General features: G+C 44.3%; 2 protein-coding genes across 8 annotated transcripts in view; one reads left to right on the forward strand and one right to left on the reverse strand.

The window, feature by feature from the left end:
- Positions 1-359: 359 nt before the first annotated feature.
- STAU1 (staufen double-stranded RNA binding protein 1) lies at positions 360-55969 on the forward strand. Of its 7 annotated transcripts, XM_080813359.1 has the most exons (16): positions 365-618; positions 10925-10995; positions 17674-17962; positions 19753-19877; positions 22902-23058; positions 25016-25154; positions 26846-27032; positions 37414-37512; positions 46403-46615; positions 48153-48296; positions 50258-50404; positions 51678-51753; positions 51950-52269; positions 52882-53004; positions 53769-53854; positions 54451-55969. In XM_080813359.1, the coding sequence occupies exons 3-16, from the start codon at positions 17758-17760 to the stop codon at positions 54464-54466; spliced, it is 2037 nt and encodes a 678-aa protein (XP_080669485.1). In that variant the 5' UTR covers positions 365-618; positions 10925-10995; positions 17674-17757; the 3' UTR covers positions 54467-55969. The 7 variants fall into 7 exon arrangements, with proteins under 7 accessions (XP_080669491.1, XP_080669485.1, XP_080669486.1 ...); XM_080813363.1 differs by lacking the exons at positions 17674-17962; positions 22902-23058 and having other exon boundaries at positions 372-618; XM_080813365.1 differs by lacking the exons at positions 17674-17962; positions 19753-19877; positions 22902-23058 and having other exon boundaries at positions 360-618.
- Positions 55970-65065: 9096 nt separating this feature from the next.
- Positions 65066-70408, reverse strand: part of CSE1L (chromosome segregation 1 like) — a 47544-nt gene continuing 42201 nt past the window's right edge. Inside the window, exons 20-25 of the mRNA XM_080813366.1 lie at positions 70247-70344; positions 70065-70150; positions 69416-69497; positions 68037-68183; positions 67025-67256; positions 65066-65724 (exon numbers count right to left, since the gene is read on the reverse strand). Of these exons, the coding sequence (XP_080669492.1) occupies positions 65635-65724; positions 67025-67256; positions 68037-68183; positions 69416-69497; positions 70065-70150; positions 70247-70344 (735 nt within the window). The 3' untranslated portion in view covers positions 65066-65634. The remainder of the gene's footprint in view (positions 65725-67024; positions 67257-68036; positions 68184-69415; positions 69498-70064; positions 70151-70246; positions 70345-70408) is intronic.

Raw genomic sequence — 70408 nt, forward strand, 5'->3', positions numbered from 1 at the left:
GGGGAGGGAGCGAAAGAAGTCACGGAGGCGGGAGAAAAGGAAGGACAGCGAGAAAAACGGGAAGAACGACGGGAGGGGGGCGGAGTTAAGAAGTCCCGCTCAGCCTCGTTGCGGTCCCCGGGAAGCCCTCAACTCCCAGCAGAACTACAACTCCCAGCAGGCCCCGGGGGCCAGGGCGGACCGACGCGACCTAGGCTAGACCGGGTTCCAACCTGCCAGGCTCCCGGAGTGCCTTGCGAGAGCAGGCGCCATCGCAGCGCCCGCCGGGACTTGTGGTTCGGGCTGCGGGTGGGGGGTGGGGCCGGGCATGGAGGCGGGCGGGGGCCGGGGGCGGGCGCAGGCCCCTCCCCCGTCACTTCCTGCCGGGCTGCGGGCGCCGGAGCGGCTCTTCAGCGTTTGCGCCCGCGGCCGCCGCGTCTGCCTCGGCTCCCCCTTCCTCAGTCCCCCCTCCCCCCGGCCCGGCGGCGCCCGCCTCCTCAGCGGCCACTCCGCCTCTTCCCTCCGCCGTTCCCTTCCTCCTCTCCCTTCTTCCTTCCTCCTTCCCCTCTTCGCCGCCCCCGCCGCCGCCGTCGCCGCCCAGGACCGCCGGACGGGGGACGAGCTCGGGGCAGCAGCCAGGTGAGGCGGCCGGGCCGGGCCCGGCCTGGCGGGGCCCGCGCGGGCGCCGCGGCCGCGGGGAGGGGGGCGGCGGGTGGGGCCTAGGCCTCGGCGGGCCCGCGCGCCTGGCCTTCTTCCCCGGGCCTCTGTCCCGCCCGCGGGGCCTTCCCGGAGGAGGCGGGTCCTCCCGCGCCCCTCGCCTCTGGGCGCCCGGCGGCCTGGACCCCAGGAGCTCCAGCTCCTCCACCCCTTGCTGGGGCCGGAAACAGGTGCCACGGCGCCTTTCCTAATTCCTCCTCGTGCGGGGGGGATGCCGAAGTTATGCCTGGGGCGGGGGCTGGCGTGGGGGTCCCCGCTGCGAGCCCCTGATATCCGGAGCGTCTAAATCGCAGCCACATCTGGAGCGTAGTGGTTACGAACACAGCCCAGGTGTCCAGCACGGGTACAAATCCCCGCGCTACTCCCTTAAGCAAGTCACTTAAACTCTTTGTGTCTTGGTGGGAAAAAAAAGGGGGGGCTAATGCGGTTCCTGCCTCTTCAGGCTGTTAAGGTTCCGTGAAATGGGGCGTGTGAAGCGCTTATCAGAGTGCCAGACCCACAGCGTGTCCCAATAAACCGTCTGCATAATTTATTAGCGTCATATTAAGGTATAACTTAGTGGGTCAAGTGGGATAGAAGTTGACCTACCTACCCGTTTGGGTTTTCTTTGAGGCAGAAATGCGTAGCGTGCCCACCGCCAGCGCCGGGCTTTGTTTTGGGTTGTTAACATCTGAAAGGGGCGTCCGTTTAATTGGGACACTCTGGAAGTGGGCAGTCTGTAAAAGATGCTGTTATTTCCATCTCCTGCGCTGAGCCAGCTACAAGATTTTCACCAGCTCCCTCCGTGCGAGCAACCTGTCCATTTTTTTTTCCTTCCCCTGCCATCATCCGGCTTCTTGTTGTCATTTCATTTCTGGGAAAGTTGCTGGCAGAAGCTTTCCTTGAGTTCAGTAAACCTTTCTGGAGCACTTGCTCGGTGTCAGGCTCTGAAGGGGGCGGTGTATGAAGCTGGCAAAAATATGTCTGTCCTTTCTTGCGTTACATCTCTAACTTCTAACTTTTTTTCACTGCAGCTTTGCTTTTATTCCCTCCGTCCCTGTTGGCCGAGTTTCCTTTTAAGCCCTTGCCCCACCTCCGTGTTGCAGTATTGCTTATGTGGAAGTTTTCTTCTGTTCCGGCGAAGATGTGTGCTTCAGTCTGTTCTGCCTCTGTTCTCTGGCTGTGGGGACGTTTTTAAGGTCACTTTCCCTTCTGCTTGGAGCTTTAATTGTTTAGAGGGTGGTGGAAAGAGAGTTAATCCGGGTTTTTGATTGATCTTGGCCTTTCAGGAATCAGTGTGCTTACCAAATATAAATTACTGTTGCTGCTTGTTGAAGTAAAAACTAAAAATACAGTTGGATTGTAGAGGGAGCAGTTTCCGTTCTCCTGGTGACAGGTGGGATTTTTAAAACAGCAGCTTTATTTAAAGATACTGAGTTTCTTTTAATTCTTTTAATTCTTTAATTCATACAACTAGTATGTGTGTACCTTTCCTTAAGGAAATGCAACTCATGGGGGACCAGATTTATAAAAAAGTAGTGTGTGTGTGTTTGTTCAACTGAAGGATCCTCCTGTATGGCAGAGTTGTTTCAGGTAGTAAATTTCTTTACTGAATTTAAAGCTGTTTCAATTTATACCTGTCTCTCAGTAACATGTAATGTGAAGTGGACTCTCTGTTTTTGACATTTTCCTATAATTTTCTGACAGAGTCTTACTGTCATTTCTAGTTTAAAATCTTTGTTTGGATGACTCTTCAAAAATGCCTAAGAAATAGCTGTACAACATGCATGTCTTCTGCCACACTGAAAATTGTAGTGTTGGGGAAATGATGTTTTAATATTGCAGTCGATAACTTTTTTTAAAAAACCTTTATTATGGAAAACATGCAAAAATTGGATAACTGTAGAGAACCCCCATGTATTGGTCACTTAGCTTTGACAATAATTAACTTGTAGCCAAGGTCATCTTGTTTCATGAGGTACCTCCTACCCCAAACTGGGTTATTTTGAAACAGATCCTAAACATATAATTTTACAAGGTTATCCCAGACTGTTAATATGTCACAAAATTTACTTTTAGTGGAATCATAGTTCTCATTTTGTTTATTGCTCTTCTGATCTCTGTTTACACATGATTATTCTACAGCAGAAAAAAAATGAGCTGCCACATTAGCTCTTGGTTCAGTGCTTATCCCACTCAGTCATGTCCAGAATATTGCCTTGCTTTTTTTGTGTACAAAAGCAACAGTTCTTGAGCTGTTAGTGGCTATAACCAAAAAGGAATCAGAAATACAGATGTTCCTAAACCTGTTCTGGTGGAGACCTACCTGTTAAACCACTTATAATGGAGAATAACTGTGTGTCGAAGTTAAACTGCAGCTAATAGTTCTTAATGAAACTTTCAAAGTTTCTTTACAGTAGTTGTGTAAATACGCTGCTATCACGTTAGGTTAAGAATTAAGTAAAGGGTATTTGATTTCAAAACTCTGTTGTAGAATTATGTTTAGTAAGTATGAATGAATTTCAGAGCCTAGATGCTCATGTTTTTCGTTCTTGTCTGAAGAGATTTCTGCTAGAATTGAAGTTGAGAGGAGTATTACATTTGTCACTGTTACTTAATTTTCAGATTGTTGGTCATGGACTGTTTACATCTTTTCGACAACTGTAATTTGCTTTTAGATAATTGTAATTTCAATTGTAGGGTTACTTTTGTGCTTGATCAGGTGTAGTGAAAACGTATGTTGTGTTTTACTTACTACAATCTGGGAGTTGGAGAGGGATGTGCATACCTCTTAAAATTAGAAAAAAAAATCTGGTATCTAAGAAAGACCACAAAATGTGCTTTATTTAAAAAAATGCTTAGTGCTTCCCAGGAGGCTTAAAGTCAAACTTTTTTAAGTATTTGGAATTGTTACAATAAATACAGTTTGTTCAGACTAAATTGCTCTCTTTTAAGATCCAGCCAGAAAACCCATTTATATACAGATTATTTTAAGTTTAGAAATGAGTATGACTCATAGAACTTTCCCCCCACATTTCTGAAGTCTTATCCATTAACATTATTCTCAGTGTAATCGTTAAACGGTGGCCTGTACTGTGCTGTTTCATCCAGTCTCCCCTCAGTAAGACAATGAAGATATTTAATATAGGAAGCACAGAGTGGCTCTCAGCTTGCAGGGCACCTTTCTCTCTTTTGCCCTTTTAATAGATGGAGTGAAAGTGAAGTTCACCAGCATAAAAATGAAACTTTCATGAAAAAGGCATCTTTTCCTTGGATGTCATAAGTCAATTCCAGGGACCTTGTTTTTATGAGCCTCCACACTGGGTTGTCTTACTGGCTGTCATATTTAGTGGCACAGAAGTGCTCAGTTTGGGGAAATGTAAATTCTTCCCCCTCAAATGAGAGCCTTTGAGGTTGCTTTCTTTCTCTCAGAATGGGATGCTGGAGCGTTCAGAAATGTTTAGAGAATTTTTTTTTTAGGATTTTATTTATTTATTTGACAGAGATCACAAGCAGGCAGAGAGGCACGCAGAGAGAGAGAGGAGGAAGCAGGCTCCCCGTGGAGCAGAAAGCCCGATGTGGAGCTCGATCCCAGGACTCTGGGATCATGACCTGAGCCAAAGGCAGAGGCTTTAACCCACTGAGCCACCTAGGCGCCCCTAGAGAATTTTATGACAGATTTTTGTTTCACACTAGACCTTTTGGTTCACTCTAAACCTGTAACAGGTTGTTTTAAATTGTAAACTTTTGGTGACCGAGACCTTTGTAGCTAACATGCTTCTGGTATAATTTTCGCTGAGCTTTTCCTTAAATAAAACCTTATTAAAATCAAGATTATGCATTTATGCTGTTCCTTCAAGTATAATTTACGAGTAAGAGATTGAACTAGAAGACATGTTATTTGCTGTCCTTATTTTTCTCTGACATTTTATTATGAAAATTTTCAAACATAACAAAGTTTAAAGAATTTGACAATGTGCCTCTTTATCTACCACCTGCTTTTTGCCATTGACATTTGACTCTGTTTTATCACGTCTGTTCCATTTGTCCGTCTCTTTGAATTCATTAATCCATTTTATTTTTCAGTACATTTCAAAATAAATTGCAGCATCAGCACACTAAATACTTGAGCATACATAGCCACCACAGTGAATTTTAAATTGAGGCAGCTCTGTAAGGTGTTTCTAGACCTTTAAAAGCCAAGGGCTTTGTGGATTTTTGTTCCCAATTTTGCTTTGACTCCAGAACTTTTTGCTTTTTTGAAGAAATGTTTAATGAATTTTTGCAACAGGGTGTGCTTATGTATAAAACAGGTATTACAAAGCTTGAATAATGTTGGCCAAATCCTTTGTTCTCACCTACTAAGGAGATAATAGGATTACAAATATATAGCTATGTTGATCTTAACAAATACTACTGGATGGTTGGCTTGGAGATCTGTTTTGCTGACAGTTAAATGCTCTGAACTAGAAAACCTTACCAAAGAAAATTGTTACTTAAAAAAATGGTAAAATGAGGAAATTACTGCAGAGCTTAATTTTTTAAATATGTACATTCCCAAAGTAGTGAGTAAGGTTGATGTAAAAGTGATTTTTATATTCTCTAGATAAGAGGAAGTAGAAACAAATTCTCTGCAGACTTAATTTATATTTTCTGGAATGTTTATTTATTTATTAAAGGAGTATTTTCAGGGGACTCCTTCGAAGTATATTTACTGAAAGCAAAAGTAGGAAAATCTATCCAAGAAAGTATTTGCTTTCGATTAAAAATTAGTCTTATGAATATTAAATTTGTAGCCCATCTGCTTCTGTTTTATCTGGAATCTAATTTAGAGGAAAAGTGTGATGACTTTGTGAGTTTATAACAGTAATGAAGCAAACCAGGCTATTTTATTAAAATATGATACAGAGGTCATAACTGTTCTGAAGATTTTTGTTATGTCTACCAGACTACAAACTCTAAAAAAAATTTAAGTGCCCTGGGGTCTTTGCCTAAATGGAAACGATTGTTCATTAGATTGTCTCTGTAGTTCATATAGCTTTGGAACTGGTTGCCCAGTGAGTGGGTTGATTTTAGTCAGCATGTTCTCTGTTCCCATTTAAAATGTTTTTTACAAGTGGTGTGTAGCTATAAGTTTATATTTATAGATGTTTATGTGGCTGAGGACAGGATTAGTAAATTTGCTGGATAATAATACTTGCTACTATTTATTGAGCTCTTAACATGTGCTAGGTAGGTTAGGATTACAGGGTGAGGGTTACTTGATGCAGGAAAGGAATCTGAAGGGTCAGATTGAATTTATCTAATGATGTAAAAGCTGCTGTTCAGCGAGCTCTTCCTTGGTGCTAAGAGTTGAAGTAGACACCTTTTTTTTTTTTTGAAGTAGACGCTTTATGTTGTGTTTCTGGTATTGGAAAACGTCTTTGTAGATGTCAGTTCATAGTGGCCGTGGTTACTGAGGTGTGTCTGGGAGACCAGGTAACTGGAGTGGGGTCCTGAGCTCTTTCCAGTGAACCACACTTCGTCTCTAATTATGCTTGGATGCTTTTTGTCTAGGGCATTTTTTTCTGTGTGTCACCAGTGCTTCATCTTAGCTAGGATAATTTTTTGTTCACTAGAACTTCAGATCAATTTGAAAAAAAGTCTATTTCCATAATCAGTTTTTAAAATGAACTCTACTCATCATTCCCTTGAAATAGACTTAACAGTGTACTTTTGTTTGTTGTGATTGCTACAGCCACATTAAAACTTGTAGGTTGATTAAAAGGTGTTTTGGGGGGGATTGGGGGAACTATTTAGAAGTAAATGGGAAGGAGGATACTTCATTAACCTGTGTGTTGGTAGGAGGCTCTCCCCTAAATTACTGCTATAATTCTTCACAAAGTTTGTTAAAAATGATTTATGAACTATATACAAGGTTGTTAAGAAAATTAGTTTGTTCAGAATTTTAATATTCCGCTGTTGGATATGCATTCACTAAACTTCCAATTAACTTTATAGGACTCCGTGGTTGTTGCCCTCTTTGCCTCCCAGCCGTGTCTAACATCCGTTTGCTGGCTGATGATATTGGAAATACTTCATGTAACTTTCTGTTTGGTATTAAACTGCCTCCTGAACATTTTCTTTTTTGCTTTCTTTGAATCAGTGTTCACCTGAATAGGAAGCCTCTTTCGTTCTTCACCCAGGCAGTAGTCCTCTCTTAATGGCTAGTTTTAAAAGGCTAGATCAGTGGGGGCACCTGGGTGGTTCAGTTGTTAAGTGTCTGCCTTCGGCTCAGGTCATGATCCCAGGGTCCTGGGATCGAGCCCCATGTCGAGCTCCCTGCTCTGCCAGAAGCCTGCTTCTCCCTCTCCCAATCCCCCTCCTCATGTTCCCTCTCCGGCTGTCTCTCTCTGTCAAATACATAAAAATCTTTAAAAAATAAAAATAAGATAAAATAAAAAACAAATAAAAGGGGTGCCTGGGTGGCTCAGTTGGTTGAGTGACTGCGTTCAGTTCAGGCCATGATCCTGGAGTCCTGGGATCGAATCCCGCATCAGGCTCTTTGCTTGGCGGGGGATCTGCTTCTCCCTCTGACCTTCCCCCTCTCGTGCTCATGAGCACGTGCTCTCTCTCTCTCTCAAATAAATGAATAAAATCTTAAAAAAACAAATAAAAGGCTAGAAATTAAACCTGCCCGTTGGATTTGGGGTTTTCATGAGATGGTGTGTGAGTTTCCATTCTGTGTTTTAACCTTAATGGAGGTGACTGTGTAGTCTGCAATGACATACATACATACATTTCATTAACCATGAAAAGGTGTCGGAAATATGTCTCTTCTTGGGGTGAAGTGAGCACGTTCTGCTTCTTATATTGTCTATATTGGCTGCCCTCAGGCACGAGCTTTTTGATCTAACCAGATCTTGGCTGATTCTCTCACAGTTTTGCTTTTTGAAGTCCATACTTTCTATAGATTAAAATTAACTGAGGCATGAATTTTCTAGTCTTGCAGATTCCACCCTGATACAAACAGGGCCATTGTCTGCTGATGCCATTGTGATTTTGTACAAAATGCTAGGCAGTCCTTTCCTCTGTCAGAAAGAAGATAATTTATATGTAATGATAAATCTGATTATGCCTGCAGGCTTATGTTCTTTGTTGCACAATTTAACCAACCTGCTCATTGAAGCTCTTTGACCCTTCACCTAGATGACAGTCAAATAGAATTAGGTAAATAAATTCCCTTTTTGTTTGTAGTATAGTGAACCTTTACAGTCTGGAACATTTAGAGCATAACTACTGCTGGGTACTGATTTCCCTATTAACAGAATTTACCTGTTTAAGCACCAAACATAAAAAAGAATAAAGTAAACATTTTTTTGGATGAAGTTCTTCCTCATTTTGCTGTTTTTTCTTTCTTAAATAGTGTGCTTTGGACATGATTTATGTCATTTTATAAAACCAGTTATAGTATATCCTAAGAAAGTAAAGTCTAACAGCTAACTTTGATGAAATATTCTACTTTGCAAGCATTTCACCTGTATTACCCGCTAATCCATTCAAGCAGTACAGTTAATATTTTATTAATCATATGAAATTGGTGGCGGTGACTCCATTTAATACAATAAAAGGTTGAAGCCTCTTAACATATTAAATAAAGCATTTATTATTCAGCTCAGCACCAGAGTTGGACCCAAACTCAGATCTCCAGCCAAGGCTTTTCTCCACCATAACCAAACAGCCCTATGCTAGCTGGTTTGCCCTTATTCTAACTCAGTATTTTGCAGCCAAGGGGTCTTTCTGTTCTTATGTGTCTTCTTTAGTTATGAGGGGATGTGTATTATAAATGATTTGTTACTATGAGTTAAAATGTCACTGTGAATTATTTACTTAAATTTGTGTTAGGTTCAAGGTTATTCTTGTATTAGGGCGCCTGGGTGGCTCAGTGGGTTAAGCCTCTGCCTTCGGCTCAGGTCATGATCTCAGGATCCTGGGATCGAGGCCCACATCGGGCTCTCTGCCCAGCAAGGAGCCTGCTTCCCCCTCTCTCTCTGCCTGCCTCTCTGCCTACTTGTGATCTCTCTCTCTTTCAAATAAATAAATAAAATCTTAAAAAAAAAAAAAAAAAAAAAAAAAAAAAAAAAAAAAAAAAAAAAAAAAAGGTTATTCTTGTATTAGTGTGAATTCCACAAGGACAGGAATTGTATCTTACTTGTGCACTGCATTCTCCCTAGTGTCTAAAACACTGCCTGCAAGTAGTAGGTGTTCAGAAATTATTTGTTGAATGAATACAGCAATGAATGTAATTCATCTTTTGCATTCTAGTATGTTTTCTTGAATGGAAAAGTAAGGGAGTTGGGCTTAACCCCCAGTATGTCTTTACCACTGCTTGGAGAAAGTAAGTGCTATGTAGCTACACTGGTAATAATCATGATGGCTTTAGATTATCATTTGAAAATGGTTGGGGGTTTCAGAAACTGCGTTGGGTCACGGGAGTGTGAATTTGTATATGAGTGTCAGCTATCCTTGTTTTGTGTGAAGATGTCTAAAATCCAGGTGGTTACAAGCTGCTGTATTTCTCCCCTCTCCTCCTTTTTCCTTTGCTGTAAAGTTGTTGGTGGTTGTTTCTTACTGTTGTTATTGTCTGACTTGAGCAGCTCCCTTTTTCCATTCTTATTTATTTATTTATTTATTTATTATATTATAACTTTTTAAGCCTCTGGGTTGGGCTAAAAAAATGTAGATACCCAAACCTTCCATAATTGATCAGCACAGAGGGACTTAAATTGACAGAAGCCCCCAAGAGTAGAAGGCATGAGCTGTCCTAGGTGGTCTTAGAAATGTCTTTGGGCTGCTCAGAGGCCTTTTCCAGTTTCCATTCATGCTAGTCTTGTGAATGGGTGAGATTATGGAGCAACAGACTTCTAGACTGGAAAGTTATTAGTATACTGTTTACAAAAAGGACTTGAGTTTAAAATACCGTAAAACAAATTAGCGTTTATTGTTTTATTTCTGAAATTGTTTGGACAACGAACAGCTACTTTTATCTTCTGTTAAGGCACAGTAACAGTGAGAAATTGAAATGAGTGAAATTATGTTGTTTAAAATGCAAAAGACGGGCGCCTGGGTGGCTCAGTGGGTTAAACCTCTGCCTTGCGCTCAGGTCATGATCTCAGGGTCCTGGGATCGAGCCCTGCATCGGGCTCTCTGCTCAGCAGGGAGCCTGCTTCCCCCTCTCTCTCTGCCTGCCTCTCTGCCTCCTTGTGATCTCTGTCTGTCAAATAAATAAATAAATCTTAAAAAAAAAAATTTAAAATGCAAAAGGCATCTCAAGGTAATGAGTCATCTTTGTTACTGACTACAGTTGACCTGTGAGCAAAGTGGGTTTGAATTGCATGTGTCCATTTATATGCAGATTTCTTTTATAAATACAGTACAGTATTGTATATGTATTTTCTCTTTGTGATTTTGTTAATTTCTTTTCTCTAGTTTTATTAAAAGAATATTGTATATAATACATATAACATAAAATGTGTGTTAATCAACTGTTTATGTTATTGATGAGGCTTCTGGTTGCCAGCTAGGCTATAGGTGATGAAGTCTTTGGGGAGTGAAAAGTTATACATGAATTTTTGACTGTGTGGGGTCGTGGGGTTAGCACCTCTAACCCCTGCATTGTTCAAGGATCACCCGTACTACCCTTTGAAAAGGAAGATAACTCTAGATAAATCAGATCTGAGAGTTTGAGAATTAAACTCTAATGTCGCCTGAAATCCAGTTCTAAAGAATGATTATGGTCTGGATTTACTAGAGGTAATGTGCTTTTTGTATTTTGTAATTTAAGATAAGAATGTTTATGTATAAAGTACATTTTTGTAAATTTTCCCATGCAGTTGTATTTGCATGACCAAGCATATGGTAAGGACATTTATGAATAAAATATTTAACCGGTAGTTAAACGAGGGAAAAACCATGTAAGTTTAAAAACCACTTGTGTGATCAGACCGTATATGATGCCCAGTTTCTTTCTCTAAAATTAGTTTCAGGGTATTCATCTCTCTCTTGTGGTCATATCTCCACAAGTACTCTACCCAGTTCCCAGGCATTTGTGTCTTACGTGGATCCTACAGTGTGCTGCTTTAAGCCATGACAGCGTGTTTTCAGAAACCTCCCTACTTGTAAAGCTTAGGTTTCCCCAAAACTTGAGCAATATATATCTTCATTGTCAGAAATTATCTACTCTAGTAAATTATTGTTTCTTATTTTCTAGGAGTTTCCTAACCACATAACCTCTCAGAACTGAACCAAAACAGCATTATTCCTGGAGCACTTCTTTTTAAGGTACACATAATTTGGCTCTGTCGTTTCAGACCTGTTCCTAATCTGTGATATTTTTGAATTCTTGAATGGCTTGTATGGAAAATGACTTTTACTTCTGGCTGGAATGTTAGAGAAATAGAAGAAATTGTATGCAGTCTGAATTTCTTTTTACTCTTGAGATTTAATTAGAAAGTAAATGCAGGGAAGGAAGGTTGTTGGCAAGAATGTAAAACCCTTTAGCCAGCACTGCCGTGTACTTGAAATGTCGAGACGTGAAAATTGGCCACTAGAGTTGTCATTAGACATAACTTGGTTGGTAAGTATCTTGCTCACAGCAGCTTTTGTAGGTTGCCTTTGATTTCTCAGACTGTTTTTGTGAAACTTGGTTTTCAAACTTGTGGAAATAATCCAACATTGTTTTCTGTCATGAGATAGGGTTATGAATCAGTTCCATTTACTGCTGGCTGCTTGTGATCATCTAGACCAAAAGTTTTGTAAGAGTTGAGGGTTTTACAGTTTTATACAAGGCACTGCAGAATACACTGCATCCGCCAATACTGCCTTGTGTCTTAGCACGTCCCCTCTGAGAGCTGAAAACACAGCACCATACCATCACGGAGGTAGTGAGTAGTGGACAGCCCAAACCCAACTTTCTTTGGGAATGAGGAAGCTGAAGCATAAGGAATCAGAGAAGTTGTACCAGGCTCAATGAATGGATTTACACTGGATTTATTTAGTGCTTTTCTTTTCAAAGGACTAAACTGTTACCATACCATGCCTCAGGATTTCTTCACTATTTTAGCTCTCCGACTGCTCCAGCTGAGGCTTTGCCTTATAGGCTTTTACAGTGTTCTGGGGAAACTGAGGCACCAGGCAGTGGACTGCCAAGAATTGGATGGATAATTGCTGTCTGATTTGGGAGTAGAACTAAAAGCCACAACTCAGAAGTTTGATCTGATTTAACATTGTTTGATGCTACTTAGCAGCAAGGCTTGTTTCTTAGAAACTGGGTCTTGGCTCTAGTCTGTTTTGCATGAAGATGATGGTAAATGCAGTTGTGTTTCTAGGTAGATGGCACATGGTTACAGAGTACAATTTCTCTTTTCTGAAAGGAAATGCCAGTTAACTATTACGTTGAATTAAGCCCCTTCTTATTTAAGAATCGGTTACACAGTGCTGCTATGAATAGTCACTCATTTTAGTTGGTTTAAGATATTTCTCTGTGTTTTTATAAGTTTAGATTTTAAAAACACTTCCATGTTCGCAAAAAATAATATGTGTTTGACTTTAGTTATTTTTAAGATTTCCTCCTAGGGAATGGAAGAAGAGAGCTTGGTAAGGTTGCAATGCTAGAAAAGAAAGTAAGGTTTGCAGCTCATTAGACTGCAGAGGTAAAGTTTTTTTCACTTTAGTGTACAGTTTGTTATGATAGTTTTTCCAGGATGAACAATTAATAATGAATTCTCTTTTAGGAAGTGTTTCTTTAAATGGACCACCCAGTGGTTCCATTTGTGTGGAAAGAAAATCTTCCATTGCCCACTTGGCACCGAGCCAAGTGTGAGACAGGGGCCACATTCAGTCACTTGGATGCAAAGATCTTGAGCAGCCTGGGTTGTTTCCAGGCATTATTTTTGGATGATTTTATTGTCTTACAAGTGATTGTGCCTCCCCAGGGCTACTTGTCCTGTCTTTCTTTTGAACACCAAATACATAGTGGTCTTTTTGTTTTGGTTTTCCTTCTGTCTTAAGAAGTTTGACTGTACTTCTTTTTAAAAAACCTTTTTTATTTTTGGGTAATTTGATGTATGGGCTTGCTATTGGATATTATTTGCTTGACATTGCCATTGTTATTTGGAAATGGTTATGTAGGAGTATAGTGATTGCCGTGTTCCTGTATTTGTGGCTGCCCTGCTTACGGGTGTTTAGATAATGTTTGGAGTCAATGAATTGCTGTTCTAGGGATCAGAGCCAGGATGGTGGGTGCTGGGCGGGGGTGAAGGTAGGGAGGTGTGGTGGTGGTTGTGGGCACGGGGTGAGTTTGTTTGTAGAAAACATAAAACCACATTGCAACCAGAAAGATGTGTCTAAAAAGGATCTTAGAAATAACTGTTGAATGTAAAGGAATGATGTGGGCATTTTAGGTGTATTTCAAGGCTATTATAGGAAACGTGATTTATTCCTTAGCTTTTTTATTGTTGGTGACAAAGTTTCTCTGAGAGTGGAGCCTCTTGAAATCTAGAGAACAGATTAATAGCTTTACATTTGGTTGCTTACAGATCTCTTTTTGTGTCTTTGAGGAAAAGTTTAACAAATAGATTTTTTCTAGCACTTGAGAATGTACAATATGCCATATGAGGTTTCACATGTAGTAGATGCTTAATAAATTTTTATTGAATGTTGAATGAATACACTGTCCTGAAATTGCTGTTCATACAGCTGATGCTTTATCCTGGCAAGGAACTAGAGTGCTCTTGTGTCTGCGTACCCATGCTACATAAGATTTGATGGAGGACAATGTTCGTGGCTATCTTAGCTTGTCCAGAATTAGGGTGACTTCTTTTCTCCTTTTTTTCTCTTTCTTCCTTCCTTCCTTCCTTCCTTTCTTTCTTTCTTTCTTTCTTTCTTTCTTTCTTTCTTTTTCTTTCTAACATATCATCACTTACTGCAAAGAGGAATGATGTGTTGAACACAAAAGTATAGCTACTTCATTATAAGTCATGTATTACTCTAGTTACAAATTAGATACTAAAAATGATGTTTTTCCATAATTGCTGAAGTAGTTGTTTCATATTACAGAGATTTAACAATCTGTTAGCTGAAAGTGAGTAAGACTAAGCACTCTTTCAGATAGTTCTGTAAACTATTTCTAGAAGAATCTATCTTTTTGTTTATTAAACAGATCACTCAAATGGTACACTCAGTATGCCCTAGTCTTGGTAGGTCACCGCCAAGTGAGAAATTTGCATTTGTGTCTCATCACTTTTATTTTCTTTTCTGGAGAGAGAGGGAGACAGCAAGCCCTCTCAAGAGTGGGGAGAGGGAGAGAGCATCCCAAGCAGGCTCCACAGCCGGTGTGGAGCCCACGTGGGGCTTGATCTCACGACCCTGATATTATGACCTGAGCCAAAATCAAGAGTTAGACCAAGTCGACCAAGCCACCCAGACTCCCCTGTGCCTGATCATTTTTTAACACGTTATGTGTAATTTTTTAAATGCTTAGGGGTGCCTGGGTGGCTCATTTAGCTAAGCGTTCGACTCGATCTCAGCTCAGGTCTTGAACTCAGGGTCATGAGTTTGAGTCCCACACTGGGCTCCATGCTAGGCATAGAAAATACCTTAAAAAAAGTGCTTTTGTAGAATTCATGTGTCCATATTCCCCTTCCCACAACCCGTTAAAAAGTACATGACGCTTGTGAAACAGAAGCTGCCAGCCAAAGTGAGACATTTTTATGAGAAGATTTTTGTGTCACCAAGCCAAACTTGGGACTTGGAATTAGGAGTCTTTAAAAAAAAAAAGTGTGTGTGTGTGTGTGTGTGTGTGTGTGTGTATTTGTAACTCTCTCCTCTCACCTCTGTGTTCTAGTGCTTATATATGCTATGTAAATATGAGGATTTGCGTATAAGATGAACATGTTTTCCTAGGTCCGTTTCTAAAGCTCTAGAGATAAGAGAAACCAAAAGCCCTCTCGTCTGTGCTGGAGGCAGGGAATTAACAGCACGACACAGGCTTAACAGTTAAAGTTGTTTCCACTGCTAAGGAAAGCTGGTCTTTGTGTTTTCAGTTTTCTACCTAATTTTACTGTGTGTAAAATACTGTTCATTTATAAGAAGACTGATTAATCATTTTAATCTCTTTGGAGTCCCTAACTTATCTGGTGGCAAGTAGTCCTTAAAGGTAGCCTCAAAAGGAAAGACATGTTTTCATTGAAGGATTTAATCTTCAGGACAGGGTAGTACTGTTGAGCAACAGGTGCTAAATTTGTACAGAAGTAGGATCTCCAGAATTCCCTGATTCCCCTGAATGTTGCTCTGCACTCTATAAATAGCAGTAGTGAGAAGCTTTGTTATTCAAGTTATGTGGGTAAATAATATATTTTATCCCATTTATAACTGTATTAACTGCCTGGCTTCTCTTTGGGGCAAGAGCGTCTGTTTGGGTAAAATATTAGCCCCAGGTTTTTACAGCCTTTTGAAATAAAAAGGGGATTTTCTTTTCCTAAGAATATAAGCTACTTATTAGTGAGATTTTATTTTGTGGGTTTGTATATGTGTACTCAAAACAGCATCTGTGGCTCTCTGTCCACTAGGTAGCAGTAACTCCTGCCTCCCATCCTCCAGTTGGCAACAACCAAGTAATGTATCCAGAGCAGTCTTTGAAGAACTGAATTGTCCCCTCTTTAGAACCATTGCAGTAGATTCTCTTTTCAGGCTTAAAGACACATGGGAGCATTCATGTGCTAATGGGTACTGTTTGTTGAATTTTGGTATTGGTTATGGTGAGCATTAGAGATTTAAAGACCTGTACAGCCTTATTAGGGTTTTAGAAAATCTTTACTTGCAGTTTTGAACTACTTGTTTCAACTAGTTATACAGACATAACTCCAGGTGAACTTAAGGTAACATTTTTGGGGCAGTCTTAATTAAAGGCCATTTGTACCCTTTTCAGCTTCTGGAAAATCTGTGTATTTATGTCTGTGACTGGAGATGCTGGCTGTGGGCCTGCTGTAGGCAGCATTAGCCAAAAAAGATTTCTTTGAGCCCCACCCTTTCTAAATTTAGTTCATTCATTCAGTCTCATACTCTCAGAGCAGCCCAGGGCAGGATTGGGTTGCTGCTTCAGGGATGCAGGTAGGCCCTGGGGGCAGACACTTTATTTTTGGCTTGTTTTTTGACTTGCAACTAGTGGTTGGTGATGTGAAGTTGTGAGTACACTGTAAATGATTTTTTTTTTTTTTTTTTGGCAGAAAAATGCCCTCAAGACAGAGTTTAGAAAGAGAGGGGAGGAGGGAGTAGAGGAGGTGTTGGGGGCCATTGAGAGAGAAATATTTCTATTTTGGCAGCTGAAGGACGTCAAAACAATGAAAGGAGGTCCTAGCTGATTTCTGGATGGTTCTGGAGTTGTTTCCTGATGTTGGCAACTTGTCCATCAGGGCAGTTATCTAGTCTTTAGTGGATCTCCTCTGTTCGTTTGTGTTGACTCCAAAAGTGAACAAGGAACAACTGCTTTGTGTGGGATTTTGGTGAATAAGGTGATGCTCTGTCTCTCCAGCCAAAGTCATGTTTGAGCTGAGGTGTTTGGTTGTTGTTTTTAGCTTTGCAGTTCTTTTTGCTCTCAGCAAGAGAAAGTGTGCCAGAACTCCCCAGGCAGCTGAATTGCTCTGGTCGTTCATCTCTTTCTAAAGGTCCAGTTTTAATTAAAAATTATTCCGAGACTTTTTCAAAAATTAAGTAACAGTTACTCTGTCATTGAACTTTTTTTTTTTTCCTTTTAGGATTTTATTTATTTATTTGACAGGGAGAGACACAGTGAGAGAGAGAACAAAAGCAGGGGTTTGGGAGAGGGAGAAGCAGGCTTCCCGCTGAGCAGGGAGCCCAATGTGGGGTTCCATCCCAGGACCCTGGGATCATGACCTGAGCCGAAGGCAGGCGCTTAATGCCTGAGCCACCCAGGCGCCCCTGTCATAGAACTGATTTGTTTGCTGGTTTCTGTTTTGGTTATTTTTCTCTACTCTTTGTTGCTATTGGTTATTTTGGGGGTACTCTTGACTTGGTTAAACATTTTCAGCTTTTTGAAGGATGACCCAGAACATAAGCAGAATTGTCCTTATTTTTGACTTATGAAGAAATTTAAGTGTATTTAGAAATAATGCCTTTGGAATTTAGAAGATGAAGTAAACCGTCTCCTCTGCTCCCCGGGTTCCACTCCCCAGCCGCACCATTGAAATTAGCAGTCAAATCTGTTCCTCTCTTCTTCATCTTCTCCACTTTCGCTTTTAATCATAAAAACACTATAGAATGTTCTTTACTATTCAAATAATTTCTCAGGATCCTGCATGTTGATGTAGATGCAAATTTTGTTTGGGGCGTGTAACTAATGAGAGCATCTCAACAAACCTCATAGGAAAAAGATCTTTTACTGTCATAAGGAAAATGAAACAACAAAAGTGAGAAATTTCTGTCTTTCTTCAGTCAGCCTAAAGGAAAACTGTAAGGGTGCCAGTCTGAGCACATGGCCCTTTGGTGGAAGCAGTGGTGATATTCACCCATTAATGGTCTCAGGAACCCAGTGCGCTTTCAGCTTCTGATACTTTCAAGGCCAGCAGTCTTTACTGTATCCCATGTAGTATGGAAAGCCTCTTCCTATTTTTTTTAATTGGCCATTTTGAACATAGGCTGTAGTTTGTAATTCTTAATATTCAACCATGAATATCATTAAACTCTACTGATGCTCTTTTTAAAATAAATAATGCAGAACAGATGGGTATTGCAAGTCATTTAAAAGCAGTATCAGAAAATCACAAGGCCAGGGACCTCACTGTGTACCGAGAGGAAACCCACCTCTAATACATCAGCGGAGCTACAAGCTCAATGGGACTATTTTCATTCTTGAGTAGGTGACGCCAGTTTTGACTGAATATTGGCAATTACATATCTCCTCTATAATTTACCTTTTTATTTTCTTTCCCTTACAACTTTTAGGTAGAACTTTAGACTTCATAGCACTGAATTAACCTGCACTGAAAGCTGTTTACCTGCAGTTGTTCACTTTTGTTGAAAGTGACCATGTCTCAAGTTCAAGTGCAAGTTCAGAACCCATCTGCTGCTCTCTCAGGGAGCCAAATACTGAACAAGAACCAGTCTCTTCTCTCCCAGCCTTTGATGAGTATTCCTTCTACTGCTAGCTCTCTGCCCTCTGAAAATGCAGGTAGACCTATTCAAAACTCTGCTTTACCCTCTGCATCTCTTACACCCACCAGTGCAGCTGCAGGTAAGCGTATGAATCCAAGTGTCTTCTTTTTCAAATGTTTTCTTACCCTGTTTTTTGATCTGATAAGTAGATTGGAGATGTAGGGAGCTCTCACATTACCTTCACGAAGCAGAAGAAAATATTTACACCCATGCTTCTTTATTCCAGATGTAAAACACTCGGTTGTGTACTGGTTTGTCGGAGGCCTGAGTTGACAGATCATTTCAAAGTGTTAAGAAAGGGAATTGAAAACTGAACTATAAAACCTAGCTTATTATAAAGTGGTGGCCAGCAGAAAGGATTGAACAGTAAATACCACTTTGGATTTGTACTGTTGTATGGAAAAATTCTGCTTTTTAAATTATTTCCCAGAACTGACAAAAAATTCTTGTATGTGTAAGCCCTTGTTTTAAATGTCTGTAAGATTATATCCCAAGCAAGGGAACAGCGATATTTACCGGAAAGCAAGAGAGTGCATTGGCATTTGTTAATTTTTATTTTGAACAAGTAAGTTTAAGTTGTGATTTCAGAGGTAGTTCAGAAATCACAGTGAGGACCAATTAGAAATTGAACAAAGAAGCACAGATTTTTGAAGAGGAAATAAGTTCAGAAGCATTTAAATCTGATTGTTAGGAAAATAAAGATGAACTAAATGTGCTCGTTGATGGGGCGTGTGGCTGGCTCAGTCTGAAGAACATGCGACCCTTGATCTCGGGGTTGTAAGTTCGAGCCCCACATTGGGTGCAGAGATTAGTTTAGAAAAAAAAAGTTTATAAATAAATGTGCTCGTTGATGAGAAAAGACTTGAAACACCTGAAAAATAAATAATCCCGAAAACGATATTCAGCTTCCCCACCCTTCCCCAGAGTGGCAAAACCAATTAAATGGGGTGCCAGCATGGGTGTCTCCATAGCAGAGTCACCTTCTAACAAATTCTTTCAGCCCCTTGTGCCTGACAATTTCCCTTGCATTTCCTCCTCCATTTCTCATTTCCTTTACTTTATAAATCTGTTCTTAGAGTGTTGGCTCTCCCCCTCTCAGCTGCATGGCATCTCTCACCCTACCTCTAGGCTTCCTTGGACTGGCTCACCAGAGAGCCATCTTGACTTGACATAATACCCAACAGGTTCAGTTTTCCCCAAATTTGCCATTGGAGACCGTCTTCAAAGGAAATGTCACAGACCGTTTCAGTCCTCTGGGAATTATTGCGTTTTCTTCTAATGTGTTCTTATATCCACATCCTACTCACTTTGTAAAACTCCTGCCTGCCAAGGCCATTTTATTTAACTTGTGTAATTCTCAGAAGTAGATAAAGTCTGAGGATGGCAGCCTCTGGAGATAAGACTAGGGGATGCCCCGGGAACGAGAAGGTAGCCGTGTGGAACACGACAGTCGTTGTTTGAGAAATGGCATTGGCACATTGAGCTTTGTGCAATAACCGACAGGGTCCTGCTGACGGCTCTTGTGGTAACCAGTGTGTCTGGGCTCACAAGACCTCCGTGTTATTCCGGTGGTTGGTTATAATAACAGTGCTTCATCTGATTTCAAATCTTGCTTGCTGCCATGGTTTGGTTATCCCCCTGACCTTGGTTCTCTCTCTTCGCAAGACACCCTCTCCTGGGGTCCCTGGCTTGGGCCGGTTCAGAGCAGACCCCAGCTATGCCTTCAGGCAGGCGGCCCAGCACGGTTTGCAGCTGAGCATCGCTGCTGCTCTGCCTCCTTATACCGTTGTGTTCCCTCTTCTGATCCCCGGGAGAGCAGCAGTACTGTACACTGCTAGTTGACTTTATTGCTCTGACGTTATTTTTCAGTTCCTTCTAGCATGGCACACCCCAAAGAGAAAACCCCAATGTGTCTTGTGAATGAGTTAGCCCGTTTCAACAAGATTCAGCCTGAGTATAAGCTTTTGCGTGAGCAAGGTCCAGCTCACTGTAAGGTAAATATTGTCCATACTGCTTGTGCATTTATAACCCACCAGGAATGTTTTCTGTCTTTATGTTGCTCCAAGTGGTGCTGTGATTCAGAATACGTACTTTCCAACCACTGAGGCTGTCTTCCAGAGATGCAAAAGTACAGATTTTTGGCAAGTCACTTCTCTTCATCCTTGCAGAATGGGTCAAAGGAAAGACATGCTTCTTTTTGGGATGTATGGCTTTTAAAATTCCAGTTAGTGTGTGGTTGTATTTAGGACTCTGAATAGAGATAATTCCCAAGCACCTGTGAATGATTTCCTGTGAATTTTCCAGGCTCTGGGCCTCCTGGCTATAGCCTGTCTCTGACTCCTTTCCTGCTTGTTTGCATGTGTACCTTAGACTGGGCAGGGAGTGGAGGAGAACAGGAAATCCATTCTGCCACTTGTTAGCAATCCAGGTAAAAGGTTTGAAGATGAGGGTTAGAAATTAGTCTCAGAGGGAGTCCTTTGGGTTGTCTCCGATTTCACTTATCCTTGCCTTTCCCCATACCTTAGAAAATGGAAGACTGACTGTAATTTAAATTTTTACCATTTTTTATTCAGGACCTCAGTCTTTGAAGCTTGTTTGATATCTGTGCTAATGTAAATCTTGGAACTTAAATGTGTGTATATCTGGCTTTATCTTTGCAGCTGCAGTGTGAGAGAGGGTATGGTATCAGAGAGAAGGAATCGGATCTCCTATTTCTGATCCTAGCTTTGCAATAAAGATAATATAATTAAGGATGAGTTATTGGTCTCTTTACACCTCATTTTTCTTGACATGCAAACCTCAAGCCTTGAATCAAGTTTCCCATTTCGTGTGACTAAAAGTAACATCAGCCACAGTCCTAAGTAGGCACCAAAGTGTGGTTAGGTGAGTCCCCTTTGGTGTGAGACAGATCTGGGTGTAAATCTCAGCTGCTTCTAGCTGTGTGACCTTGGGCAAGCTACTGCTTTTTTTGGAACCTCAGTCTCCTCTTCTGTAAAGTGGGGATAATACCTACCCAAATAGGCCTACTGTGAGAATTAAATGAGAGACTATATGTTAAAAGTGTGGAGCACAGTGCCTGGCAGTTAGTGAGTGCTTCAGAAATGGTAGTCATTATTATGCATTTAAGAAACACAGAAATTTCTACTCAGGTGAAGCTGGTTTTAACATTCTAAAGCATGATCATATTTGAAATGTTTCTTTACTTTTGGAAGGCAATTAGTGATTTTCTATAACTGTTCTGTTTGTGCTACAGGATTTTTTTTGTAGACCTTAACTTTGGGATTCCCTTTATTAACTGTTCTTGGTATTTTTTGAAATGTGTACTTTTTCATTTAAACTTCAGTGGTACTGTAGGTAATTTAGCTGTGTGTTCAGTCTGTAACTGCCCCCCCCCCTTTTTTTTAACCTTCAGGTTATTGAAAGAGGAAAAGTGACTCCCTCCTAGGTGACTGTTAGACTCTTTAAAAAGTCAGTGGAGTGATATCGTTTTAATTCTATTAAAACCTAGATTGTAACCTCGCTACCAACCCTCCACGTGGGAGGCAGCAGAGCGGCAACAGCGCGGATGGGGAAAGTGCTGGAGAAAGGCAAGACTGTTGATAAAATTAACTCTTTGTTTTTTTAGCTTTTTCCCCTCAGTGTCTTTCCATGAAAGGACCATGAACTGCCCGGGGGATTGCTCAGCGCTGCGGGCAGCTGCTCTTTGGCTGCTCGGGCTAGCCGCGGGTTTGAGTCCGTGCTCTCGGTGCTAAATGAGTAACCTTGTGAACTGCAGCATTAATTCAGGGGACCCCCTACGGGTTCAGTGGGATGAGGATTTTTTTATTTTTCCCCTTTAGTGGAAGCTGTGTACTGAGGGAATCCTGAAGTTAAGACCTACAAGAAAAATTGGCTGTGAAGGCAAGTCGCACCCATCCCTTCAGGCACCCAATTTCAATGATCTGGACATTTTCAGATGATGTGGATGTATTCACATCAGCGTTTCTTACGTAGATTATTTGTAGATGCAACAGGGTGCTAGCCAGTGATAAAGAAAAAGCAGAAAAATAAAAGCTCCAGTTGGTTTTGCTAAATTCCACACTAGTGAGTCTCAAACTTCACGTGCGTCAGAATGACAAGGGGAGTTTACTAAAGATACATTTGCTCCCGTCTCCCCTCTTACTCCTCAGTCAAAATCCCTGGGCATGTGTATTTTACCAGGCCTCCTGGATGAGCACCAAAGTTAGAGAACCACTGTGGTATGATGGGCCATATTTTTTGACCGAGTATTAATTCAGTTCTGATAGGATTAACGTAACCTAATTTTAAGAATGGAGTATGTATTTGGGTTACCTTTATGCTTAAAAAGGAATAAAGAGACTTGCCATTGTCAGCATTTGCTGAGGACAGAATTTGCTGTGTCGAATGCCTCCTTGAGTTCAGAAACGTTTCTAGATCTTTGCTTGCTGTGGATCAGATTTTCTTCTGAAGGTGGAGGGAGTGTCTGAATAATAAAGTCTTAGGAAAGTAGAATGCAGCTTTTTTTAAAGAGCCTGGGTGACATTCCCAAATTTATTCCAGATTTTGTCCTTCTGGGATTGTGTTTTCACACAAGAGACCACAAATGCATGAGAACATCAAAACAAATGTCTAAATTTATATGAGATACTACTTTGTGTCTAAATCAGGTTTGCTATATTTCTTCCATGAGAAGTAGTTGGAAGACAGTTTCTATTTGGATGACTTCCAAATAATCGGTGTCTAATATTTAATATGTAGGAAAACATTTCTTAATCTCTGTGCTTACCCCCATTTTTCAAAGCATAGTTTTGTCATAGAATGCTATTCAATGCTGGTCAATGATATATATATATTTTGGTGTTTATAAAAACAACAAAAAATGGGGATGAAGGGATAAATTGCCAAGATAATGATCAGGCCTTTTAAACCAAGGCCATAAGAAATGTTCAAGGTCCAAGTGACATACTGTAGTCAACATCAGGTATCATGAATTGAGAGCTCACAATTTTCATTTGTAGGTGTTTACAGTACAGCTAACACTTGGAGATCAGCACTGGGAAGCTGAAGGAACTAGTATTAAAAAAGCCCAGCACACAGCTGCTGCCAAAGCTTTGGAAGGAACAAAATTTCCTAAACCCATAGTCCGCCCTTTTCGTAGCGAAGGAAGGAATCCAGGTATTATGCGTGGGCCAAGACAGGTTCCTTTCAAAAGTGTGTTTAGAGGTACCCGTTTAGTATGTATATGAATTCTTTCTTAACTAACTTGTTGACTTTGAAAGCACAGTTTCTACACTACCAGTGGCAAACGCTTACCTTTTCAGAATCCTTAACCATACTCGAAATCTAAAGCATTGGTTCCCAATCTCTGGTCCCGTGACTCCTGAGGATCTGGAAAGAAGGTCCTGAGAGGTGGGGGGTGTCACCAAACAATTTTCAAGGTTTCAGAAAATCTTAGCGAAAATATCTTTTGTCCCTCAATAGGGTTGTACAGATTGCCAAGCATGTAGGCCTTAGCTGGAATCACTTCAACCCTGTGTAGAAATAGCAGTTATAAGACGTTGATCAGAAACCCTGATTGTCAGTTACATGTCTCCTGATTATTAAACAGAATGAGAAAATAACTTAAATATTTATTACTTAAATACTTTTAGTAGATAATATCTCTTCAAACAAGGGACCCAAGCTGGGAGAAGACTAATAGAGAAGGCGTCTGGTAAACGCTTGGGAACCACTGATGTACCACGGTGGGTGGGAGTGGCTACAACCTGTCAGGCACACCAAGCCGTCCCACCCAGTCCCTTTGTACACAGGAAGAAATCCGAGGGATCTTGGCCACACCTTCCTTGTTGCTTTTAATTTCTTCGTGGTGTTTCAGATTCATTCTCTACTGCAGGTAAATTTTCTGGGTCTGAACTGCTCTTAAGATGATTTAGGTTACATTAAAATGCAACTGTATGAATCCTATAAAAAGTAAAATTCTTATGTTAGGAAGAGAGAAGCTGGTTACTTCTGTGACCCTCTGATTTTGCAAACCCAAAGATACCCTTATAGATTTGATTCATGTACTAAATTTAGTTGAAACAGTTATAGTACAGAATCAAGTCATTTTTTATTTTCCTCTACATACATCCTAAAGAGGCATTTTAAAGTGGATTTTTGTGTGCATTTAAGTTGAACTTTGCCATTGCTAGTGTTGTTCTGTGTTTGATGTGAAAGTGTTGTTTTCAAATGTGATTGTGCACTGACACTACTCTTTCCAGCCTGGTTTTCCTTTTATATGTGTTTTGCGGTTTATGAACTGGATGAACTGAAAGAAAAAAAAGTTATAATATGAACAGTGTGCATTTTTACAGTTGATAATTCTGAGATAAAAACTTTTACTTGCTCTTGTTTATATGGCAACAGAACTCATTTTCCTAACAAGTACTCTCACAGGTCAAATCCCAATGTAAACACCGAGATTGGAAATACCTGAATATTTTGCAACCCTCATCTGTCTTCTCCAGATACAATTTACTTGTCTCTTCCTCAGTGATTCCACACCTTTCCTTATAGCACACATCCTGTTGTGTAGTAGTTTTTGAGAGTGTTTGTGTTATTTGAATCCTCTGGGGCAAGAATTGTATCCCCTTAGCACAGTGCTTTGCATCCAGTTAGTACTTAATAAGTGCATCATTCTGTGAAATAGTGTGCATAAACCTACTTCTAAGTGTAAGGCAATAACCCAGCAAGTCAGTACAGTCAGACTTTTACTGGCTAAGGATTTCCCAAACAGTAAAATGATCTGGACAGTCATAGGGATTTTTTTTTTAATCGTGGATTTTGATGTGCACTAGAACTGATTTCTAATAACCGGAATGAGTGGCTTTCACTGATAGCATCTTGTGCTAGTTGTTGCCCCTCTGGTAGCCCTTACGGTGTAGTTTGTGCTGTTGACTGTGTATTAATATCTAGAAATCACAGCAGATTCTTGGATTTCCTGACCTGATGCCTAGCAGTGAAGTACTTAGATCCTTTCATGAAATGCATTATGAGTCCAATTAGTAGAAAGCATGCTATTCTTTCTGATTTTAGTGACCATCATTCTTGGGTCAGAAAACAGCCAGTTCTCTATGTTGATTCTGTGTTGCAGAAAGCATAACCCCTACGGTAGAGCTAAATGCACTGTGCATGAGACTGGGAAAAAAACCCATGTACAAGCCTGTCGACCCGTACTCTCGGATGCAGTCCACCTACAACTACAACATGAGAGGAGGTGCTTATCCCCCGAGGTATGTATCTGTTTGTTTTAAATACAGGTGAAAATATAGCTCATATTTGACACAGAAGAATAAAATCTGTAGATTGTGGAGCATATCATGATTTGGTCATCTGTAGGCTTGCCAAATGTTGAAGTCAGTCTTAATTGTGCTGGTACTTTTGGAAGTGTGTCTTGATGCTCCTTTAACTCCTGTTACTAGGGGTGCCTGGGTGGCTCAGATGGTTAAGCCTCTGCCTTCAGCTCAGGTCATGATTCCCAGATCCTGGGATCGAGCCCCATGTCAGGTTCCCAGCTCAGCAGGGAATTTGCTTCTCCTCCTCCCTCTGGCTCTCCCCTGTTTATGCTCTCTCTGTTTCTGTCTCTCTCTCTCGCAAGTGAATAAATAAAACCCTTAAAAACAAAACTACCTCTAGCAAGGGCCTGAGCATATTCCTCACTAGCAGTGTGGCTATGACCTGAGAAAATTTGGTTAAAGATCACCCTTTTAAATGCTTTGTTAATTTGAGCATGATTCCTACAACACTAAGATTCTCTGCACCCATAGATTTGGTGTTTTGTTTTGTTTTAAGATTTTATTTATTTATTTGACAGAGATCACAAGTAGGCAGAGAGGCAGGCAGAGAGTGAGAGAGGGAAGTAGGCTCCCTGCCGAGCAGAGAGCCCGACTCGGGGCTTGATCCCAGGACCCCGAGATCATGACCTGAGCCGAAGGCAGAGGCTTTAACCCACTGAGCTACCCAGGCGCCCCTGGTTTTTTTTCTTTCTTTCTTTCTTTTCTTTTTTTTTTTTTAAAGATTTTATTTATTTATTTGAGAGAGAGAGAACAGAAGAGGGGATAGAGACTGGGGGAGGAGAAGCAGACTTCCTGCTGAGCAGGAAGCCTGATGCAGGGCCCAGTCCCAGGACCCCAAGACTATGACCTGAGCCAAAGGCAGATGCCCAACCGACTGAGCCACCCAGGCACCCCTGAATTTGCTAATTATTGGTTATCGGGTACTTTTTGACTTGGAGCTTCTGTGCTTTGTAATAGCCTTGGAGTACAGGTGCAGTAAAATACTAATTGAAACCCTGAAAACATCACGTATTAAAAACCTCCTGTTGGCAGTCCAGACGTTAGTGGATAGACTGATGATCGGAATGGAAGTCTTCCTTTCTCTGCCTGACTTGGATGGAAGCAAAGCCATTTAAAAAGTACAAGCTCTGAAATGTGAGAAGCCAGGCTCTGCCAGGCTGTAGACTTGTTGGGGTTTCCAGAAATAGGGGCCCTTTCTAAAAAAAACAAAAAAACAAGAAACTTTTGTTAAAAAATTCCCAGCCTTTTCTGGAGACAGGCAACTGTGACTCTCAGATATGAGAAAGAGCAAGTTAAGTTTTCTACCTCGGGCAAAGCCCAATTCATTTTAGATTTTGTAAATTTGGTTTAGCATTACAAATTGAACTCATGTAATCTGTAAACTAGTCCATTCTGTGGAACATAAGGTTGTTGCCTAAATAGTATTTGCTCATCCTGTGTGCCAGTTCTAATCCGGTGTAAGCCTACGAAATCTCCGTGTGTACTGAGGAGGAGTCCTTCATGGCAAGGAAGCCTGATCTGATTTAGGACCCGTGATGAGGGCAAGACCCAGAATTTACCAGGAAGGAACATACAGGTGACTTAATGATCTAAGGTTGTAACTCTGCTAACCCTCTTTTTACTTTCAGGTATTTTTACCCATTTCCAGTACCACCTTTACTTTATCAAGTTGAGCTTTCCGTGGGAGGACAACAATTTAACGGGAAAGGCAAGACGAGGCAGGCCGCAAAACATGACGCGGCTGCGAAAGCCTTGCGGACCCTGCAGAGCGAGCCGCCGCCGGAGAGGCCGGAGGGGAGGCGACTGGGCGAGCAGGTGCGTGGGGAGAGGCATCCTCTTGGGGGCTTTTTCTGAGAAGATGCATTGAGAGCTATCCGTAATGTTTGCTATTTGGTAGCGTACATGATTTTGTGCTCTGTAGCTTTCTGGCCCCCCCCCCCACCCCCTTAAGAAAATATTTTAGCAAGAAAGATGCCTTTTTCCTCCATGGTATAGTTTTGAGTGAACATGGTAGAAAGATTGTGACTCAGTTGAATTGCGAAGTACATGCGTGGAAGAATTCTTCGGTGCAAAAGATCGTGCTTGTCCAAATCGACTGCAGTATACAATACCAGCTTGGAGAATTTTCTACAGCCAATTTTTGACCAGCTGCTCTGTTACGTTGAAGTGCTAGTTACCTCTTGCTGCGTAACAAACCATTACAAAACCTAGTGGCTTAACACCTCTCGGCATTTATTTTGCTCACGTATCTGCAGTTTAGGCAGGGCTCTGCATGGGAGATGGTCTCTGCTCTCTATCGCTTTGGCTAAGGTGGTTCTGCAGGTGCCAGAGCATCCATTTTCAAGATGACTCCCTCACTCGGCTGAAAGTCGGTGCTGGCGTCGGCTGGGAGCTCTGCAGGGGCTCTGGCCTGAGTACCTCTGTGTCCTCTGTTAACCTGAGCAGAGGCTGCTTCCCCATCCTCATGGTATGGTGCTGGCTTCTAAGAGCGAGTATCCTAGAAGACAGAAAAGGAAGCAGCTTCCAGTTTCTTAAGGGCTAAGCCCAGAAATCCCCACAGCGTTGCTTCTGCTGTATTCTACGGGTCAAGGAGGCACAGAGTCCAGATTCAAAAGGCGGAAATACAGAAACCTCCCTTTTTATTGATTAGATGAAATTCACACTACATAAATTCAACAGTTTTAACTGTTTTAAATGTACAGATTCAGTTGCTTTTAGTACATTGACAAAGTTAAGAACCCTACTTCTGGATGAGAAGAATTTGTCAAAGAATTTGGGGGCCAGGTTTTTAAAATCTCTGTAACGCCTTGTGACTGAATAGGAACATAGGTCTTAGAAAGTCTGACTTTTTATTTATGGTGTGTCACACATTTTAAAACAGATGATCTGTTTCCAGGGTCCACTGAGGACCAAGTAAAAGAACAGACTGTAATTTAGAAGAGGGCGATTTCATGGAGTTAAAGGGACAGGCTTCTCACTGGTGAGGTTTGTCAGAGGCAGTAGGTAGTATAATCTGAGTCATTTTGGAGGCTTTGCATATTTTGACTTCACTTTGGTGCTAATGTAATTGGAGTCAGATGGGGTAGTTATTTCTCAGTTTTTCGTAGCCAGCAGTTGTTAAACGATCGCTGAACACTGGTATGTGGGCTGTCTGCTTCAGAACCACTTGAGAAGTTTAAAAAAAAAAATTCCTTGGTCCAACCCACATGATTCTAATAGGAGTCTGTCTTTTGCTTTTCTTTCTTTCTTTCTTTTTTTTTTTCCTTTTTAAATGTGCTCTTGGAGTAGCTCTAAAGCTCGATCAGGGTTTGGGAACCCCTGGTCCTAAGTATTCTCAGTGCTTCCCCCTCAGGCGGCCACCCCACTTTGAATCCTTCTTGGAAGTTCTCCCTGTATTGTTGAAAAGGGCAGGTACCCGTTGGGTGTCTCCATTCGGACCCCATGGTCCTGGAGCATTGCGTGGGCAGCTCCCGCCTGACAGGGCAGAGGGGGAAGGGACGCGGTCTCCTGAGCTGAGCTTCACGGGCGCATCTGGCATCTGGACAGAGCTTTGCTGAGAGTAATGGTAAATCTCCTCGAGCCCCTGTTCTAGTTCTCTATGGTTTGAGATAGAGACAGTGCCCTTCAGAATGGCTGAGACAGGCGTAACCCGTGCTGCAGAAACTAGAATGGAGTCCGATGAGACTTCCTTTGTGCTGATTAATGAAACACTTAGCCTCAGTGATTTACCAGGCCTCCTGGGTGGGTGGGTAGTAGGACGCGAAGAGAGACATTATGTTTTTTATTTTAATTAATTAATTAATTTTAAGAGAAAGAGAGCACACGTGCAAGTGAGCTGGGAGGGGCAAAGGGAGAGGGAGCGAGAGAGAGAAAATCCCAAATAGGCTGCACACGTAGTGCAGAGCCCAACTTGGGCATTGATCTCAGGGTCCTTAGATCATGACCTGAGCTGAAATCAAGAGTTGGAGTCCCACGTGCCCCAAGGGGGACATTTTTAGAAGGTATCTTTAGGGGCGCCTGGGTGCCTCAGTTGGTTAAGCATCTGCCTTCAGTTCGGGTTGTGATCCCAGGGTCCTGGGATCAAACCCACGCCTGGCTCCCTGCCCCACAAGGGGCCTGCTTCTCCCTCTCACTTTGCCTGCTGCTCCCACTGCCTGTGCTCTCTCTCTCAAATAAATAAAATATTAAAAAAAAAAAAAGTATCTTTAACTTGGTTTACTTACAGTTGATGCATATGAATGATAAAAATTTAAAAATTAAACATTTTGGTGGATGTCACTGCATATTTAAGTAAATACATGCATCTGTTTAACAGAAGTGGGGTGATATTGTATGGTAACCACTTTTTTTCACAGAACTGCTTATCATGAATACATTGTCATGCCTATTACTTAAAATTCCTGGGAGGACTCAAACTCAGCTGTCATCTGAGCACTTTTTAATGGCTACAGAGCATTAGAAAATAGGTAGTGAAGAACACTGTCGTGGTTAAATCTTTGTGCAAGTCTGAGACTGTTTTTATGAGCCACGGACCTGGAGTGGAAATGCATGGCAGTGTAGATGGCCACGTTCCCCGCTAGAAAGATAGTATCATTTTAGACCTCTGCCAACAGGGTGTGAGCATTGTGTTTGCCCCTGGCCTGCCAGGGTTGGAAATTATAATTTAAGCAAACTGTTCGTTTTGCTGTTGACGATTTGTAGGGCATATGATTGTGTGGTGGATCAATTCATCTTCTCTAGAACATGGCTAATAAAGACAACAGTTTCTGCCTACAAGGCAGATACAGTCAGGTCCCTTGACGATAGGCATTGTGCTAGGCCCTGAGGGAAAAAACCACAGCCGTGTCGCTTCCCTGGTGGGGTTTCATTGAGCAGCTGACAAATGTTAACATTAGAATCATCAAGGTGCAGTGAGTGCTAGGGTGGGAAGTAACAAGTATTATGAGAGTGTCAGATGTCTTATTTATTTATTTATTATTTGAGAGAGAGAGAGCGAGAGCGCGCGCGCGCCCATGAACCAGAGGGGCACAGAGAGAGGGAAAGAGCATTTCAGGTGGGCTCCGTGCTGAGTGTAGAGTCCAGTGTGGGGCTCAATCCTGTGACCCCGAGATCATGACCTAAGCTGAAACCAGGAGTCAGACACTTAGCCAACTACACCACCCAGGCACCCCAGATGTCTCCTTTAAATTGGAGTGACGGTGATGCGTTCAGAGAAGTTCTTTCTGAGGAAGTGGCATTGGAGCAGAGACCAGACAGAAGCAGAATGGCAGCAGCCTGTGTAAAAGTCCTGCTCTAGGAATATGCTTTTTGGTTTTTGTTTGTTTTTAAATCTAAGGTTTATGGTAATAAGGAATGACTTACTCAGTGTTTGAGCTGCTAGGAGCAAGATGGCTAATGGCTACACTATTTGTAATAGACGAAACAGGAGCTAGCTTCCTGTCGGCAGGGTGTGGTAGATCTGTACACATAGGCATGAAAGGAGGCCCACGCTACAAGGGTAGGAAAGGAATTAAGAACCTTAGAGCTGTAATTTTATAGATAGTGTGACCCTGTTTGTGTTTCAGTCAGTAGAAGTGCCTACCGTGTGTATGTTTGTGTGCCTGTGTATATATTTGGTTGCACATAGTTTCAGTCTTGAAGGCTGCATCAAGCTTTAAAAGTAGTTTCTCTTGGTGGTGGTGGTAGGAGACAGACTTCAAAAAAAAAAATTGTACCTTTTTAAAAAAAAATAGTACTTGTGTAAAAATAAATACACATAGCTCTTCTGGTCTTGAGTCTTAACGTTCACTTGGGCCAGGGATTTAGGTGTATTTAGGTGGGGTCTAAACTAAAATTGAAAATTGGAGACTTCGATTTTTATTGTTCTTCCGGGTCTGTTGGACCCAATTTTCATTTTTTGAGCTTCTTCTTCAGGCTCTGTAAGGAGTGATACTGTGTGACTTGTATTCTTTTCTGGAGATCTTACAAAGAACAAAGAGAGAAAACATACTTTTTTAAGTAGAATAAAATCCATTCTGTTTTAAACACTGACCACGTAGGTCCTTTTTTTTTTTTTTTATTTTTTTTTATTTTTTTTTATTTTTTTTTTTTAAAGATTTTATTTATTTATTTATTTATTTGACAGAGAGAGATCACAAGCAGACAGAGAGGCAGGCAGGGAGAGAGGAGGAAGCAGGCTCCCCGCTGAGCAGAGAGCCCGACGCGGGGCTCGATCCCAGGGCCCTGAGATCATGACCCGAGCCGAAAGCAGAGGCTTTAACCCACTGAGCCACCCAGGCGCCCCTGACCACGTAGGTCCTTTGGACACTTTTGGAAATCTTCCCCTTAGGGAATCTAAGTTTTCCTTTGTCTTGAGCGAGGCCTGCTGCTGTTTGTCTTCCTACGTATCATCTCAGCACTCTTCGTCATCCATCCCTAAACATGCTGAGCAAGGCTCAGAGACAAGGACACGGAGAGACGATGCTGTCCCGGGCAGCGATGCTGTCCCAGGCTGGCTGCCGCAGCAGGGAGATACTCCTCGTTGCATCGCCGTGAGGAGCGCCTTGCTGCACTGCCTGCTGTGGCGCCTCCTCCTCAGAAGATGCAGAAGACCGGAGACCCCATCTTTTTCCTGTGCTCTTAGCTTTCCCTGAACTCAGGTGCAGAGGCAGAATTTTTCTTTGCCTCTAATGGCAAAAGGAAGAAAGATGACAGAGGAAGACCTTCCCGTTATTAGACAAGTGAGAGCATGCCCTGGACTCCAGTGGTGATGGTGGGATCGAGAGTTGAAGCGAATCTCAGACTGTAAATCTTCAGACGGCATCTTAGATAAGCTCTCCCAAACTGGAGGATCGAGAGGGGATAGTATATTTTTATGGTGTATGAAAAGGAAATGTGTATTCTCTTCTGCCATTCAATAGAAAGGACATTGTCACACATTATTTTGTGACAAGAATCGGGAACATCCTGTTTTGATTTTTTTAAAAGTATGCGTAACAACATTCTTTCAATTTTTATGATATTTGGCCACCAGAATTTATTTCTCACCACTTACGGTCCACAAAACAAGTGGACAAATGCAAAAGGAGGTGTGTGTACAAAGGTCCTTGGGAGGATATAGATGTTAAGACCATGAAAAAACTCATTAGATCCTTCTTTGGGGGTTCACAGATCTAAAAATGAAAGCATTTTGTAGTTAGGGAGCAAAGAAGATAGCTGTTCTCTCTTCGATACAGTTATGAGTCAGTTCCACAAGTAGTGTGTTCTGATGATACCACTACCAGAAGAGTCAGAAGTCACGATAAGCTAGAACTCACTGGGAATGGATTTGGAAAATGGCATTGCTGCAGGTGGGGTGTGCTCTAAGTTCAGACGCGCTGGGTGATGAGCCATTAGCTGCATTTAACGGACTGTGTCCATTTGGGGTACATAAATGCCTTCCAGACTACAAACCTAGAATAGAAACTTGGATTTGCTATTTTTATTATTTCTTCTCCTCCTCCTCCTCCTCCTCCTCCTCCTCCTCCTCCTCCTCCTTCTTCTTCTTCTTCTTCTTCTTTTTTGTACATTTATGTATTTATTTTACAGAGAACAAGTGGGGGTGTGAGGTAGGGGGAGGGCAGAGGAGAGAGAAAAATCTCAGACTCCCTGCCCAGTGCAATGCCCAATGTGGTCCTCTGTCCCTTGACCTGAGATCATGACCTGAGCCAGATTCCAAAGTCTTGTGCCTAACTGACTGAGCCACCCAGGTGCCCTGCTCCACCCAGATGCCCTGCTGTTTTAATTTCTTGTTAAAATCTCTAAGGAAAAGATTCTTGTCCTTTTATTCTGTATGTTAGTTGTAGAATGACTAAATATAGAAAAATAAAGAGTCTGTTGGAGCCAGACAGTAAATGGTGAGATGACTATTTTTTTCTGGCATACTGAGGGTTAAGCATGGTTCAGAGTGTTTTTTTCTTTTTTTAATGTTGCCTAGATTTTATTGCTGAACCATACACTATGGAATTGATGTTAACAGTAATTCCCACTTCATGAAGGTAAGACTAAGGCTCCACTACAGTTTCCCCATTTTACTGGGAATGGTATTTGTGGATTTGTTTTTGACTCATTTTGCTGCTTTCCCATTGCAACATGTTGTTCACTCCAGATAATATCAAAATTATGTAAAAGAGCAACATAATCTCACTTCCAAGTAAATGTATATCTTTGTTTCTTGTTTTGCATTTTTATTTTACTGGCCGCTTTGTCCCTATTGAAATCCCTTAGAGAAACAATGGCTTAGAGAAACCACTCTTGTAAAATCAGCTGGAGTCTTTAAAAAAAAAAAAAAAGGCAGTATAAATAGAATGGATCTTTAAGCCCTACCTGAAAAAAATGTAAGTTCCTTCATCTGGAGTAGGAATCTAGTGAGCATCTGTCTTTGCGGAGCTCCCAAGGGGTTCTGCTGCTGCTGCGGTTAAGAAACACTGGCTTACAGTTCAGGTTTGTGCATTGGATTGTTGTTTTCCGTCAGGCTTATATGGAAGCTCAGTATATAAAATAGGAGAGGAGCATTTGATTAGTGTAGACTTCTAAGTTTGAATTTTATAGTATTTGGGAAGGTAATCATAGTGATAATGATATATGTGAATTTTCAGAACACAGAATTATACCATATATTGTTTTCACCCATTAAAACAACAGAGAGCAGTATATTCCCGTTTTAAAAACCATGAGTAAGTCTGCCATGGAAAGGAGAGTGAGAAGAGCTTCGTTGTTTTCCTTAAAAAAATTAAAATTTCATGTCAGTAGTTCTTAATGTTGGGACATTTGTTAAATCCAGCACAATTGGGGCGCCTGGGTGGTTCAGTGGGTTAAAGCCTCTGCCTTCGGCTCAGGTCATGATCTCGGGGTCCTGGGCATCGGGCTCTCTGCTCAGCGGGGAGCCTGCTTCCCTTCCTCTCTCTCTGCCTGCCTCTCTGTCTACTTGTGATTTCTGTCTGTCAAATAAATAAATAAAATCTTAAAAAAAAAATCCAGCACAATTGCCTGTTACATTATTTAACTTTTCTGAATGTTTGAAATAGGTCATAATTAAAAGCTAAAACTAATTGGGCTGGTAAAATGAACAACGGATTTGAAAATCGGAGTACACGCACAGTGGCTGAAGTCTTATTTTAGCCTCAGCACCCAGTTTATTTCCAACTTTTGTTCTGGTTTCATGAACAGTTACTCAGTATCCGAGTGGAGCCTTTGTTTTAACAGCTTATCTGCTTAAAAACCTCTGGATATCCTTCGAGTAAACAGCTGTCCAAAATCTGAATTGTGCACAAAAATGACCTAACTTGTTAGCATAAGTTAATGTGTTGACAGTCTCTAGGGTGTTAATATTTGGTACGGAACATACTTTTTTTAGTTGCTTTTCAAAGATTAATATAAAGGTTGCCGTTATAACCATTCTTGAAGTGCGCAGTTCTGTGGCACCGAATGTATTCTCAGTGGTGCACAGCTGTCACTACTGCCCGTTTCCAGAACTTTTTTTTATCATCTCACATTGAAACTCTGTGTGCATTAAACAGTAACTTTCCCTCCATCCCCCACACCCCGGAACATCTATTCTACTTCTGTCTCTGTGCGTTTGCCCATTCTAGATACCTAATATAAGTGGATATTCATCTTTTGTTGTCGGGTTTATTTCATTTATCATGTTTTCAAGGTCCATCCATGTTGTAGCATGTGTCAGCATTTCATTTCTTTTTAAGGCTGAGTAATACTTCGTTATGTGACCGTTCCATGTTTTGTGTATCCATTCATCTGTTGTTGGATGTTCAGTTGTTTTCACTTTTTGGCTACTTGAATAATGCTGCTATAAACATAGGCGTCCCAGTACCTGTTTGTGTCCCTACCTTTAATTCTTTCGAGTACGTATCTGCTCATGTAATTGCTGGATCATCCTGTAAATCTATGTTTAACTTTTTGAGGAACCACCACAGTTTTGCGCAGAGGCTGGGCCATTTTATATTCCCACCAGGATTGGGTGGGAATATAATATATTCCCAGGATAATATATTCCCAGGATGCCCTGGGAGTCCCACTGCTCCATCGGCTCGCTAACACTTGCTGTTTTCTGCGGCCATTCTTAAGGGGGGATGCATAGTGGTGTCTCATTGTGGTTTTGACTTGCATTTCCCTAATGATGAGTGATGCTGAGCTCATGTACTCACTGGCCTTCTTCATGTCTTCATTTCTGCCTTCTTCAGAAAATGTCTATTCAAGTCCTTTCCCAACATTTTCAAACTGGATTGTTTGTCGTTGAGTTGTTGGTATATTCTAGATATTAATTCTTCATCAGATCTATGATTTGCACATACTTTCTCCTGTCTGTGGGTCGTCTTTACTTTCTTGAGAGTGTCTTTTGATGCACCAAAGTGTTTGATTTTGATGCAATTCAGTTTATTGGCTTTTTCTTTTGTTGCCTCTGTTTTCTGTCTGCTATCCAAGAAGTCACTGCCACATCCAGCGTCATGAAGTTTTTTCCTGATATTTTCTTCTAAGAGTTTTATGATTTTAGTCCTTATGTTAGGCCTTCATCCATTTTGAGGTAATTTTTATATATGGTGTAGGGTGATTTTTTTAAATTTTGTTTTTGTTGTTTGCATATGGAAATCCATTTTTCTAAGCACCATTTGTTGAAATAGTAAAATATAGGGTAGGTTTTTGTTTGCTTGTTTTAAGTTTAAAACTTGTTTAAAAAATAAATTTTAAACCAAACCTCCACGGAGCTCTAAGTCATCTTGCTTGAAGATTTCTGGCTTTAAAGATGCTCTCATAAAAAGTCAGGCCCTCTTTCTGCTTATGATTTAAACAAGAATAAAAGTATCTTTTAAGTTAATAAAGACACCAGAAATGCTATGCAAATAGTTCTGACCATGCAGAAGGCGAAGTAGAAAGCGAATACCGCCATCTTGGCAGGAGAGATAAGTAGAGAGTGTCTGGGATGAATTTACTGGTATAGAATTATATTCTTGATGGCATTAGTATTTTTAACTTAAGAGGCTTTCTTTTTTCATTATAGTGGGAAATATTTGATCCACTGAGGTGTAAGATCTATCTGATGAATGTATAGAAATGCACAACCAATAAAATCCTGGATAGTCCTGCATTTTGCCTATTCTGCAGTTTTAGCCATGGGTTCTTTCAGAAAGTTCTAGTCTTGGAAATAGGATTTTACAAATTCTCTGATAAAAGAATCGCAATAATATGAAGAAAAATGCAGCTCTCTTGCCATGATTTGCAGGGAGGGGGGCATTGCTATTACTGAGCTCATCTGGATTCTCGTTTTCGCTGCCGCCCTGGAGAGTGCAGTGAACAGCTTGCACCGAGGAGAGCTCCGCCCTCCCTCATCCCAGCCCCGGCTGGAGGACTGTAAATGAACCTTGTTGGAGAGTCTCAGCCTTTGTTGAGCAGACTTGATTAGTTTGCACTTGCATTTTTTTTTTAAGATTTTATTTATTTCTTTGAGAGAGAGAGACAGTGAGAGAGAGCGTGAGAGGGGAGAAGGTCAGAGGGAGACGTAGACTCCCCCTTGGACCTGGGAGCCCGATGTGGGACTCGATCCCGGGACTCCAGGATCATGACCTGAGCCGAAGGCAGTTGCTTAACCAACTGAGCCACCCAGGTGCCCTGCACTTACATTTTTGCTAGCAGCAGTGAGGACAAGATTTTGTACACAATTTCGTAATTTCTGTTGTGTCCTTTTTTTTTCTTTTAAAAAGTGGGTTTCCAGGGATTTATGTCCAAATGAGAAACCTGCATACTTAATGGAGAGATTTCTATTTGAACTTGTCATGTCCTACACAGAGCTGTCTGTATTCTGACATTTTCCAAAATGTGGCTTGCCGGGCCTCAAGGAAGGCTTTGGGAGTCCGTCACTCTTCCCGAGCAGCTGTGGGCAAGTGTGGTTGGGCCACGAGGAGGCTGATTCATACCCCCAAGTCTGTTAGGTGTGGGGTTGTTTATGGTGAATTTACGAGGTACAAGCTGACCCAAGTGTGAAATAATACTTTTTTTTTTTTTTTTAAACCTTTAAATTCACTGCCACATGGCACACAGGTGGTCTTGCCCCCTGGGGTAGCGCTCACTTCGTGAAGCCATGGTTCAGTGCTTAAGGTTTATCATAGCTGGGATGTTGACAGTTTTTCATAAGGGTTAACTACTGAACAGTTATTTTTTTCTTTAGGTGAATGGAAGAGAATCAGAAGAAGAAAATCTCAATAAATCGGAAATAAGTCAAGTGTTTGAGATTGCACTTAAACGGAACTTGCCTGTGAATTTTGAGGTAAGCTTGCTTCAGATGTAGGACTCTACTGTAAAATACTGTTGGCATTCATCATTGGGATGATTTTTATCCTAAATAACCTTGGGATTATCATCACAAACCTGTGAACCTTCAGGTTTAAGACTCAGGTTTTATGTTTAGCAAAGCAATATTCTCTTCTTCGGGGCTGCAGTCCCTGGATGGTCTTGGTAGGTCGATGAGCCTCTCAGCATGGTTTTGAAGAAGACTGTGTTTGTGTTCTCATGGTTTTCTGGAGAGGGTCCGTTGTTTTCATAAAACTCTCAAAGACTCTGTTACCCCCGAAACGTTAATCTTCTTTGGTCCCTAGGAATTGCTGGAGTTAACAAGGCGTCAGTTTCGTCCTTGTCCAGCATTTGCCCTGTAAGTCACCTTTCTAATAACTTCATTTCGTGTTGGAGACCTTACAGTCTTAAAAACCATAACTAATGGGTTGTTAGTTCAAAGTGGAAAACAAAGGTACATTTAGTATGTGTTTCCTTCAAAGACCCAGTGAGTCCAGATACACGGGGCAGGTGAGGGAGGTTAGTAAGTTTTGCGGAATGGTCTGACACATGGCGAATTCTTTGCAGATCCTTTTGGTTTCCACACTTGGTTATGCAAGGTTGTGTTTCAGTGTACAATGCAGATATCTTTATCAATTCTTTGGTCTTTCAGAGGTGGGTTTTTTGTTTGTTTTTTTGAGAGAGAGTGAGGGAGGGCAGAGACAGTGGACAAGGGGTAGAGAGAGAAGGAGAAAGGGAGAGAATCTTGTGGAGCCCAATCTCATGACCCCGAGGTCATGACCTGAGCTGAAATCAAGAGTTGGATGCCTAGGGGCGCCTGGGTGGCTCAGTCCTTTAAGCGTCTGCCTTCAGCTCAGGTCATGATCTCAGGGTCCTGGGATTAAGCCCCACGTCTGACTCCCTGCTCGGTAGGGATCCTGCCACTCCCTCTTCCATTCCCACTGCTTATGCTCTCGCTCTCTCTCTCTCTCTCTGTACTCTCTCTCTCTCAGATAAATAAATAAAATCTTTAAAAAAAAAAAAAAAGCATCTGCCTTTGGCTCAAGTCAGGATCCTGGGATCCTGGAGCCTGGGATTGGGCTCCCTGCTCAGCGGGGAGTCTGCTGCTCCTTCTCCCTCTGCTGCTCTGCCCCCAACGCGTGCTGTTTCTTTTTCTTTCTGTCTCAAAGAATCTTTGGGGGGGAAAAAAAAAAGACCCCTGACTGACTGTGCCCCCCAGGTGCCCAGGTCTTTCAGAGTTCTTAAGACTATATGTTTAGTCTTCCAGAATGCTTTATGCTTCGACTTTGTTACTTAGGCAAATGTAATTTGAGATGGGGCATTTACTTAGAACAGTTTTAAGTCCTCCATAAATTTCTTTTGGCCTGTTTCTTTCTTTAAAAGGTCCCCCTGTGGGGCACCTGGTTGGCTCAGTCAGTTAAAAAGTCCCCCTGAAGTTTATTATCCTGTAAAACACTGTAATTTTGTAGCATTTTTGCAGTTACAAGTGACCCCCAAACTTCATGCATTTATACATTATAAAATGTATACCTTCCCTTATTAACATGCTGGTGCCCTGAACTGGCTCCTGGGTTCAGTCCTGATTTCTGGTCTGTAGCTGCCAGTGCTTCCCTGCCTGCCATGGGGCACAGGTGGGGTGGGACATTACACTTCCGTCATGGGGCCACCCTACATCCCCCAACACCCATCCCTATCCCACCCTGGCAGGCGGGACCAGGTTTATACTGTCCCCTCCTCCCAGAGGGTGGAGCCCCGGCCAGGCTCGGGCTGTATCTTCTCACCTGGCTCTGCGTCCCTTCACCCCTTCTCCCTCTGTCTTGACTGAGGAGGGAGGCAGTGAGATAGGAGTAGCTAGGGGGGAACTTCATTCCGAAAACCACAAGGTGTCTTCCTGGGTACTTGTTGCAGGAAAGGGAAGAATCCTCCTTTCCTCCTCGTGCTGAGGGATTGATGTAGAGCATGAGAAAGGATTTTTAGAGGTTGGAGGAGTGCCAAGATGGTGGGAGTGGGAGGTGCCTGGCTTCCAGGGTCACCTCAGGGTTACAGAGCTGACTGCTGGCACCAGGGTCCTGGATCTCTGGAAAGCTTGCCACCTGTTCCTACTAGTTGTTGCCCTGAGAGTCACAGAGCTCTCTGGAACCTTAGTGAAGGAATGCCATTTTGACTTTGCTCTGTGGGGTTTGGAGACCAGATTCTTCTGTCCCACTTTGTTTAGATTTCGGAACGCATAGCAGGAAATTGGTCACGTAAAGGAAGTTTTGGGAGCGCCCTCTGGTGGGTGAATATCTTTAAGGTAATCATTTAGGACGGTCCAGTTTGTGTGTTGGTGGTGGCCTTGAGTTGGTTAATGTGAGTACTTATGTGAAATAGCTCATCTATCAAAGGGTTATATTACTTCATAATATTATGAGCTTGAGCGAGGGCTTTATTTTTCCTCCCACAGTTCTGTCTCTTGCACCTGGAAGATTACCTGGCACATAGTGGGTCCTCAGGAAATGTTTGTTGAATAGATGAATGGAACAGTTATTTATTTTTTTACTGAATTTTTTAATAGTAAAGTCTGTCACATAGAAATCTGGATTAGAAGTGTTTAATGGGAGAAGACAGGAGCCTTTCCTATGGTTTTCCAGAAAAAATGTATATAGCTTGACTTTTGATAAAATACATACTTTTAGTTTAAAAATGTGATGGTGCGGATTGTTAAGGTCACCGAGAGGCGGTTGTGATGCGTAAGTGACCTTGCACTAAATCCACCGTAGGTGGAAAGCCACATTTAGATCGGTGGAGTTGTGATATGAGTAGATGATGGGATCCTGTCCAAGAGGCCGGGTGGGGCTGTGAGTGTTCAGAAACCAGGCTGTCAGGGTGGGAGGTGGTATGCGAGTGGAACCAGGAGCCCTGTGGTCCCATGTGCAGGGGCCCGAGTCAGCTGGGGCTCCCGGCTGACCTCTTCCTGTGGGGGGCAGGGAAGGCCGGCTCTCCGAGGGGCCACTGGTTCTCACCTGGGGAGCACAGCACTGCTGTTTTTTGGGGGTTATTTGGTTTTCCTAGCCATTTTTTGAGTATTTTATTTTGAAAAATTTCAGACCTGTAGAAAGTTGGAAGAATAGGACAGTGAATTTCTCCTTCAGTGAGATTTACTAGTGATTAACATTTTACATTTGCTTTTTCTCTCTGTGAATGCACATGTTATTTTCTTTTTTTTTTTTTTTAATTTTACTTATTTATTTGACAGACAGGGATCACAAGTAGGCAGAGAGGCAGGCAGAGACAGAGAGAGGGGGAAGCAGGCTCCCTGCTGAGCAGAGAGCCCGATGTGGGGCTCGATCCCAGGACCCCGGGATCATGACCTGAGCCGAAGGCAGAGGCTTTAACCCACTGAGCCACCCAGGCGCCCCGCACATGTTATTTTCTGTCTCTTACCCCTGCTGGGTCATTTGAGACTAAGCGGCAGGTATGAGGATTCCTAGTATTTCAGCATGTATCTTTTAAGGACAGGACATTAAATAAGCACAATCTAATGATCAAATACAGGAAATTGAGCATCACTAATTCTCATGTACATCCTGTATTCACATTTTGCCATCTGTCCTCTTCTGTCCTTTATGGCCCGTAGTGTCTCAATCTCACCACCGTGCATCTGGGAGAGGCATCTCTGCGCTCTCCTTCGTCTGTAACAGTTTGCAGCCTCTTTGGACATTTTTTAAAGGTACTACAATTTGTAGAGTGGTCCTCAGTGTGGTCTGATTGTTTCCTCGTGATTAGTTTCAGGTAATGCAATTTTTCCCTCAGGACACCGCAGAAGAGGTGTGGGTTCTTCTGAGCATCACATGAGGGCATTCCCCCCCGCCCCCCCGCCATGTGAGTGACGTTTGTTTCGTTGGCTTACCTCAGAGCTTCACCTAAAGGAGACTTTTTTCTCTTTGCAGTTAACACATATGCTGCCAGGAGATGTTTGAAGGTTGCGACCTGAAAGATTTCCCCAGCAGTTCTCGTAGTCATTGATAATTCTTCCCAGCGCCAGTCACTACTGGCGCATTTTCTGCCTTTCCGAGTTGACGTTCCACAGGAAATACCCCACCTCCGTACATTAACTTTTATTAGCAGTTAATTTTTATTGATTTTTTATTAATTTTTATTAGCGTAGGTCCACAGCTTCTTTTCGTATTCAGAGTGTTACTTCATTATTGTCGTTCATGGGGGCTGCGCCTGGCTGACTTAGCCCGTGTGACTCTTGGTCAGGAGTTCAAGACCCATCTTATGTAGAGCTTACCTTAGGGGAAAAAAAAAAGGAAAGAAAAGGAAAAGAACCATGGTTCTCTATTACTGTCGTTCATTTTTATATTCAAATTGCCGTTCAGCTGGCTCCTGTGTCCTTTGCTGTTACCCCTGTGGGGACGTTTTTTGGGAGGGGGTAGTTTTTTTGAGGTATAATATACATACAGTAAAACCCACCCTGTTCAGTCTATGATTTGATGCGTTTTGATGAATGCATTCAGTGGTGGAACCACCATTGTCAAGACCTAGAAGCTCTTTCACTCCCTCAAGTTGCCCTGAGGCCCTTTGCAGCCAGTCCTTTCCTCCATCCTCCGCCTCGGGCAACCACCGATGCAGTTTCCACCCCTGCAGTTTTTCTCTTTCCAGAACATTACATAAATGGAATTACAGAGTTTATTGCCTTTCGTCTGGCTTCTTTAACTTAACGTAATGCAGGGATGCAGGTGGTGAGTTGGCCGTGTTGCGCAGAGCAGTAGTTCCTGTCTTTTTCTTTAAGATTTTATTTATTTGAGAGAGAGAGAGTGTGAGCGAGGGAGAAAGCACAGGTGGGGAGAGGGGCAGAAGGAGAAGCAGACTCCCCACTGAGCAAAGGGTCGGACCTGGGGCTCGATCCCAGGACCCTGAGGTCATGACCTGAGCTGAAACCACCAGCTGGAGCCTAACTGCCTGAGCTGCCCAGGCGCCCTGAGCGTCTTTGCTGTGTGGCTTGACCATCTGTGCACCTGCTCTCCGGGAGCGTCTGTTCACATCTGTCAGTTTTGTTACCGAGTTGTTCTGTTACTGAGTTTTGAGGGTTATTTATATATTCTGAATACAGTCCTTTCATCAGATCTGTATTTTCTAAATATTTGCTCCCAGTCTGTGGCTAATTTTTTCATTTTTAAATAGTATCTTCCAAAGAGCAGAGAGAGTTCAGTGAGGTTGAATTTGCCTCATTTTTCTGTTTCGTGGTTGTTGTATGTAACCTAAGACACCTTTGTCTCATGTAAGGTCAGTCTACTTTTCTTTTCTTTTCTCCTAGAAGCTTTATGATTTCATTTTGAGTTACAGTTTTTATATATGCTGTGAGGTGGGTTTTTTCCCTCTTCTGTGTGTGTCCCTCATTATCCCTGTTCGCTCGCCTCTCACCTCCCCTCTTCAGATGTTGGTTGACCTTCTTACTTTCTGGTACAATGAAATGTTTTAGCCTTACCCTTACTTTGAACTTTCTGGGCTCAAGTTTTGGCACCAGTAGAAATGGAAATTCTAACAGAAATAGCCTTAGCCAGGTCTGCAGGAGCCCTGGTTGCCCCTCCCTGAGAGCAGCATGTGGAGACCATGATGGAGCACCAGGCATGCTTGTTGCTGCTGGAGGGTCACTGCTTCTAGGCCTTGTAGGCAGGTAGCATTGGAAAATACCTGTATTTTCAGAATTAGCAGTTTATACCTCTAATTTCAGTCTAGCATCACAAGACTCTTCCTCTCTGTTCCTAATTCCATGCTTAGACCTCCTACTGTCCTGTCTGTTGAGATATGCTTCCGGTGCAGGAAAATAGGCATGTCTTCAGGGCACAGCCCATTTAAGCCCATAATTCACCACCCAGGTCCAGATCTAGAGCATTCCTATAACGTCCAGCAGTCCCTGGGCCTCTTCCAAGTTAACAGCCACCCAGAAGAAGCTGTTTTCTAAAACCACTATAGCTTTGTTTTCTTTGTTCTTAGAGCTCACATAAATAGAATGATATAATATGGATTGTTTGGTGTCAAGTCTCTAATCCTCAGCAGAGTGTGTGTGAGTCTCCTCCATGTGTGTCAGTAGTTAATTGGTGCGTGGTGTTTCACCGTATGAATGTAAAGCTGGGCTTTATCCATTGTCCTGTTGATGGACATGTGAGTTGTTTCCACTTTGGAAACTTTTATGAATAAAGCTGCTAAGGCTTCTTGTGTATACATACATCCAGAATTGCCAAGTCAAGGGTAGGTGTCTAATAAAAATTGTCAAGCTGGGGGTGCCTGGGTGGCTCAGTTGGTTAAGCAGCTGCCTTTGGCTTGGGTCATGATCTCAGGGTCCTGGGATGGGATTGAGCACTACGTCGGGCTCCCTGCTCAGAGGGAATCTGCTTTTCCTCTGCCCCTCCCCACTTCTCATGCGTGTGCCCACTCTCTCTTTTTCTCTCTCTCAAATAAATAAATAAAATCTTTTTTCTTTTTTTAAAGATTTTTATTTATTTATTTGACAGAGATCACAAGTAGGCAGAGAGGTGGGCAGAGAGAGAGGAGGAAGCAGGCTCCCCTCTGAGCAGAGAGCCCGATGCGGGGCTCAATCCCAGGACCCTAGGACCTGAGCCGAAGGCAGAGGCTTTAACCCACTGAGCCACCCAGGCGCCCCAATAAAATCTTTTTTAAAAAAAATTTTCAAGCTGTTTCCCAAAGTGATTGTATTAGTTTATACTCTGGCCAGTTGTTCCACATCCTTGGCAACACTTGATACTGTCAGTTTTTACTTTAGCCATTTTGGGGTATTGTATATATTGCAGTATTTCGGTGTGGTTTCAATTTGCATTTCCTTGATGACAAATGATGATCTTTTTTCATATGCTTATTGGCCATTTAGAGATCCAGCTTGGTAAAGTATCTGTTCAAGTCTTTTTTTAATTGGGTAGTTGACTTACAGGGGTTCTTTCAGTATTCTGGGTAAAAACCAGATACATATATTGTGAATATTCTCCTCTGTTCTGTGGACTCCCTGTATTTTCTAATTGTTGTCTTCTGATGAGAGCAATTTTTAATTACGCGGAGCTCCAATTTTGTTTTCTTTATGGCTGGTACCTTGTATTTTCAAGAGCTCTTTGCCACGTGCATGCTCTGTGCCTGTTCCTCCTATGTTCTCTTCTTTTTTTTTATGATTCCAAATTAGTATCTCTTCAGAACTTTTTTTTTTTTAAGATTTTATTTATTTATTTGAGAGAGAGAGATAGAGAGAGAGCATGAGAGGGGTTAGGGTCAAAGGGAGAAGCAGACTTCCCACTGAGCAGGGAGCCCGATGCGCGACTTGATGCAGGACTCGATCTGATCCCGGGACTCCACGATCATGACCTGAGCCGAAGGCAGCCCCCCAGCCGGCCGAGCCAGCCAGGCGCCCCGCTCTTGTGTTTCTTTTGAGAGCACTAGAGTTTGATTTTCACATTTAGTTCTGTATTCTGACTCTAGTTACCTGCTGTTTGTGGTGGAGTTTGAGGCTGTGGTTAAGCTTTTCTTCCACGTGGGTAGCTAGTTACTTCTTTTTTTTTTTAAGACTTTGGGTAAAAAAAAAAGTCTTTTGATGCGCTTTGATGTGTTTGCCAGAAATCACAAGACCAAATGTGCGCGGATCTATTTCTGCATTCTGTTCTGATATATCGCTCTCTTTGTTCACCTTTAAGCAGTGCCGTGAGGGCATCTTTGCTGTAACTTTATAGGAAGTCTTGAAATCTGGTAGTGTGAGTCCTCGTAGTTGTTCAGGAGTGTCCTAGCTAACCTAAGTTGGGTTCAATTTTTATTTTCCTTCTGTATGATCTAGTAAGAACTTTACTTAGGTTTCTGTTCATATTCAATTTTAGTATTTTTTCCCATTTTTGTTATTTTTAAATTTTTAGTATGTAAAACACTAAAAGTCAAAACTATACAAAAAGATACATTCAAAAGCATTATCCTGTCCCTGCTCTACCCCTCCCTCCCACGTGCTGTAGGGAACTAATTCTCTCGGTTTCTGCTTCACCCATCCTGTGTTTCATTTTGCAAAAATAAGCATATAAACACAAACGTGTGTGTCTGTTTATATGTGTGGGTATATTTAAATCTTTTTTAACACAGAAGTTAGGGTACTGTATAAACTCTTTTGCAGCTTGCTTTTTTTTTTTAACTTAGTATGTATTGGAAATCACTGTCAGCGCTTAGAAATTCTTTATAGCTGCATTGCAGCCAGTATTTAATAACGTCAGGCTTGACTAGAGGCTCAGAGCAAATATTAAACTTGAACTCTCTGTGTTGCAATTGTTCCTGGACTTTGCTGGGGCAGCTTTCTTTCTGCCGTTTGCACTGGTTACCCCAAAGTCAGGACACTCTGTGACCCTGGGGAGACAGGAACCGTTCTGGGAGGGAGGGAGGGAGCGGAACTTGTCTCCCTCCTTTTTTTCTTTTTTTAAAGATTTTATTTATTTGTTTGACAGAGTTCACAAGTAGGCATAGAGAGAGAGGAAGAGAAGCAGGCTCCCTGCTGAGCAAAGAGCCCAACGTGGGGCTCGATCCCAGGACCCTGGGATCATGACCTGAGCTGAAGGCAGAGGCTTTAACCCACTGAGGCACCCAGGCGCCCCAATTTCCCTCTTTACTCCATGCAAACTGTGTGGGGGACCGACCACACCTGAGAACATTAACAAGTCTGAAAAAGAAGGAAGAAGGGAAGAAAAGCATTCAGGATTATCACTGTTTCCTTTTGCTGACATCGGTCAGGTCTTGTCCGTAACTCCCCCTTCCTTGTGGTTCCTGGAGGGTAGGGCGCTAAGCAGTGTGTCCTATCCCTGGCAGAGAGTGTCTGTCACGCTTTCACTCAGTCTTTCCCTCTGAAACAGGTTGCCCGGGAGAGTGGCCCCCCCCATATGAAGAGCTTTGTGACCAAGGTGTCAGTTGGGGAGTTTGTGGGGGAAGGTGAAGGGAAGAGCAAGAAGATTTCAAAGAAAAATGCTGCTATCGCCGTCCTCGAGGAGCTGAAGAAGCTGCCGCCCCTGCCTGTGGTCGAGCGAGTGAAGCCCAGAATCAAAAAGAAAACAAAATCCATAGTCCGGGTAAGAACGTCTCGATCGAAGACGGTCTTTCCATTGCCTGTAGACGACTGGTCGGGGAGGGGGTGGGGGGCGCATGTTAAAAGGCTCACTAGGTTGCTGACCTTAGTGACAGGATGGGTGCGGACATGCCACCTGCCGGCCTGGTGCGGGGGCCACCTCAGGTAGTTCCTCCCGGAGCCCCCGGTTAGGCAAAGACGCGGACACCGAGCGGGATCGGTGGAGGTGCCTGCAGCTGTGCGCGTGTCCGCGGCTGAGGGGGTGATCAGGGGAGCCGCGTGCACCTGCAGTGCCTTCTGCAGAGGAGGGCGAAAGTCTCCCTCCGTCTCCCTCAGCGCTGCATTGCTGTGAGTGTGAAGCAGATTTGCAGGCGGAAAGGCATCTGGGGGCAGGTGTAGGAGTGAGACACTTCACCAAATACCTCCTTATTCTTTGGGATTTTTTAAGGCATGTCAGTGGACCTGTCAAAACCCCCTCCTCCCCCAGCCAGAGAAGGGACAGGAGTCCATTTTGGCATGTTTAGGAATATTAGGGTCTGTTCTGTCAGTATACGGTTTTAATCCTTGAACAGCACAGCACGGCAGTTGGGGTTGTTGATCCCCACCCCCACCCCACAGTGGAAAGCCTGGATTTAACTTTTGACTCTGCAGACACTTAACCATTGACAGCCTACTGTTGACCAGAAGCTTTACCAATAAGAGAAACAATTAATGTTTTATGTATTATATATTGTATTATATGCATGTGTGTATTAAATGCTGTATTTGCACATAAAGTAATCCGGACGAAAGCAAACATTAAGGAGGTCATAAGGAAGAGAAAATACACTTACTATACTGTACTGTAGTTACCGGAAAACATCCACTTCTAGGTGGACCTGCACGGTTCAGACCTCTGTTGTGCGGGGGCCGGCTGCAGTTTCATGCTGTCAAGACCCCGTGCCCAGGGGTGAGCACACTGTATACCCCTGCAGCTCCCTTTTTTGTAGATCCCAGAAACCACCGCACATGAGTCGGGGCCTGAGGGTTCCTTGGCGCTAAAGGCGGACACTGGGAAGGAACTGTGGGATTCTTAGGTTCTTTCCACATGGTGTCAGCTTGAGGTTTTGTGGCTTTTTTGTGTGTGTGGTTTTTTTTTAATAGTTTCTGGATCTTATGTCCTTGTTAAGAAAGCTGGGGACCATCTTATATAACACAGCTTTGGGGGGAATTTTAGGAATAGTGTTCTGGTTTTTTTCTCTCCTCATTGTCAAGTTGAAATTTACTGTTAAAAAGCAGACCTTTCCGGGTTGCTCGCCCACCTGTAGTGGGATACTGATGTTGGTTTGCCAGGAGAACTTTTTTAAAAGTCCCCTCAGAGCAATCCTAGAAAATCATTAAGCATCTTTTAATTTTAAGAAGGTTTTAAAAAAGGTCTGATTGATTCTGGACACTTAAAGGACCAACATAAAGGGAACGTTGTGTCGTGTCCTGATGTCTGCACTGGCAAGGTCCTCTCTGCGGCTAACACGGCACATGGTTTCTGCATTCACTGTTCTCAGCTACAGAGCAGCACAGACAGCGGCCAGGGGATGAACCCCATCAGCAGACTGGCGCAGATCCAGCAGGCAAAAAAGGAGAAGGAGCCAGAGTACATGCTCCTCACGGAGCGAGGCCTCCCACGCCGCAGAGAGTTTGTGATGCAGGTGGGTTGGAGTGGGTGGCGGGTGGCCTTTCTGTGACCGTGTCCCCACCGCGGCTGGATGAGGTCCACAGGCCGCGTGCTTTCCTGAGGAGGCCAGGTGTGGTGCCCTGGCCCAGTGGGCCCCTGCTCCCCGCCATCGGACATTTGGAATATTGAGACCACGTTCCTTGCAGTAATTTGATGCCTTACGACGTGTCCTTGCGTACGCACCACGCGTGCAGCTGAGTCCGCACTCGTGACCGCGCCCCGGGTCATGAGTGCTGGGGCGTGGGATTGCGGGCAAACGTTTTCTTTATCACATCTCCTTGAAGGTTTGTATTGTTCTTTTCAGAAGGTAAATTTTGTAAGTTCTGTCAGAGGCTCTGTTCCTTTTCCTCCTAATCCGTGTGTAGAGTCTGGAGTCTGGGGTTGGTCCTCCTTCTACTGGGATTGCGCATCGGATTAGCGCAGAGTGTTTTCCTTGTGTTTATGAGACGGTCACTCCATGGGCAGCCTACTTTGTGATTTGAATTTTACGGTGTTTTCTGGTCATCAAGCCAGTACTTAACTCTGGTGTAGCAGTTCACGAATTGGGAAGCACCGCCACTTAGCCAGGTGTGTTCTGCCTCCCCTATCAGAAGGCGAGAAAAGTCATGGTCCTTCCAGGCTACAAAGGAAGATGGCAGCGTGCTGAGAGGGCCAGTAATTTGGCCAAAATCAAAGCTGGTAGATGGCAAGGCCAGGATTCAACCCCAAAGCCCTCTTCACTGGCAAGGGAAGGTTCCCTGGACTCTCAGTTGTGGGACATGGGGCTTTTTTGGTCTGCTCTGTGATCAAGACTGGCTTGGAAAGGGATTGTAAGCAGTGGTATGTGCTGGAATGTGTGTAACACTCAGCTCTTGCGGTGGGCGGCAGGGCTAGTGGGAAGTGGGGGGTTGTGTTTATAGACTGTACACGTATAAAATGCATAATGTTCTTTACCGTCCATTTTCTTCGTCTGTCCCGTCAGTGCAGCGGTCACCGACAGTGTCAGGAAATGAGAGAGTGCACAGTTGCGTGCTTGCCATCTGCTGGAGGCGGCGAGGCTGCACGTGCCTTTGGCAGCAGAGCTGAGTTCTAGCTGGAGAATTGGCAGGGGTTTTTGTTTACATAAACAAGATGAAAGTGAAACAGAGACACGTTGGAACTTCAGTTGTGAACAATGAGTGACTTGGTTGAATCAGATCATTTTCAAAGCTTGGATGAATGTTCCCATTTTTTCGTGCAGTTAACAGGGCCCTGGGTGCAGACTGGACACACTAGTAAGCTTAGTTTACATCTCTGCCTCCACCGTTAACCTTTCCTCCGTGTCATAAGTCTAGAGGTGGCGACAGAGCCACCGAAGGCAGCGTGCTGCTTGGTGTCTGCAGGTTTCCGGGGGGTAAATGCTCCCCCTGCGGCAAAGCAAGCGGCCCCTGGCCGGGCTGCACACTCGTGCGCCGGGGGCACAGACCCTCAAGAGCACAGATGAGTGTCAGAGCGAGGCGCTTTAGGAAACAGGGAGGTTTTGGAACTCCCTGCTGTAGTCTGTTAAAGTCATTCTGAGCCACTACCATCTTTTTTTTTTTTTTTTAAGATTTTATTCATTTATTTGACAGACAGAGATCATAAATAGAGAGGCAGGCATAGAGAGAGAGGGGGAAGCAGGCTCCCTGCTGAGCAGAGAGCCCAATGCGGGGCTCGATCCCAGGACTCTGAGATCATGATCTGAGCTGAAGGCAGAGGCTTAACCCACTGAGCCACCCAGGCGCCCCTGTCATCTCCTTTTTACCAGCAGCTGTGGCGGACAGCAGCTCGAAGGTGCTGAGCATTTCTGGCGGCCGCCACGGTGCCCCGGGAAGCTTCTGGCTGCGGTTGGGTTCTTTTGCCTGAACGCACTGCCTGACCCGTCTTTGCTCGGAAGGCGTAAGCACTGGTCTGAGTCCTGACTTCCTCCTCCTGCAGGTGAAGGTGGGAAACCATACGGCAGAAGGAACAGGCACCAATAAGAAGGTGGCCAAACGCAACGCAGCCGAGAACATGCTGGAGATCCTTGGTTTCAAAGTCCCGCAGGCTCAGCCCACCAAACCGGCCCTGAAATCAGAGGAGAAGGTGACTGCTCAGGGCTCTGTGTCCTTGCTCTCTAATGGCAAGATGACCTCCTCGCCTCATCCTAGGGGACTCTGGCCACCTCCAGGGCCAAGCTTCAGGGCAAGGCTTCATCCTCCTGGCAGGAAAACAGCCCCGCTGAGCGGCGTCCTCTCCGTTTGGAGCATTAGAATGTGGTCAGAAGGGGAGTTGCATGTCCATGGCTCCGAGCGTGGCTCTGGGTTAAGTCGTTCTTGTTTCCCTATCTTTGTGGTCGGGGACGCTTTGCTGGAGGGCAGCTCGCTCCTTTCCACTCGGAGGAGGGTGGGCGCCGGGGCTGCCGACGAACGTGCCTGCTGCTGCCCTCATGCTCTCCCACTGAGGCCCGCGAGAGAGACCCGCCGGCCTCCGGCTTCTGCTAGCTGGGAAGCAGGCTGTGGGTTTTCTGGGACACCAACACAGTTGATTTATGAACGAAATTCATAGTTTAGATTCGGGATTCTTCCTTCCTTTATGAATTGAACACTAGCTAAAAATCTGCCGAGTTTGGTAAGCGGTACCCTCAAGCAAGTCTTTGACCGAGCTTGTTTCCGCTGAGAGATCCTGGGATGGGGCCCCTCCCTGTGCCAGCTGTGCCGGCAGCGGGCCGTGGCCTCTGCCGTGGCCTCTGCCGTGGCTGCGGACACTCCTCAGAGAATCGGCGCAGAGCCTGGACTTGGCGTTTGGGTTTTTCATTCCAGAATCTGGTAGAGGACTCGTAACATCCTTACCTTCTTAGAAAGGAGACCCATGTTGACAAAAAATTTCTTTCATCACACTCCCTCCACCCTGTTTGTTAACTTTGGAAATGTCACCTTTCCTTTGAATTGGCTATTAATTCCAGAAGAGTCTCTGTTTAGCTTCCATCTAAAAGCTTCCTTCCCCACCTTGGGCTCCACCAGTCCAGCATCTCTGGTTCCCTCTGGTTAAACGTTTCCCTGTCCCCTGTGAGTGCCCAGCAGAGTCCAGCCCCCAGTTCAGGGGGATTGGTAGCCGCCTCTGGTGGAGGACAGGCCGTGGGGGCGGGAGTGGCTGGGGGGAGGGTCAGGCTGCAGGGGGGTGGGGTGGGGGTCTGGGGTGGGGGGAGGGGGGGGTGTCGGGCTTCTCTGCTGATGACCTCTTCATATTTCAAATGGTTATAAACCAAAATTAATGCTGGTTGGAGTGTGTATAGTTTCAGGGAGTAGGAACTAATTTTGCAACAGTTTGATTTACACTCATGGCCTTTTTTTATTTTTTATTTTTTTTTTTTTTTAAGACACCAATAAAAAAACCAGGGGATGGAAGAAAAGTAACCTTTTTTGAACCTGGCTCTGGGGATGAAAATGGGACTAGTAAGTGTGATGTTAATACTGTCTTGATCTGAATGTGATTCTGGGCTTGGCGTGGTTCCTGGAATGATGAGCAGTGTTGAGCTCTACGTCCTCCCTGGGCCGTTGTGAGCTCCGAGGGAGGGCTGGCGGGTTGGAAGATGCCTTTCCCAGCAGTGCGTGCGGCCTTGTGCTGATCTATCTGCGTGTCCCTCCCTAGGCAATAAAGAGGATGAGTTTAGGATGCCTTATCTTAGTCATCAGCAGCTGCCCGCTGGGATTCTTCCCATGGTGCCCGAGGTTGCCCAGGCTGTAGGAGTCAGTCAAGGACACCACACCAAAGATTTCACCAGGGCAGCTCCGAATCCTGCCAAGGCCACGGTAACTGCCATGATAGCCCGTGAATTGTTGTATGGGGGCACCTCGCCCACAGCCGAGACCATTTTAAAGAATAACATCTCTTCAGGCCACGTACCCCATGGACCTCTCACAAGACCCTCTGAGCAGCTGGACTATCTCTCCAGAGTCCAGGGACTCCAGGTAACTGCTAGGCTGGAGCGGTGTGGTCTAGACCTCAGTGCACTCATCTTTTTTGGGTTTCTCTCAGCAAATGAGCCTTGGACCTCCTTTATTAAATCCAGATCTCTGTGTGGAGGAAGGGTGGAGGCCACGTGGTACCTGGTGGTCCTGAGGCGGGTGGAGGGAGTTCGGGGAAGTGTAGGACAAGCCCGTATGGTAACAGAAGCACCTTGTCCTTTGATAATAAACTTTAAAAAAAAAAAAAATGCAAGCTACCCGGAGTAACAAAGCTTCTCATCTTAGGCATAGTCACAGCGGGAGTGGGTTCAGTGTGCCGGCCCTTCCCGCCTGGCAGAAAACGACGTGGCTTCTCTCAGACCATGTGTTTGGTGTCCCCTGCCCCCCAGACCAGGATTCTGGGGAGGACATCTAGGTTCCTGGCAGGTGTAGGGAGCTGGGGCAGCGCCTCGTGCCTCTAGCAGCAGGCCCCTCGGACAGCCTCGCTGACTGAGCAGGAGGTGCTGGAGCCGCGTCCAGCTGAGAGAGGGAGGAGGAGGGGTCCTCCCCGTTTGCCGGGCGCCCTGCCTGTTCGCCGCTGCCCTACCTGGCCTCACAGTTTTCTTTTCCCCTCAGGTTGAATACAAAGACTTCCCCAAAAACAACAAGAACGAATTTGTATCTCTTATCAATTGCTCCTCCCAGCCACCTCTGATTAGCCACGGTATTGGAAAGGACGTGGAGTCCTGCCATGACATGGTACGTTCCCCGGTGCTCCTGGCGCCTGCCCGTTGCTGGCCGTGGGAAGATAGGAGAAGGGCTCTCCCGTCGACTTCGGTGCTTTTACAGATTTCATGTTTTTGAAGATTTTGTCCTTAGTTTATTGGATTGCTTTTTCATTGTTTATCAGAATTCATCGGCTTTAGACCCTCCCTCCCGTTCTGTGCTCTTCCCTTCCCTTTGCTGACCTGGGGGGCGGACTTGGGACTTGGACCCTGGGCCTCCTCCATGCGCTGTGTCCATTCATCTCCTCCCAGAACACAGACCCCAGGCCCAAGTTCGGGCAGCTGTAGAAAGCCCCTTATTTTGGTTGCTGGTCAGGTGAAACACCACTAATGAGAAGCACAAAACTGAGAAAAGGAATTGATTAATCTAGGTGAACTCTGGTATGTCCTCCTGACGGAATATAATGCGTCCGTGAAATTAACGTCTTTAGGGGTGATGTGTTCTAACAAGGGAATACAACAGGCATTTGTTTTATAGCAGGATACAGAATGTGTGGTCTAGTTACTATAAAGTTAAAAATACTAGAAAAAATACAAAATTAGAGGTTGTGATTCAGTGAGGTAAACATGGATAATTTATTTTGTAGTTTGTATTTCACATTGAAAGTTCAGATACTAAGGGAAAGTGTGGTTTAGCGGGACTCACTGTTTTGTCCCTCGCCTCCCTATTCAAACAGTGCCCTGTGCTGTGGCCCCGGGTGGCGGTCGTGCTCTGACTCTTCCTTTCGTCCCTGCTAGGCTGCACTGAACATCTTAAAGTTGCTGTCTGAGTTGGACCAACCGAGTACAGAGATGCCAAGAACAGGAAATGGACCAATGTCTGTGTGAGTGAGCTCATTTACTCGGAAAGGCAGTTCTGTTCCTCATTTGCATTAATTTGGACCTTAGTAGTGAGAGTTGTGCTCAACTCTGTGGTGAGAGCCTCCCCTCTATCACCCTGAAAGGTTTCCAAGTTGTGGCCAGAGCTCTACTTTTTAAAAAACAATTAGAATAGGTGATACATACACAGGGTCCAAACCCCACAGTGATTTTCAGAGATGCCGGGTGCTCAGTCTTGCCCCCCCCCCCACAACCCCCGCCCATCTTACTTTCCCTGCCCCCATCCAGAGATCCCGGGTTTATTATTATTATGTTTATTAGTTTCTTATGTATTTTTCCTTGTGTTTCTTTATGCAAGTACAATTCCGTATTTCTTGTATTTGCCTTTTCTCCCGGAGATCACATGCTACACACACACACTGTCCTCGTTGCTTTCTTTGCTCGACCACAGATCCTGAGCAAACCGGCACATGGGGATCCCGGAAACTGGGGCCTGTGCTGTTGGGCTTCAGTGTCTGCTGAGTTCTTCTCATTGTTAATGTGGGTTAAGTCTTCTGACATTCCAAAACTGGCATCATTTTCATTTTCTTCTTCCTTGAAGGTGTGGGAGGTGCTGAACTTTTTCTGGCCACGAACCGTTGTAAAAACCCAACATACATACTGAAAATACTGAAACTGCTTTGAGAATTTGGAATTTCTGATACCTCCAGTGGGCTGAGAGACGTGCTGGGTAAAGAACCGAGGCGGCAGTGGTGACAAAGGCGGGAACACACGGAGGCGGCCGTGGCTGTGCGCGCGGGTGCTGTTCTGTCCCCACACACAGGCAGCTGCTGGGGGGCACGGCAGGGTCTGCCGAGTGGCCCCGGGTGCCTCAGTGCTCGGCTGTGGCCGCTGCTGTTTGGGCCGTGTGAAGGAAACCAGAAAGAGAGCACGACGCTTTCTCGGAGTGGCTCACTCAAACCCTTGGGACACACCCTGGACACCCACGCCGGGGAGCGGGGCCGTCGACCAGCCCCAGAGCCAAAAGCACCAGAGAAAATCAGATGCTTCCTACTCAGCGCCGACTAACCATTCTAGCGTGCTCCGGCCCCCACCTCCCGTGGCGCCCACCCCCCACCACTGCTTTCTCTCCCAAAAGAGATACATATTCTTAGTTTTATTATTTTCTTTTGATTGAAATGACACTATATAAATTTTCATCTGAGAGTTTCTCAATTGTATCTAGTTACATAGCACAGTTTAGAAACTTGTCTGAGACTGACTCTATCCGTAATCTAATCAGCAAAGATCATATCCATGTGTATGTGGTTATATGTTTTGACTTTATTGGACTAACCCAGGACCATTTCAGTGATGCAAATTGTGTGCCGTCTGGTTGAGCTGAGACAGTCCTGGTTTCTCAGTCCTTGATGAAGTCTCCCACGGTTGTATAAATTGGACAGTTTAGGAATTTTAAACTTTAATGATCATTTGGTTCCTTTTCTATTTTATTTTTGTTAATGCAACAGGACTTAAACAAATGAACTTTGATCTTTGTTTTAAAGATTATTAAAAAAAATTGTGTGTATATACATATGGCTCTTGAGGACACGTAGCTTTCACACACTACAGGATATGGTCTCCGTGTAGTACGTGTACACCCGCAGATGGATTTCCTTGAGTGCTTTGTACTGTTGATTACATCTCCATGTAGGGCTGAAAAGAATGGAAGAATGACCCGTGTTTATCTCTGAAACTGTGTTGCTTTTGATGTTGTGTTACTGTGCACAGACGCGTGTGCAGTTAAGGTCCTGCGTGCGGTCTGGATGAAAAGCGCCGTAGCCTTGCGAGTTAAGTACCGCTTCGATTCATTGTTTGCGCTGGGATTTTTCTCCCCATGGAATGTAAGTAAAACTTAGTGTTTGTCACCAATAAATGGTAATACTAAATTTTTTTTTGTTAATTTATTCTCAAATGCCACTACTGCTAGGTTGGTCCCTTCCCAACCTGCCTCCTACCCTTTTTTAAGAAGGAAAGAACAAAAAAAAACTTTGTAATGCTTGTGACTTCTGTTTGGGCAGAATTCTGAAGATCTGAAATAACTTTATATCAAACCATTGATCAATAAACAGCTACTAATGAATTGTTGGTCCTTCCGAGCAGTAACTAAAGTGAGGGAAGAGGCGAGTGAGGGTGCAGAAGTGTGGCACGTGGGCGCCCGGGCGAGGGGAGGTGCCTCTTCTCTGGACTGGACACTGTCACCCAAAGACATGAGCCCGAGGAGGACAGACTTTGACACTTCAAATCTCCTCGCTTTGAGCAGGTGTTCTCACACTCGGAGTCAAGGCGAGACGCTGCATTCAGGCCTGGCTGAGGAGTGGGCTGGTGGCTTTCTGGTTTGTTTTTGGAAGATGCTCATAAAGGTGGTTCAAACTTACGAACCGGACTATGGGTTGGACTCCCAGGATGACGATGTGGTTAGAAGGGTGTGCAAAAGTGCTCAGCAACAGAAAGGGGTTTGTCAACATTGCAGGGATAAAACAAGTGAAAGGAAAAACGTTTCCCCTTCTCCAGTCCTGGAGTCCGCCATTTCTCCAAGGAGCTGGTCCCCTTTGGTGATGGCAGCATCTGAAAACCAAGGTGTGGGGGGCGGGCGCCTGGCTGGGCTCAGTCCGTACAGCATGGCACAGTGGCTCTGGGCTCCATGCTGGGCATAAAAGATGACTTAAAAAAAAAAAAGCCGAAGAAATAAAAACCACCAAGGTGTGGGCACTTGGAGTGCTCACTTTTACTGGGGTGTTCTCTAGGCCTTCTGAGCAGACAGCAAGCAAATACTTGTGTGCGTAGGCATGCACGTACGTGTGCGTGTTCACGCGTACACGCATTCGGCTGGTTCGTGTATGTGTGCTTGGAAGCCCTGAGTTTATACTGATACCAGCACCCTGGGGTTCTTCGCAGCCTCCTCTTCTTGGGACCTAACCCAGTATTGAGACTGCGGCCCGTCTCCCGGCCTTGCCAGCCGCCTCCTCCCCACTTGTCACCCGCCACTTCTGCAGTGTCCTCGCAGGCCGTGGGGGGTGTGCCGCGCGCGCGCCTCCGCCCAGCACACTGCCCCCTGCCTTCCGTCCGCCCACCCGCAACCTCCACGCTGCAGGACGGTGGGAGAGGACAGTGCAGTCTTCGAAGTGAATCACGACTTCTCGTTAGCTGTTCGGCCCTGACTGCCAAAGTTGCAGGGAGGGGAAGTTTCCCCTTGACCTCAGGGGTGGTGTAAGGATTTCCAGCTTTCTTGGAAAGGCTGGTTTTCAAGGGTGGCACATCTTTGTTTTGGAGAGATGTCCTTGAATGTTTCATAGATTGTAAACTCTTACAATCTATGTAAGAGAGGAGGAGGCCCTGCCGCCGTCCTCCGCTGCCAGGGTTTCCTGCAGTAGGTCCCCCCCACCCCCACCCCCGGCCCCAGTCTCGACAGGCTTGGACAGAGCTGCCTGGAAGGGGGTGTGCGTGCTTTTATGTCCGTATGCTCTCTCAGAGGCACAAGAACCTTCGAGCCAAAACAAGGGGCTTCCGCCCTGGGGACAACCCATGCGGTTCTGGTTTCCACACCGCAGGCAGAAAATGAGACAGGAAGGCGCCGGAGAGGCAGGTCTGAGATAACCGCAGGTGCTGTGGGTCAGCCACGAGAAGACTGGGTCTTGGGATTTGTGGAACGTCGATCCTCAGAGCGGAGAGGCTCTTGTGGTCCTTGGGACAGACAAGTGTGGGTCTCTTGATCACTTGGACGTTATGTCTTGACTTTGCAAGGTGCCGCTTATCAAAGGGAGGTTTCAGTGAGTGAAGGTGATTTCCCCAGAGCTGCTGTTTTGTTGCTTTTCAGAGGCCCTCTTGAGCCACAGGAATGTGACCCACAGTTCTTAGAAGCGTCCCTTCTGACACTGGGTTTCCTTCTGCTCGCCGAGCTGACGTGTGCAGCTTTGCAGGGTGAATGTCTAGTGACAGCCGCCTTGGCCTGGATGCCAGGTCCTCCTAGAGGGGGCTCCGGCGACTGGTGCGGCCCACGGGAAGGCTGCCCACGTTCCCCAGCAGCGGGCCGCTGTCCGGGAGTGGCCGAGAACTCAAACAGGCCCCGGGCGGGATGGACAGCTCTTGCTTGCTCGCATGCAGTTTAACGTTGGACACTTCCACCGCTACCATCTCTGGCTTTAGGGCTTCAATAGTTCTGTGTGCCCTTAAAAACAGACAAATTTACTTGAAATTTCCAAATCCATAAATGGATTTTTTAAGCACTTGAACATTGCTGCATTGGCAGGGAGAAGGTAGCCAGTTTTCCTCAATAGGTTTTTACAAGAAATGCAGGTTCTAAGTGGCAGTGGCTAACTCAGGGGTGGGGGCGACACGGGGGTTTCGATTCATGAAAGCAGCGCAACTGTTTTCTCGGAACTTCTCGCTCCTCTGTGTATTTGCTGTGCTGCGTTTAATGGATACAGAGCGTATATATAGAGAGAGACAGAATATGTGAAACTGTAAATGTAAAAGCAACTTACTCTAACTTGTAATTTCGGCGGCATCCATGTTTTATTAGCGACATTATATATAATTTAGAAAATTTGTACTACTTCGCTTAATACTCCCATTTTTTTTTAAGAGTGAGCACACGTGCACACATGCAGGGGCAGAGGGAGGCTCTCCAAGCAGACTCCCTCCTGAGCGCCGAGCCTGACTCAGCTCAATCTCATGACCCTGAGCTGAAACCAAGTTGGCCACTTAACTGACTGGGCTACCCAAGTGCCCGCCCCCAAATTTAATTTTTTAAAAATATTTCCTTTGTGGGGGCACCTGGGTGGCTCAGTGGGTTAAAGCCTCTGCCTTCGGCTCAGGTCATGATCTCAGGGTCCTGGGATCGAGCCCCGCATCGGGCTCTCTGCTCAGCAGGGAGCCTGCTTCCCCCCCTCTCTCTGCCTGGCTCTCTCTCCTTGTGATCTCTGTCAAATAAATAAATAAAGTCTTTAAAAAGAAAAAAATTTCCTTTGGGGACACCTGGCTGGCTCAGTTGGTGGGCGCTTGTGGCTTTTGGTCTCGGGGTTGAGTTCAAGCTCCCAGGTTGTGTGCGGAGATTACTTAAAAACAAAACTTTGCAAATAAAATACCTCCTTCATAGTGTTCCCCCAAATATTCATCAAAACCTGCTTTGCTGGACATACCCACTAGGCCTGCAATGACAGTGCAGTCTGTTTAATGGGTGTTTTGTAATTTGAAAGTAAATTGAGGGGAACGTGGTTATCTCCGTCGGTTTAGTGTCTGCTTTTGGGTCACGTCAGGTCCTGCTTGGGCTCTGTACTCAGCAGGCGAGGAGGTGGGGGGTACAGGGAGTCTGCTTCTCCCTCTCCTTCTGCCTCCTCCCTTTCTGCGCTAATGAATAAAATCTTAAAAAAAAAAAAAAAACCTTGTTAAAAAAGTAAACTGAAAATTTTCAAAGTTACCCCCAAACCCTCCATCTTACTTTTTTCCATCCCCTTTGACACATGTGTTTTTTTTTTTTTTTTTTTAAAGGTTTTATCTGTCAGAGAGATCGCAGGCAGAGGGAGATGCAGGACTTAATCCCAGGGTGCTGGGCCGAAGGCAGACACTCAACCGGCTGAGCCACCCTGGTGTCCCTCCACACGTGGTTCCCTTCCCGAGCAGATGTGCAGTGCACCTGAAAGGTGCGGTCACAGTCGAGCAGGACTGGACAGGCCACGCCTGCCCCACAGAAGCCTGCGGGCTTGGGTCCGCTTCAGCTCGTCACAGACAGCCCCACTTAGGCTGTGGCAGGAGCAGCGGTGTCTCCCCTGATCTGACGCTGCTGAGCGTGGGCGGATTAGCGAGCAGCTGGTCCCCTTCTGGAACGAGGACCCATCCAGATCCTGTCATTCAGACTGTGTTCTTCTGTGCTCTCTGCCTTTTTAATCACGTACTTCCTTTGGCTGCCAGAAAGGCCTCCCCGAGAAACAGCTGGAGATTTTCTAGGGTTTGGAGGCCGCTTGGGCCTTTGTTGTTCTGTGCAACTATGCCCTGGAGGTCCGAGCCTGCCTGGTCCTGGGTGCTGAGCCTGGGCTCCGTGGTTTGGGAGGGCGGGCCTGAAACTGCTCTGGGCCCTAGCGGGACCCTCCTGTCTGGTTGGCTCCTTGGACTCAAGGACAAGAACAATGAAAATGTGGTTGGAGGGTGAGCCAGACCCCACCTAAGGAAACCAGAACGGTGCAGACCCCCACTGGCCTCGGGGAGGGGATATGCCGGTTTCGGGCTGCGTTTGGGGAGTTAGGGCCTAGAGGGCTTGTTGGCAAGTCTGTCCCCTGAAAGTCCCAACTCTTTGAATGGTGTGACCACCTTTTGTCATTGCTCGCCTTGGCCAGGTAACAGTTTCCAAGGGCCCGCCCGAGGGAGCAGCATGGTAGAGGGCAGACACCCATGTGGGAGAGGCGTCTGTGCTGTGAGGACGTCGCCTCCTGAAGGAGCAGGGCTGGCCCGCAGGGGGACGAGTACTCGTATTTGGCAGAGGAGCTGGTCGGTCGGAGGCCTTCTGAGAGGGCAAGGCCGTGTGTGCTAAACTGTGAACTAGACTGTGAGCTCCTGACGGGCACAGCTACCGGCCGGGGCATCAGTCCTGACCTGTCACTGCTTTGCTGAGACCGCAAAGGATTTCACCTGAGTGAGGAGGTCCCTTCTCTCACCCTATTAAGACAATACACGCCAGTGGCTCCTCGGAGCGCCTGTGCTGGAAGTGCCTCGTACCTCCCTCCTGCGGCTCTTCCTCCCGACAGAAGCCCGAGGCTCCTGGTCCGCCTGCTGGCGCACCACTCGAGGCTCGTGGAGAGGACTTTGCCCAATTCTGTGCCCGAGATGTGGAGTCCTAATCATGCTCGTTGTCCTCTCCAGCTCTCACGTCTTCCACTGGGATCCAGACCCCAGGCCACTGCAGGTCTCCCAAGAAAAGCTGTAGTGATAGATTGCGTGAGAGCAAGAATTTCTCGCTTTCTCTGCTGGGAACTGTAGGGAGTGGGTAAGTTTTGGAAGAGATCCACTGAGACCCTTGGCTCCTAGTGGGCCCTATCTATCTTTCTGTCTCTCTTTGTGCAACACCAGAGCTGTTCATTTCGCACCTGTTAGTTCTGAGGCCAAGAGGCGTCCGAGCGCCCCCAGCATAGCACACAGCTTAACCAGGTCCGTGTCTCTGGTCGATTCACTTTTACTTCCCTTTATCCTCGTCACTGCCCACCAACTTAAGCACCGAGCATCCTCTGACATGGGGGAGGGCTGTTAAAAGGTTGCTGGGTTCCATTCCATAGTTTTGTTTTTTTTTTTAAAGATTTTATTTATTTGACGGATACCACAAGTAGGCGGGGGGGGGGGGGAACAGGCTCCCCGCTGAGCAGAGAGCCTGGTGTGGGGCTCGATCCCAGGACCCTGATCATGACCTGAGCCGAAAGCAGAGGCTTTAACCCACTGAGCCATCCAGGCACCCACTAGTGGGTTTTTTCTAATGTAGACTACAGGACTGTACATGATAGCTGTTCCTTTTGATAGCATCACAAATGCTTTGGATCATGTTGAAAAATGCTGCCTTTGAACTAAAGAGAGGGCACCTCTGGCCCCGCCGTTACAGACATACCCTTCTCCCCTGGCGCTGGAGTCCAAGTTCAGAGCCAGTCTGTCCTTGGGACTGAAGGGAGTTTCCTGTGTAGCCTGTTTAGGACACCGGGAGGACTGGCGCAGCGGAGGATCAGAGCCGAGGGCGAGGTGTTCGCGTGGCTGGGGGGTTTGGGATGCACAGCCCGTGGCAGTCGGCTCCAGTCTGCCGCCCCCTGCCCCGCTGCTCCTCGGGAGGCTCTTGCAGCCTCCGTCGACCAAGATGCTCAGCGGGCACCGAAGTAGTGATTCTCCCCTCCTCGTAGCCTGAGATCTGTGGGGCTGCCGGAGGCGGCGCTCTCCCTGCACTTGGGGCCTCAACGGTGGGGCTGCCGGCCTTCCTAGGACGCTAAGCCTGCTCTGAGGGGCAGGACCGGTGCATGCTGGGCCTTTGCCCTGTGGACTCACCTGGGAGACGGATCGGGAGGTCTTCTCAGCTAATGTTTGCTATAGAAACCCAGCTACCTGGGGGCAGTCATCACATCCCTTCTAGACTCAGGAGTGACCCTAACTTCTCGCAAGGAGATGGACCTTTCTCTGATGCGAGGTAAATACGCTGCTTTTCTCCTCAGCTTTCCCACTTCCCCATTAGACGGTCTCCTTTTTGCTGTACCGACCTGCCTGTTGGGGCTCGCGCTTCACGTCGACCGTGCTTTCCTGTTGCCACATTTTTCTCTCTCGTCTAATTGAGAAGGGAGGAAACCCAGAAATAGGTAAATGACTTCATATAGTTTATATAGTTTATGACTCCCTTCTCCAGCCACATGTGAGCATTTCAAAACAGCCTTTACCACCTATCAAGCAGCAACCCCACAGAAGGGGGCTGGATGGGGGAGCTGGGCCCCAGGGGCAGTGTGTTCCTGGAGCTGTAACCAGGGCTCCTTAGCTCTTGTGGAGAATCCACTGGAAATGACCTCAAGTTTTTTCCAACGGGTCCATGAAGCTCCTTTGCCCTACAGAAGGGCCATCCCTCACCATACCCCAGGGCATGTCTGGGCCGAACAGTACTCAAGTACTGTTTCTCATTTTCCCCCCCTTTAAAAGAGACCTACCGCTAAAGCCCAGGGGACACGGGACTACTGCATGGAACGGGAGTGCCCTCTCCTGCGACAGCGTGACAGTGACGGGAGAGTGGCCACATCAGAGTGACCTCATCATCGATACTGAGGAGCCAAGAAACAGCGGCCAAAGTTGAAGATAAAAAGAATTTAAAAAGTATCATTACTGGGATAAAAAAGAGGATACAAGTAGTGTGACTTAGACACTCTTCTTAGCAGGGAGGGTGATCTGCCAGTTGAGAGAAGGAAGAACCAACGGCCCCAGGAGCTGAAAGCTGCTGCCTCAGAGCACGGAAGGTGGAAAGCTGTCGCTCCCTGACCACGTGTGTGTAATAGCTGGATTAAACCCAAACTGGTTGCGGCACATGAGACAGTGACACCGGTGTGGAATTGACGTGGATCTGTCCACAGGACAACTGCTTAGTAATTCCACCATCAGGAAACGGACCGACGTAAATGTTCACTTAAATAATTATAGGCTGTTAGAGATGATAAAGTCTTTAAATTTGGTAATGATATTTACCCCAGTAAATATTAAGTGTTTTCCAAAAGCATATATCATAAATGATCTCACCTTTTTTTGGGGTGGGGGGAACCAAGATTTTTAAAGGTAGGAATATGATTTTTTAAATTTTTTTCTGTATTTACCAAGTTTCCAACAAAGAAAATACATTTATAGTCAGAAACGTTATTTTTAAAAAGCTGTTGAAAGGGGAGATGTGCGCAAAGAATCCATGGAGGTTCTCATGACGAACTTCGCAGGTTAGATACATTTCCCCCGTTATTTCCCACGACCTTGGGGGTGAGTACCTTACCTGGGCCAGGACTCTTCCGGAAAGTCTTTTCACCCCCGCCCTCCCAGAATGACAACACTGGACAACACTGCCGTTAAGACATGGCAGTGTCCTGCAGTGCTCAGTAAAAACACTTCCTCCAAGGCAACCCCCCGCTTGCCCCCAAGCTCACCCTAAACAAATAGCTGCTTTTACTTACTAATACTCACTCTGCATATGTCTTTTTATATCTCACAACCATCTGAAGGTGATTATTCTCATTTTGCAGAAGAAATCAAAGAAGAGAGGCTGAGTCATTTGCTCAAGGTCACACATGTCAGGTGCAGAGTAATTCAAACCCAGGTTGGCCCGATCTCAAAGTATGAGCCCAGCTCTTTCTGTCCGCAAAGAACTGGCATCACCACCGAGAAAGTCACTAAGGCCTGTCAAAAACTCACTACACACCAGCTCTCAAAATCTTTAAAAGCTGGGTAAACTTTTAGGTGATGGACTAAGAAACCTCCATTTAAAGCATTTTTAAACCTCAGCAAAATTAATGACTTGTGCCAAAGGAAAGGGAAGGTACCAGTCTTTCTGTTCAGAAACTATTTGAAAAGGCATATTTACAAAGACAAACCATCTTCTCCATTGTATTAAGAAGGAAAAATCCACAACCTCAGTCCTCTGGGGCTGAGACGCTGAAGCAAGGGTTCTCCGTGGCAGCATCTGCAGTGTAGGTACCAAACTGCTCACCCAGAGCTTTACCTGAACCGTGCCAGACAGGGGCTCTGGGAGCTCAGGTAAGCAGCAAACAGAAACCGTCATCACTGACTGTTTTCCATTCCGGATTTCTTACCTGTATTAAATTATACTTCAAAAGTAGATCCCAGGGGCGCCTGGGTGGCTCAGTGGGTTAAAGCCTCTGCCTTCAGCTCAGGTCATGATCCCAGGGTCCTGGGATCGAGCCCCGCATCGGGCTCTCTGCTCGGCAGGGAGCCTGCTTCTCCCTCTCTCTCTGCCTGCCTCTCTGCCTACTCGTGATCTCTGTCTGTGAAATAAATAAAATCTTTAAAAAAAAAAAAAAAAAAAGTAGATCCCAATACTATCTCTGTATCCTGTCCTGATCATTTTAAATAGTAACAAATGATTTAATGCTTCCATTACTATGCCAAGACAAAAATAGAGTAGACTGGTACAAAAACACTTCGATTGGCTAAGCTGGAGGGTTTCTCATGCAACACTACATGTGTTGAGAAAAACATCCAAGTCAGGTGCCTGATTTTTAAAAGAAACCACTGAATTGTGCAGAATGAGATTTCAGTTTAATCTGCACCAAACGGACAATTCCAGCAGAAGTAAACTACGCCCCTCAGTTGTGATAGTCTGATTACTCCCTAAAAACGAACTGTTCTAGAACCTGCCCAGGTAGCCTTGTTTGCTAGCATATACCCACTCCCATGGCTCATCTCAGACCTCAGGTTCTAACATGCTGCGCTTTGAAGTTCCAAGGAACCACCAGTCTGCAGGAAGACAGACACTCTCGAAGGGGCAAACACCTGTGCTGCCCAACATACGCAAGAGCCTCATGAAGTCAGGCAGGGCCTTTCTCCCCGATCCACAGAGGGAGCCGTCTGGCCCAGAGTTCATGCTGCCTCCTAGAAACAGGTCCAGAAAAGTTCAAATAGAAAAGCCCCAAACCTATGTCAATGTTCCCTTTCCCCTGGTAAGGAAAGACTAATCTGAGTTTGAATTTCAGTTATTTAAAGAAATTTAAATTCATTATAATAGTATCAGCACCAAAAACCTGGTCTTTAAGATATTCTTAGATACATATTTTTGATTAGATTTAAAACTATGAAATGTGCGTTTCTTGGCAAGTTACACCAGTGATTCTTTACTTAATTCACATTTCCAATAAAAGCTTAAGGAAACAGACAAAAATACAAAGGAGGAGAAACACAAATGATGCCTCAAAACAAAACGATTTAGTAACAGAAAAAAGTCTCCACGCTCAGTGTCCGTCAAAATTTTAAAGTTATCCCAACAGTGCAAATGCTCAACTCACGGTCATATACTGAACTAACACCTGTCCCTGGAAGCTGCAAGCTGGAGAGTCACCCACTTCTACTTATGATCACACAAACCATCTAATATGCTTACGGTTCAGCTTAAAGCAACATTTAATATTCTTTAGAAGATGGAATCTGTGACAAGTTCAAAAGGAAAACTTGCTTTAATGCAGCTGTGCTCAGACGTCTATGTGATTTCCTCAGAAACCATCCTGGGCTTAGCCAATCTGGAAAAGGCAGTTCAAAGCAGCGTCACACTGGCCGCCTGAAGGTACCCTTGGAGATACTGGAGCGCTTCCGCATTGAGGCTGGTGCTCACCATCGATGGAACCTACGAGAGATTGGAAACACGCTGGTTGTCCGGAGATCCTAACAAGCCAACACAAGCCCCCATCTTCTGGAGCACCGCCAGAGCTGGGGAAGGGCAGTGAGCCACCAGGCCCTCCTGGATGCTCACGATCTCAGCTGCTTTATGCCTTCAGATCTGGACAGGTCTAAAAAGCAGAGCTGTAGGGCATCACTACTGTTCCGTGTGGTAGTGGCATTGTGGGGATTTGAAAAAACAAAGACCTTACTGGTTAGTGATGCATGATTAAGTACCTACAGGTGAAACAGATGCAACAAGAATGGCAGAATACTGGTGATGTTCGAAGGTCAGCATGTGAAGGTTCGTTATGTGGTTTCTATGAGTTTGAATCTTGCCATAATAAAAAACACTGAAAAATATACATTTTTCTCAGATACTATACAAGGCTCTGTAAAAGGTGCTGGATAATGCAACTCTCCAGCCATTATGTTTACTCCATAATCCAGTATTTGAGTATGCTGCAGTTAATTTAAAAAAAAAAAAAAGCCTAGATTTCAGGTGCCTGGGTGGCTCAGTGGGTTAAAGCCTCTGCCTTTGGCTCAGGTCATGATCTCAGGGTCCTGGGATCGAGCCCCACATCGGGCTCTCTGCTCAGCAGGGAGCCTGTTTCCTCCTCCCTCTCTGACTGCCTCCCTGCCTACTTGTGATCTGTTATATAAATAAATAAAATCTTTTTTTAAAAAATGCCCACATTTTGGGGCGCCTGGGTGGCTCAGTGGATTGAGCCGCTGCCTTCGGCTCAGGTCATGATCTCAGGGTCCTGGGATCGAGCCCCGCATCGGGCTCTCTGCTCAGCGGGGAGCCTGCTTCCCCTTCTCTCTCTGCCTGCCTCTCTGCCTACTTGTGATCTCTCTATCTGTCAAATAAATAAATAAAATCTTTAAAAAAAAAAAAAATAAATAAAAAATGCCCACATTTTAACAGAAGAATTATTTCACTCTGGGAAATAAATACATTTCTATTCAAAGACTTTCAGAGTGCCTGGCTGTCTCAGTCGGAGCATATGTGACTCCTGATCTTGGGAGCTGTGAGTACAAGCCTCATGTCAGGTGTAAAGATGACTTAAATAAATAAATAAAACTTAAAAAGTGTAGAGAGGTGAGGGGCGTTGTATCTCTTGCTTTGTCCTTATTCCAAAAGTCATTTGTTTAAAATCTACTTATAGCACACATCATTTTAACTAAAGGAAATTAAGGCCTAATAGTACCTTCTTGCCTTCCCCGAAAGGGGTTCGTTAATCAGAGTTCTTGGACAACACACTCACCCTTCCTGGACAAGCAGTAGAAAGCTTGTGAAGTGACTGTGCCAGGTGAATTTTGGGATTGTTCACCAGCTGACCGACAGGATCATGCTCTTTTTTCCCAGCAAATGCCAGCTGTGAGAAGGCGGTCTGATACCCTGGTGTATCTTCTATGTCAATAAAATGTTCTTCATCAGGAATGGTATCATCTTCCGGTAACTCAAAAAGGCCAATCAGAGACTGTAATAAAGGAGTCCTGGATTTGAAGCAAACAAGCAGACAAAAGATTAAGCGAATACTTCTGAAGATCTAAACAAGCAGCAGCAACTCCTCAGAGACACAAACCACAGAGCCACAGTCTCAAGAGGTGGAAGGGACCTTTGAAATGGAAGCTGGACACCAGTTCTCACACCTATCCTCCAACACCGCTCTTCTCTTCTTTTAGGCCACAGCACGCCAATTTCCCTTTCGGAAACTAACTCCGTCTCCAGAGCTGTCCAGCTGGCTGTGTGATCCACTGCCCAAGCAGAAGGCCGTGTGACCGAAGCCAAACCAGAGATTCACTGCTCTCAAAGTTAGAAGAAACGGGCCTCAAATCATCAGATCCCTTTCTGGAAGAGTGTGCCTGAGAGAACCCAAAATGAGGCAAGGTTCTCGCAACATGTCCAGAAAAGTCAGGAACACCAGTCACGGGGCACAAGCACGTAAGATTCTCTCTTAGCCTATTCAATTTCTCCACTTGAAGATTTAAGCCAATTAGTTGGGCATCTGTCATGAACACTCCTAGAGATCATGCAGACCAGCGACCTTCACCAGATTCTCAAAGGGGCACATGAACCCCCTCCGATAAAGTTAAAAATCAGGAAACCTCTTTCGAGGCCCAAAAGGACCCACATGTCCTGTCTTGGATCTGATGGTTGCTAGTAGAGAACCTGCGATCAGAATCGAATTCTCAGACCTCAGGAGAATAAGCTTGTTTTACTTTGCAGTCATAAGGGAAGGAAGCTGTAATTCCCAACAAGTTTAGAGTACTTACCATAGCTTGGTATACTCCGTGTCCATCATTGGGGGACATTCTGTTAGCAATTTCGTTATGCCAACTGCACAAATCTTTTTCTCTACATTTCCAGATACCTTCTGAATTTCAGGAATAATGATTTTTTCCAAAACCATTCCAAACATTCTATTAAAATAGAATATTAAACTATCACTATAATTAGTGACTGTGAAATGCTTAGATGTTATTTACACTGACTCCTTAGGAATAGAATAAAATCCAGAATAACAGGGCTACTGTTTTTGGTCAGCTGAATGGCAGAGACCTGGAGATGACAAAGCCACAAAGAAACCTCAAACCTTGGCCCTATGGCCAAGTGCTGCCAACAACTTCTGTGAAATACTACAGTCTGTGCTCATGGGAAATATTTACAGCCACTTTTCTGTCTCATGGTTTGTTTGTTGTTTAATTACTCAAAAAATCTTTGAAAAATTAGTTAAGAGAAAGAAGAAAAAGAATTACCCATCACACCACTATCCAGTAATAACTAGTTTTAACATTACTGGATTATAAACTTCCCAATATCCTGTACTTAACGTACATATAAGGATATAAATGTTAATGGCTGTATTATAAAAATTATTTAGCCAACAATTCTAATATGTTGTTGCAAACAATCCTAGAAGCAAAGTTTTTAATGATATTAAACAATGTAAAATCTTCAGTTTCTACTTCACTAGAATTACCTGAAGTGGAAACAGAGGGTATCAAAGATACTGGACACTTTAATGCTCTAGGTAAAGAGTGCATGTTTTTTGCTTTATATGAGCACATCAATTTACCTTACCCACTAGCAGTTCCTGAAACCAATTTCCTCACAGACCTCTGCAGCTGGAAACCATATTTTCTGGTACTACTTTTTCAAGTTAGTTCATTTTTTACATCTCAGTTGATCTGGTATTTTTTTGATATAATACCAATACAGGGATCTCACTGGTATTTTTTCTCCAAATTTTCTCTTGTCATTTTTTTCTATCTTTCCTTTCCCTATGAAATGGGAAATCCCACTTAACTAGATTCTTTGTATATACACTAAGTGAAAAGCAAAGACTTTCCATCTGCAAAATCACACTACTGGCTTTAACAAAGGCAGGCTCCTGGAGACAAGCCCAACCACCCAGAATCACACAGAACACCAGCTATGTAGAAGGCGGGGTAGGAGTTAGAAAAACGTTTGCAGGGATTTTCTTATTTGCAACTCAACAGTCCTAAGAATATTTTGAAAACCACAAAGATACTGTAGCTCCACCAAGAACTATAAAACCATCCATAAAATAGAAATACTGGTTGGTGCTAAAAGAGGTCTATTTTTTTTTCTTTAAAAAACAAAATACCGTAAATAATAAAAACAAACTTACTTTGGTTGTATGCCATCAAATATTTCTTGCAGTGCCAGTGCCCCATATTTTATGCAATACAAGTTAATAAAGACTAAGAAACCTGTTGAAAGGAGAGGCAGAATATCAGTACAAGGACTCACTGCACTAAACAGGCAGCTCGCCACGTCTGCCATGTGAGATAGACATCACCATTAAACCCAACGGCTAACTTTGGCGTCAGTATTTGGCTTTATTACACAATTAACATATAGTACAGACAAAAAATGTTTTGATATCTGAACTCAGAAACTAACCTTTGGAACACAATATATTTGAAAGTGACTTAGTATTTGGAGAATACAAACATCTTAAAATATTTTACACAAAAAGGTTATAACTGATAAAACATTTATATGTAACCATAAAGGCTAAAGGTTTTAGCTACTTTCCTTCATTATTTCTGTAAGAAGAGCCAAATGATTTCACTTTTTTTTTTTTTCGATTTTATTTATTTGACAGCAAGAGCAAGAGCACAAGACGGGGGGAGGCAGAGGGAGAGGGAGAAGCAGGCTTCCTACCGAGCAGGGAGCCCGATGCAGGGCTCAATCCTAGGACTTCAGGATCATGACCAGAGTGGGAGGCAGATGCTTAACCGACCGAGCCACCCGGGCGCCCTGATTTTACTTACTCTTGATAAACTTTGTTGTTTTGGAATTCTGAAGTCTTTGGAATAGTAGAATGAAGATTTGCTTCCTATACTGATCAACGGACTCACTAAAGAAGGTATAAAAGCAACAATATATAAGTCAGCATCGTCTGAGTAACCACAGTCCTTGCTAATCATACAGTGGGGGTTAGACTCATACTCACGGAGGCATGTGCTCTATTATACTGTTTAGAAGATAAAAACCTTGGTGGTCATTGGCTTTGGATGCAATTAGCTTCTGGAAGACACCTAATAACCCAGGCTACAACAAATTAGATCAAATAATACTCAGTTAAAGAGGCAAGGATTAACTATTCCAAAATTGA

Source organism: Martes martes (genome assembly GCF_963455335.1).
Source record: "Martes martes genome assembly, chromosome: 9".
Classification (NCBI taxonomy): domain Eukaryota; kingdom Metazoa; phylum Chordata; class Mammalia; order Carnivora; family Mustelidae; genus Martes; species Martes martes.

Excerpts from the sequence above, each read along its gene's own strand:
- STAU1 (XM_080813359.1), top strand. The coding sequence starts at position 17,758 with ATGTCTCAAGTTCAAGTGCAAGTTCAGAACCCATCTGCTGCTCTCTCA. Across the intron at positions 51,754-51,949 it reads TGGGGATGAAAATGGGACTA|GCAATAAAGAGGATGAGTTT; the intron begins GTAAGTGTGATG and ends GTCCCTCCCTAG. Across the intron at positions 53,005-53,768 it reads TGGAGTCCTGCCATGACATG|GCTGCACTGAACATCTTAAA; the intron begins GTACGTTCCCCG and ends CGTCCCTGCTAG.